Source organism: Glandiceps talaboti, chromosome 16 (assembly GCF_964340395.1).
Source record: "Glandiceps talaboti chromosome 16, keGlaTala1.1, whole genome shotgun sequence".
In the NCBI taxonomy this organism is placed as follows: Eukaryota; Metazoa; Hemichordata; class Enteropneusta; family Spengelidae; genus Glandiceps; species Glandiceps talaboti.
Window position 1 is genome coordinate 3641238 of NC_135564.1, and position 66623 is coordinate 3707860.

At 38.0% G+C, this 66623-nt stretch overlaps 8 protein-coding genes across 8 annotated transcripts in view; 6 read left to right on the top strand and 2 right to left on the bottom strand.

Annotated features, from left to right (window-relative positions):
• Positions 1-1091: 1091 nt before the first annotated feature.
• On the bottom strand, positions 1092-6777 carry LOC144447543 (proteasome assembly chaperone 4-like). Its single transcript, XM_078137590.1, has 3 exons — positions 6276-6777; positions 2854-2929; positions 1092-1624 (listed from the first exon to the last, which is right to left on the bottom strand). Exons 1-3 carry the CDS (start codon positions 6453-6455, stop codon positions 1506-1508), a joined length of 375 nt encoding a protein of 124 aa, XP_077993716.1. The 5' UTR covers positions 6456-6777; the 3' UTR covers positions 1092-1505.
• Positions 6778-7132: 355 nt separating this feature from the next.
• On the top strand, positions 7133-12940 carry LOC144447385 (tubulin beta chain-like). The gene is made up of 5 exons (XM_078137387.1): positions 7133-7325; positions 8778-8886; positions 9716-9826; positions 10363-10478; positions 11336-12940. Exons 1-5 carry the CDS (start codon positions 7269-7271, stop codon positions 12281-12283), a joined length of 1341 nt encoding a protein of 446 aa, XP_077993513.1. The 5' UTR covers positions 7133-7268; the 3' UTR covers positions 12284-12940.
• A 4928-nt stretch (positions 12941-17868) lies between these two features.
• LOC144447020 (tubulin beta chain-like) lies at positions 17869-20533 on the top strand. The gene is made up of 4 exons (XM_078136882.1): positions 17869-17925; positions 18922-19141; positions 19306-19421; positions 19583-20533. Exons 1-4 carry the CDS (start codon positions 17869-17871, stop codon positions 20531-20533), a joined length of 1344 nt encoding a protein of 447 aa, XP_077993008.1.
• A 3756-nt stretch (positions 20534-24289) lies between these two features.
• LOC144447384 (tubulin beta chain-like) lies at positions 24290-27085 on the top strand. The gene is made up of 3 exons (XM_078137385.1): positions 24290-24420; positions 25490-25709; positions 25843-27085. The coding sequence occupies exons 1-3, from the start codon at positions 24364-24366 to the stop codon at positions 26907-26909; spliced, it is 1344 nt and encodes a 447-aa protein (XP_077993511.1). The 5' UTR covers positions 24290-24363; the 3' UTR covers positions 26910-27085.
• A 3202-nt stretch (positions 27086-30287) lies between these two features.
• Positions 30288-33054, top strand: LOC144447857 (tubulin beta-4 chain). The gene is made up of 3 exons (XM_078137976.1): positions 30288-30420; positions 31445-31664; positions 31808-33054. The coding sequence occupies exons 1-3, from the start codon at positions 30364-30366 to the stop codon at positions 32869-32871; spliced, it is 1341 nt and encodes a 446-aa protein (XP_077994102.1). The 5' UTR covers positions 30288-30363; the 3' UTR covers positions 32872-33054.
• Positions 33055-47506: 14452 nt separating this feature from the next.
• Positions 47507-50769, bottom strand: LOC144447813 (tubulin beta-4B chain-like). The gene is made up of 3 exons (XM_078137903.1): positions 50609-50769; positions 49063-49282; positions 47507-48940 (listed from the first exon to the last, which is right to left on the bottom strand). Exons 1-3 carry the CDS (start codon positions 50663-50665, stop codon positions 47871-47873), a joined length of 1347 nt encoding a protein of 448 aa, XP_077994029.1. The 5' UTR covers positions 50666-50769; the 3' UTR covers positions 47507-47870.
• Positions 50770-55668: 4899 nt separating this feature from the next.
• Positions 55669-61213, top strand: LOC144447871 (tubulin beta-4B chain-like). The gene is made up of 4 exons (XM_078137994.1): positions 55669-55855; positions 58561-58780; positions 58907-59022; positions 59557-61213. The coding sequence occupies exons 1-4, from the start codon at positions 55799-55801 to the stop codon at positions 60508-60510; spliced, it is 1347 nt and encodes a 448-aa protein (XP_077994120.1). The 5' UTR covers positions 55669-55798; the 3' UTR covers positions 60511-61213.
• Positions 61214-63038: 1825 nt separating this feature from the next.
• LOC144447865 (tubulin beta chain-like) overlaps positions 63039-66623 on the top strand; it is a 4011-nt gene continuing 426 nt past the window's right edge. Inside the window, exons 1-3 of the mRNA XM_078137983.1 lie at positions 63039-63192; positions 65348-65567; positions 65749-66623. The exon at positions 65749-66623 is cut by the window's right edge and continues 426 nt beyond it. Coding sequence (XP_077994109.1) covers positions 63136-63192; positions 65348-65567; positions 65749-66623 — 1152 coding nt within the window. The 5' untranslated portion in view covers positions 63039-63135. The remainder of the gene's footprint in view (positions 63193-65347; positions 65568-65748) is intronic.

Consider the following 66623-nt stretch of genomic DNA (forward strand, 5'->3'; position numbering starts at 1 on the left):
TCAGGCAGTATGTACACTCAGAGTTGAACAGAATCTACATTTACATAGCCGTAAAAACCAAAAGCCAGTCTTTCCAGACACAGCATCAGTGTTTACCGTTGTTTATCACTGTTGCCACATGAAACATTGACACACTTTTGAACTGCAATGATGTTTGGAATTTTTTCAAAGTTATTTCTGGCTACCCATCAGCTGTAAATGAACTTCAGATGATTGGATTGCACGATCCTGATCAAAGGTGGACTTTGTTATCACAGAGACATCATTGTCATCGTTTGATTTACTCAAAGAGATAACAGGAATAGATAGTCAAGCACTCTACCATTTATCACACAGTACATCAACAGTTATAAACTTCTTATAGTCAATTTTCACAATACAACATCAATAGATACCTTGTATTTACTATTATACCTTGTTTAATACATACTAATATACATACACTGTAACAATACTACTAATAATGAGAATTTATAATGTGTGTTTTCTCCTGAGAGCTATAAAAGGTGCTCACAGTGTTTACCCCTGACATGGATCAATGGCGGCACAATGACTCTTTATACTTCAAGTCCCTGTGGAGCATACACATTGCAACTTCTATCATACCAGATCCCCAATCATATACAGCTGGATTGACTGGGGCACAATTGTGATTCAACTCTTGCCAAAGGAATTCAGCCATTCTGAAACAAATGACAGCGATGGGACTCAAACCTGCAGATTCCAGTCGGCCACTTTAACCCTTCGTCTATCATGACTCCAAATACACTGTTGAGTTCACATAAAATCTGTATATCCATAATACACTTTTTATATCCTTCCCTGTCAGTTTGTACAAGTTATCAGCAATCAATAGTGTGTCACACTATCAAATATAGAACCAATCAGCCATGAGCTCATCAAATATGTCTACATAGATAGTCCATGAGAATTTAGTGATACAAGGCCAAAAAAAACTATCAACTACTCTACAAGGTTGTAATTAAAAAAAAAAACTTTATAAGGTTGATCGGGTGGGTAGCTTACTGGGCATCTACACTTGCCAACAAATGGTGCCTCAGTTTCCTGTCCTAAATGTCGCAATTCCCCCCCCCCCCTCCCCGTTGTTGAACTCCTATATTTTTGGGCCGATAATCATGCAGTACAGCTTTCACACGTCACCTATATTCATATATCTGTCCTGATAACATCACTGTTCAATCATCTCAAACCTGTGGGCATGGTGGGAGCAAGTTGACTGTGTGGAGGCATGGAAATTACAGAGGATTATCCTATTGTTAGAGGGATGTCACTGGAATAGTTTACCAGACAAATAGCTGTAACATCTCTAAGCAATCTCCTGTCTGGGTTGCCTCATTAAGATCTCCCATGAACAAAATCTCTAAAGCTGACGATTTTCCGAGACAGCGCCCTCTATGGCCAAACTATTTGTATTTCATAAAATACGACAGTCCCCTTGTGTTCTTTTCTTTGGGTTGACAATCATACTTCGTGTACAGCAAAGATCAGAATTTCTCTGGATGTATGTTCATTTCCTCCAATATTCTCTGCTCCACTAATGGCAGCATCATTTGTGTGGTTGGCAGGTTATAGCTCACAAATATCTGCTTCTTTGTTTTCTTGGCTGCAATGGAATGAGAAACATTACTTCAAGCCTCTATTATTCTGTTAGAAAAGTGTTATCTTAGCATCTAATGAAAAAGACTGGCCAGGTCAGGTTTGTGGTTTGGGTTTTATCAAATTTTCATCTTGGAAACACGTCTTCTTTATCACAGAATGTCATGTGACCCCAAAACTTGTATAATTATAAAATTCCCCTTATGACAAGTTTATTGTTGCCAATAAATTTTTCAAAGTTTCCACACCTCTCTGTGCATATTTAAACCACATCTATCAAACTATATTGGCTCAAATCTGATAATAAAACAGTTTTGTGTACATTTGTTTTCTATATACATTGTACATATATACTCAGATTGCAAACCATAACCATGAGCTACTTGTGAACAAGTTTGATCATGACAATCCCTGTACCTGGGTGTCACTCTGGCATTGTACAAAATCCCTGTACCTGGGTGTCACTCTGGCATTGTACAAAATCCCTGTACCTGGGTGTCAGTCTGTCATTGTACAAAATCCCTGTACCTGGGTGTCAGTCTGTCATTGTACAAAATCCCTGTACCTGGGTGTCAGTTTGTCATTGTACAAAATCCCCTGTACCTGGGTATCAGTTTGTCATTGGACAAAATCCCTGTACCTGGGTGTCAGTTTGTCATTGTACAAAGTGTGGTTGAGTGTAATTGTAGATGTTGCCATTCATCTTGTATTGTAACTGTAATTTGGCAGGTTGTCTTTTATTTCCATGTATATTTGTTTTGGGGTCCACGTTTATATGTGTTTGTCACCCTATTGTCAAAGTTAAATAAATAAATAAAATATATTAGGTGAAAGTTGTTGAAATACTAATAATTGGACACTGTATGTGTTAATTTGGGGTGGATTTTATCCATAAGTGGTAAAGTAACCGGTTGAAATTGTGATCACATTGAGGCCGCTTGTTTGGGGTGCGGACCCAAAAATCAATTTGATTAAACTTTTTCTATTATATTATTTTTCAGTTACACAAATATGTTTACCCACAGATGATTCAATACTGTTCAGGGTGTATGATATTATGGGTAAAACAATATATCTAACAAACCACTTTTAAAAAAAACAAAAACAAAAAAAAACTGTCAATTGCAGCTAGTGTAATTTACTGTCAAAGATAAAATGATCTATATATCAAAGTGTTCAAACTAGGTATCACCAGTCTGAAAACTATATGTAATCAGCTATGGTTTTGTTACTTACATAATTTCTGTGCTAATGATATTGATGGTGTGTCTGATACTTCTCCTAACAAACTTGAACTTGCTGGAACACTGTCCTGTAAGGGAAATGAAGAGAGAGTCATGGAAGAGATGAGGACAATAAGAAACAGAATCAGAACCAGAATCAGATTCTGAATCACTGCATTTACTCAACTTGAATACAGCTCTCAAAACCTATAAGTACAATAAAACTGAATAAACTACAATTCAATAATCAAAGAATTTTGAAAAAAAAAATTTCCACAGAAATTATACTTGTGATGATTATCGTCATGATTAAAGAGGCCATATGAATGTGGAAGCCATGACAAAATTGTTTTATAAATTAAAAATCCAAATCTTCATCCAATTGGCCACTTTAAAAGATAGTGAATCAATAACAACTTGAAACCTATTACAAAATACACTGTTTTTTGTGTAGGGAAGTAAGCAGGGAAATTTATTATTTTACCTCATTTCCCATCATTTTATCATTTTCCCAGCAATGCAATACCTGGTACAGCAAAATCAGCTGTACCATTTGGTATATTTCTCTATTATTGCCATCTAGTGAGATCAGTGTACTTTTCTTGCTTTATACGCCAGATGGTCAGTTTCTTTGCATCATGTAAGCTGTATTTATGTACTTACGAACTATTTTCACGTCAAAAGTCTTGCCAAAAATATAAACCTGCATTGTAGAGCGAGCAGAGTTTGTACAGTGTTATAGCTCTTTTTTCATTTGTTCTTACTGTAAAATATACATTGCATTCTGCTGGCCACCAGCCTCTCTTTCTATGAAATCAACATGTAAATACATAACAGATGTGGTGCAATTTATGTTTGTTATAGCACTTTGTACTTTTTTCTATACCAAGTACATCTGATCCTACAGGTCACCAGCCTTGATTTTAAATACATAACACATTTGGTACAACGTTATAGCACTTTCTTTGTACTTCTTACTATAATATATTCATTGCACTGCAGGTTACTATCCTCTCCTTAAACCTGCAAGTAGTTTCCAATGTAAATATATATGCAAAGTATACTGACATATCCATGTACAGGCATATTTAGGAATGACAATTTTCACTCACAGAATCAAAAATTTCTTGAAAGCGGATCCCACATTTTTGCCAGGATCATAAGAGATGTACTTCATGGGCTTTTGTCACTATTTGGACTATTTGGGATTCACTTGCAAGAATTTTTTTTAGAAATTTTCATTTATTAAGTATAAACCCAGGAGTCCATTAACATTCATTCTTGCATACATTTACTCAGTCCAATCATATCATTCATATTTCATTTCCTGATAAATGATCATACCACAACATGTAAAGTAATCTTGCTGGAAAATGAATACCAGACATTGAGACATTTAAGTAGAATAAATAATACTGTAATGTTTCACTTCCATCAAATAATTACGGAAATACAATCAATCAACTATCTGAGTTCTATTTAAGTACATGATATGTCACTTCTTGTATACAGGATACCAGTGACGATGGACAATGACTAGCTTTCACGTCTCATTTGCATGTCTGGGTAAGTTTCAAAATAGTTTGTTTCTCATCAAGCACAGTCTCCGCTATATATAGAATGAACTGTGATCTAACTAAGAATGACTCACTGTGTAATATCATTTGCATATCAAATACATTTCCTGAGACAAGGGGTATATAGTTCATACTATCAATGGCATGCATATAGATTGTTCCTTCTCTCTGTCACAGCATTTCCTCCATTACATTTGTACAATATATTCATCATCTGTGACCTGAATATTGGCAAATGCATTGAAATTTTCCAGCCTATTGTGCATGCAGGTATACTTGATAGTGTGTTTGCTAAGGTTCAGAACCCTCAATACCAATGGGGTAAAATCTGAAACTCGCATAGTTGTCCATACATACTACCACTGACCAGGTGTGGTAGGGGTGTGTGGCCAATGCTGTTAATCCTAGACCCTATTTTAGACCCATTTTGACCAAACACCAATACCCTATTTTAGACCATTCAAATTTTTAGAAGACCCTATTGTAGACCAAAATACATAATCACGAATATGAAAATATCAACCAGTGAATTAACTGGAGGAAATTCCAAGGAAACCCCCCCCCCCCCCCATCTAGAAATAATAATGTCTCCCTCCTCTCATGCCAGTAAAAACAATTTCTTCAAGACAATCATGCAAAGGCGAACACACACACACATCAAGTTTTTGTCTTCAGTCTCTTTTCTTGTATCTTCTTATAAATCAACAACTATTCATCATTTCTTCTAATGTTCAGCATAGGCCTAGTGTTGGTGTGTGTGTGTGTGTGTGTGTGTGTGTGTGTGTGTGTGTGTGTGTGTGTGTGTGTGTGTTGTGTGTGTGTGTGTGTGTGTGTCTGTGTGTGTGTTTGTTTGTGCCGTATGTATGTATGCATATATGCATGCATGTATGTATGTATGTATGTATGTATGTATGTATGTATGTCTGTCTGTCTGTCTGTCTGTCTGTCTGTCTCTCTGTCTGTCTGTCTGTCTGTATGTATGTATGTATGTATGTATGTATGTATGTATGTATGTATGTATATATCTATGTATGTATGTATGTATGTATGTATGTATGTATGTATGTATGTATGTATGTATGTATGTATGTATGTATGTATGTATGTATGTATGTATGTATGTATGTATGTATGTATGTATCTATGTGTGTATCTGTGTGTCTATGTATGTCTCTATGTGCATGCATGCATACATGTATATGTCTGTGTATGTGTATATGTGAGGGGGATGGGTTTAAGAATAAATGTTTTGATTGATAAAACAGGTAAAAAGAAGGGAGGGAGCTTATACAAGCACAGGAGGTTTATAGACAAGTACATGTATGTGGGTATTACAACCACACTACCAAACTGAACAATGGCATTCTTTAGCATATGAGTAATTTATTCTATTTGTTTGCAGGTGTGGTATCATTAAAACACAAATGTTATGTAGGACAATGTGACACACCTTCAAGATATCACTGACATGAAGAAGAACATTATTATTAGTCTGGATGCCAACGTGGTTTCTAACAAAACCATGCCAGGTCAATGTCCCTCAATCAGCACAATCAGTGAACCTCAACTGCTAAGGTGACATAAACAGTGTATAAATAGCACCCTGGGGTGACAAATATACCATATTTAGACATTACATTGTACATAACTGGTATATAAAATATGAAGAAAAAAAAACGTATATACCATGTGCCAGTTGACACAGGAACTAATGAGTGAAATGATAAAACATAGAAATATATGTATAATTTACATATAACGTTGACATCTCTTATTGTGACTCTTAATTAATTCACTCTCAATTCCAGGTGTCAAATGCCATGCCTGTCGCTGGATCACATGTGGTACAATAACTCACCATTTTTGTTGTCATAGCGACTGCAAGACTTGAAAAACTAAGTGTATCCGTTCCTACCCACAGGAAAAAACTATCAAGCAGCTTGACTACATGGAAGTGAACGAGTTGTTGTAAGAGGTTGTCGGAGAAATTGTAAACCTGCACACCTGGTGTTGACGCTGCTGCTACTGGTTCCTCCATCGACGTGTGTTTCTTGTAAACAATTGATGTCTTTCTAATCGGTTTTATAAATTCATAGAAAAAATTAGAATTAGCAGGCAGTGGTCTTAGCAAACTAGTAGTGGAATTTTCTGTTTTTAACACAAGACGGGTTATCAATAGAATATAATTTTAAACTTAAAAGTTAAGAAATAACATTCACGCTCTCTTCATGGAGGCAGCCATTTTCTGAACCCCTTAACCTCCTACTGATTTTAAAGTGGGCGGGGTTATCACGGATATATCTGTAGCACCATCTGCCGTGTAACATCTTAAACATCCAGACTATCAGGAAATCCGCGAAGCATCATTAGTGATGCAGATGTGATACGATATTCAAGAAACTGGCTTGAACTAGCGGATAAAATGCCATGGAAACATTACGCTTCCCGCTAATATGGGTCACTATAATTATTACTTCAGGGGTTTCCTGCATAGAGGGACAGTATCCATAGTCTCACATACAGATGTATTCTGTTCTCTGATGATTGATTTCGCAATATAACATATGCTAACTTTTAATTAGTATATAACAGTACTGCTATACAGAGAATTAAAAGTGATTATTATAGAAAAAATTGAAATTACACATCCCTAAATTTGTGGAAGTAATAGTATTGTCCAACATAATTCCACTGTATGAAATGGTAATACATGTGAACAGTCGTCTTTTCAGCGGTAAAGAATCTGTTTGCATTAAGGGAAGCGCCAGAACAGTTGACGTGGAAATACTGATGTACAAAGGAGTTCTCTAGATTTTCTACTGTGGTTAAAAAGAAACAGAAATCAGTCAAAATGCGCGAAATTGTTCACATGCAAGCTGGTCAGTGTGGAAATCAGATTGGTGCGAAGGTTCGTATATGAAATATAATTACAGTGTAGTGTACTGATTAATCTGGAAATTGCATGATATACAATGATTGTGTGATGAACACGCTTGTCACGGCCGCTGTATATTGGCGATTCATTGTGCGTAGCACGATTGAAAGTGAGGGGTTGTAAATACCTAGTGGGCCCCTCGTCTTACTTAGAATCTACAATTACACCGGAGCTTTGATCTAGTTTTAATTTACAATGATTCATATTCAATATATTCGTCTTCTGGAACTGTCATCAATGAAATGTCTGGAGATTTTCAGTGCCCTTATACCCGATGCCATTCCCGGGCATTTTCCCGATGCCTCGCCCTTTGTAGAACTGAGGTTTACGGCTGATTCTGTGTAACATACATCATGTATGTTAAATTAAGGCTGATTATTCAAATTGATGACTCATTTGCCCTTCCCCACCCTTCTTGTTTTTTTAATGCTGATTTTTTGTTACACTGAGTACCTGCAGACATTTCAAAAGACTGAAAAGGATATCCATCGTTATCAAATTTGTGTTTTTAGAAAATTATTTTACAAAAAATTATTTTATTTGTAACAGAAAATTTGACCTGTGTTTTAAATATAGATTTGTGAAAAATTTACCCCATCCATTGATTTATTGCATGAAAATTGTATGCAAGTCATGTAAAAAGTAAGAGTTCTTGGGCACGTTCTAATTATTAATGCAGAAATCCAAGGTCAGATTCAAGGAGGTGATTGTGTTCTGTGGCTATTTTCAGTATTTTTATAATTTATAAATACATGTAATATGATAGATCATCACACCTTAAAATATAAATATGTCTGACGGACCCCAATCCTACAAATAGCTGTATCAATGTCTCTTTTCATATGTGAACCTTCAAATTATGACGACTAGGTCAAATAAAAAAAATAGTGTTTCCGATAATCTGACTGATCCTACTTTAAGCCGTCGACTCTAAAAAAAAATTACATGCGAAAAGTTAAAATTATGACAATTTACTTCTATTGCCATGTAGATTTTCTGGCCAAAGTATCTTTAGTTACTTTTTTTAATAAAATCACACTTCAAAGAGAAACGATGTCATTTCAGCCGCTAACAGCACAGTCTGCATATAGTGTTTGTCTACTTCTGAATCACATAATTGTCTTCATTTACTTCTTTTACACCTCATCAACTGTTATGGAAGTATTGTAACCAACGAGTATCTTGTCATTGGGTCGAAGTAATTAAAAAAAATGAAATGTAAAATGAAATATAATCCCAAGTCATATTATCGGAAACAAACATTTTTTTTATTTTTGCCTTGTGTTATATGTACATATATTTGCTGATACTTGACAAAAATCTTCAATTGTTCATCTTGTTATTTTGTTGCAGATACATGTAATTGCCTCTATTGGAAAGATCGGAGATTATCATGATTTGATACCCTGTACACTTTTCTTCTAGTTCTGGGAAGTCATCTCTGATGAACACGGTATCGACCCAACCGGTACCTACCATGGCGATTCCGATCTGCAGTTGGAAAGAATCAATGTATACTACAATGAAGCTACTGGTATGTTCACCGGGTGCTCTCGATATCACTCTATCTATGCCTCGGTTTTCTTGGTTTGTTCTTGTGTTGGCAACAAATAAAGAAATATTAATAAAATGTGATATTTATAGGAACCATAAATGAAATGTACATTACCACTAAAGGAAATGATTGTGTTATAGGAAACATGCATAAAACATTGCATGTACAAGTCATTATGTATATTATTATACAGGCCACATACGTGAATACAGGGTAAATTCATGCAGATGTAAGGAAACCCACACATACATGCATGCATGCATACATGCATGCATACATACATACATACATACATACATACATACACACACACACACACACACACACACACACACACATACATACATACATACATACATACATACATACATACATACATACATACATACACACATACATACATACATACATACATACATACATACATACATACATACACTCATACACTCATACGTACATACGTACATAAACAAATATGTGGAGACTTTCTTGACCAAAATGTCTTTCTGAAAGACAAAAAAGTCTAGGTCATAGTTTGTTATTGGGCCCTCAATATACAACATTGGCAGCAGAAATGTTGTGATTTAAATCTAATTATTGACCAATCACATAAACAAGTGTATTGCAGCCATCATTCTTCATCAAAACCTGTTGCTGGACTACTAGTGTCCCTGTTACTTTTGTGATGTTCAGTACAATTAGTTTGCATCATATTTAACAGGGTAACACATTTGAAATTAACCATAGAGCTTAGAGAAGAGAGAGAGGTTCTGAATGAAAGTATGTTTTAACTGTTCTATTTCCATAGGTGGAAAGTATGTTCCAAGAGCTGTCCTTGTAGATCTGGAACCAGGAACAATGGATTCTGTTAGATCAGGACCATTTGGTCAAATATTCAGACCAGATAATTTTGTTTTTGGTAAGTTAATCCGGTCATCAAGGTGACCCTCTCATATCAGGTTTTCATTTCTGCAGAAAAGCAAATTGAAAATTCAAATAATATCACAAAGTGTCGTGAACATTGGCAGATACTCTACAAGTCTAGACTGTCTAGCATATATAATTTCAATTTGGGCTATAACATCCTCCAAAGACTCATTAAATGAACATAAAAAGTTGGCAATAAAATTTAATTATTGTGGTATAAAAAAAATCACTTATGGCATAACAATTTACTTCCATTTTGACACTTTGATAGTCTGTAAGATATGACTTTGCTCTATGCATCAGCTGTCATTCATGTATGTCTTTGCCTGCAATATCAAAGATTTTAGGCCTCACCTTGAACTTGCTGGTTGCACAGTGTGTGCAGGATATTGAACAGTTTAGTTTAGTCATGGTTTAGAAGCCTGATAGAGCTGAAAAACATGACATATAGTTGAACTTTGAACAGTTTGGCTGCATGACTCTCATTTTTAAGAGTTTTAAAATTTTGACATTTTCTACTTTCCACAGGTCAGAGTGGTGCTGGTAACAACTGGGCCAAGGGTCACTACACAGAGGGTGCTGAACTCGTAGATTCAGTTTTAGATGTTGTCAGAAAAGAGGCCGAGAGCTGTGACTGCCTTCAGGTAAAGTGTTCATATGATACATAAGGTACCAATGATATGATGTCTGCACTGCATTGTGGCACATTTGTTCATATCACTTTAAACCGTATTATGTAATGTTCATTCAATCTTGCTATCTTAAAGTGTAGAATGTACATTTTCTTATTGTTTTCGGCATGTTTGTATGAAACAGAGAGAGTTAACAGTAATCTGCAGTGTACTTGTTTTGAAAGATCTGTAGCATTGTAAACCAGTAACAGTTAAGTATACAAATTTTGCCCATTTTCAGAGTCTAATCTTACCCTAACCATACAGTAACTCTCTCTAGCTTACCCCTTCTTGTTAGTTTACTGAAAAACAATAATTCTATGCTAAGAAAACTTAAAGTAACTAGCCCAGTCTAATCAGGTTTTGATTTCCATAATTAGATATTATTCCCCAATATATTTCTTTTTCCGTTCAGCCAAGGAAAATATGATTGACCTAAGGGGCCTTGTCCACTATGAGTCCCCCCCCCCCTTTAATAGGGCACAAGTGTTTTCAAGTTGAATGAAGGAAAATATTTGGGAATGATATAATTATACCTCCTCAAACATAATTTATGAAAAAGGGAGAAACTTATGTTCAAACTTCTTTTCCAGCTGTTGCTAGATTGTACCAGACACCCTAAGTTATTGAAGATTGTGATACTTGTTGGTATCTACTTGGTCTACAAGAAAAACAATTCTCAAGTGATTTTTTTTTACTTTTATTTTGTTCTTGCTTTCACACCCTTGCTTGATAGGCTGTGATTAGTGATTTTGCAGATACTTTTAGTATCTGAAAAGCTAAAAGAAATATCCCAGTATATTCATCCTTTGTCCTTTTCTACTTAACAGGGCTTCCAACTTACACATTCCCTTGGTGGGGGTACCGGATCTGGTATGGGTACACTCCTCATCAGCAAAATCCGTGAAGAATACCCAGATCGTATCATGAACACATTCAGTGTTGTACCATCACCAAAAGTATCAGACACTGTGGTAGAACCATACAATGCCACTCTATCAGTTCATCAGCTGGTTGAAAACACAGATGAAACCTTCTGCATCGACAATGAAGCCCTGTACGATATCTGCTTCCGTACCTTGAAACTGACCACCCCAACTTATGGTGATTTGAACCATCTTGTATCTTCAACCATGAGTGGCATCACTACTTGTCTCCGTTTCCCAGGTCAACTCAATGCTGACCTCCGTAAATTGGCTGTCAACATGGTACCCTTCCCACGTCTCCACTTCTTCATGCCAGGTTTTGCCCCTCTGACCAGCCGTGGTAGCCAGCAATACCGTGCCCTAACTGTACCAGAGCTGACTCAACAGATGTTTGATGCCAAGAACATGATGGCTGCTTGTGATCCTCGTCATGGCCGTTATCTCACAATCGCAGTCATCTTCCGTGGGCGTATGTCTATGAAGGAAGTCGATGAGCAGATGTTGAACGTCCAGAACAAGAACAGCAGCTACTTCGTTGAATGGATCCCCAACAACGTTAAGACCGCTGTCTGTGACATCCCACCACGTGGTCTAAAGATGTCTGGTACCTTCATTGGTAACAGCACTGCTATCCAAGAGCTCTTCAAACGTATCTCTGAGCAGTTCACCGCTATGTTCCGTCGTAAGGCTTTCTTGCATTGGTACACTGGTGAAGGTATGGATGAAATGGAATTCACTGAAGCCGAGTCCAACATGAATGATTTGGTGTCTGAATACCAACAGTACCAGGATGCCACAGCTGAAGAGGAGGGTGAATTCGATGAGGAGGAGGAAGGAGAAGAAGAAGCTTAAACCAAACATCTCTTTTGAAAAATTGATGCCAAGACTTTAGATGCGCATATGTATACATTATGTTTGATGTATTTATGCTAATCATATTTCGTAGTATAAGAAGATAGATGTAAACATTGCTATATCATGTCTGCGATTAGAGATATTTATATTAAGTTTCATAACTTTTTTTTTCATTACTTCATGAAGCAATTTCTGTGTAAAGGGACATTGTAAACTGAAATTTTCTTAGTTTATGTAGAGTAATATGAAAAATATCTGTGATTTTGATCAAACAGAAAAATTCCATATCATTATCAACCAAAGGCAGAACTCTTGTATGTTGTTTTATGGGTATTATGTAAATGCTATAATGATGTCATATTTTCACTCTAAATTATTACATCACTGAGATAAACAATGAAGTTCTGGTGTGTGTCCCTTTAATTGAAATCAAAATAACTTGACAATACAAAAGTTAACATATTTTAGCATTATCGGTGATGAGTTTATTTATACCAATGAAGGTTAGGCATGTATCTTTGCATATAAGTTGGATATAAATCATCGCCAAGTGTACTTGTTCATCACCGTTCATGTGTCAAATGTAGTTTTTTCTGATAACATTTTTGTATGTCAAAATACATGTATTCACATGATGAATAAAGCTTACATTATGGAACAAATAAACTGACCATGTGCAGATGCTTTGTAAAGTATGTGTGGGAAGTGACATTGAAATTTTTAACAAAATAGTTGAATATATATATTTCATTCAAAAACGTCAGGATTGAATTTATTGATCAGGACTGTTCTACTCATTACTTTCGCACTTGTGAATGTATGTATGTATGTATGTATATATATATGTGTGTGTGTGTATGTATGTATGTATATATGTGTGTGTGTATGTATGTATGTAAATGAATGTTTTTATCCCCAGTTCTTGCTTCAATGTTGTCTTATCAGTGGAGCCATACAGATTACTTCTATCAGTCATTCTTTTGTTCAGGCTCAACTTCTTCTACATCTCTTCCAGACAGCTATTTTCTAACACAAATTAAAATTTAATCCTATTTCAACATGGCCCTTTGAGTTTCTGAAATTAGTCCACAACCCAAACTTAGTTTTATGGTTTTATGGCAGGATGTTATTTGGATTAGTTAAAACATATGAAGTGGTGTCCATGCTCTTGTTTCACACGGTAGCATCAATATTAAAGTGAAAACAAAACAGTTAGATCTATCTACAAACAAAAAAATGATGAAACCATAAGATATGTAGAATAATGGGACAACGTTATCTAAAAAGCTAACACTGTGTTTTATCTGTTATGCATTGTATTGCACTTAACCAGTAAATCATTCATTTGTGATTGAACAATTAAAGTTGTGATATATTTTATATCATAATATTTGCAGCAGATTTCCACTTTACGAACCATTTATGGTATTTCGGTTCACTGGTTGCTACACCACTAGTCAATTACATCCTTAGTTGATTGTCTTGGCAATATACTGTAGCTTGCCAGTGCGACATCAAAGTAATTTATCGGGTTTTAGGGCGCCCCCACGAGGCGAACATTGTGCATCTTGGTGGTGACGTCGAAACTTTCATTGATCTCAAGCAGGCTAAGTTATAACATGGCAATGCTGTAATATAACAAATACCACATATTGGTAGTTTAAAAGTAAAGCTAGACTTCATGGGGAATATGTCAATCTTCAAAGCTATATCGCCAAAGATAATAACTCATAACCACCCACCCCCATCACACACACCCAGCCACACACCGTAGAGAAAGAGGGTTAACGCCATCTGGGAACTGGATAGTCAAATAGTTCACCTTCATTCTCTCCATTTGTGCCCAACCCAAATGTAAAGGAAAGGGAAATTTTACTGTCAATAGTTTTGAACGGTTGGTCTTACTTCCTTTGTTTTTTGCCTTGAACAATTAAATCGTTCATAAAGCGGAATCGCAAGGAAAAACAGACAGGGTTACTAAAAGTCCCTTACTGCTAGGGCAAAGGTTTCAAATTCATTTACCATCATATTTGACTCTGATTTTTTATTTGTCGTTAATCACAGTGACACTATATATAGTAAAGGTGTTGCCTTTAGTTGTCTAGCCAAACAACATACTATTTGACTCAGACCACCTAGTCTGAGATTTTTACCACGTTCTTCACTGCATATGTACTGTTTTGATTCAGACCACCTAGATTGAGATTTTTACCACGTTTTCACTGCATATGTACTGTTTTGACCCAGACCACCTAGTCTGAGATTTTTACCACGTTCTTCTCTGCATATGTACTGTTTTGACCCAGACCATGGATGTATGCATACATGCTCAGACCACCTAGTCTGAGCTTTTTACCATGTTCATTCTCTGCACATTTACTGCACCATGCTTGGCACAGTATTAAAACTAAATTATTGAGAGATGACATTAGATTCAAATTCTTCGCCGACACCAACGATGGTAACCATATACCCTTGGGCCTATGTTATGACATACAAATAAACTCTCCTGTATACTACTATCGTGACAGGTGACTCGACTAGGGAAGGGAGGGGTCACTTGACCAAACATGGTTTGAAATCAATACGTTGATGACGTTTGAGTGATTCCGAAGAAATACCCGTGTATGCAGTCGCTTCGAAGTAGATTCCAACATGAAACTTTATCTCTACCATCATAACTATAGCTACATATTGTAATTTCTGTGATAAAATGATGCATAGTGGTGTTAATTGATTCACTACTGATTGGAAATATAGTAAACCGTACTTGTACTGGGTCGTACAAAGAAACACTTATCTACTAGTCTAGTATTTTGATAATGAGATATCCCCATCGGGGTCTCCATCGGCATAAACACTTTACATTGTAAAGAGACTGATGATTTGACTGTATGTGGCCAGTACCCCTGAGGCGTAGAACAACTCGTTTACTAATTTAGCACTGTGATTGAAATGTTAATGGTTTACATTTAAGAAGTTTTCACACCTTTCTTGAGTATGCTGTGTCTTCAGTTGAATCCCTTCTTACTTGTACTTGTCTGTGGTTGAATATAGTACTGATATTCTGTACCATACCGTCCAAATAATTAATCAGGGGAAGCTCTCTTTTGGGTTGAAGTGAGACCCCTTAGTTCTCTTATCATCAACCAAAACAATTGCTTATTGGGTTTCTCTCTTGAAATATATAGCTCCATCAATACATTTGTTTTATTGTGTTGGTTACGCGGGTGGTATAGACAACGCCCTCAACGTCCGCGCATACTTCTTACGAAACAGATCCCTTACCCGCAAGTGGCATTATAATTTTTGATAAACCCACTGTCCGATGGATTACTAAGCTCTAAGTGTATGTGGATCTCATAGTATATGCAAATATGTTTTATCGTCATCAATTAGTATAAAGTTGGTGGTCCCAGAGGCATAATATATGGATAACAATAAATCATAAAACCACCTGTTGGATTCAAAGTCTCTAACTTGAATTGAAAATGGTCTAAGTTCGTATGTGATGTCAGTCTGAAGTCCAAGTACTTAATCAGTCTGAGTAACAGTGAAGTGATCACGTGATGGTAATGATTAGAATCCCGGATGTGATGAATTGGACGCAGCAAGAGATTGATTAATCATTGAGATTGTGATGTGAATCACCGCGTGTAATTCTTCATGTAAAGAGAAGTTAGTTCAGCATTACTTGATTTTATTCACTGGTACTTCACAATAAAAATAATTGGAACATATTCTGACACCTAACATATTTCAATGGGTTCTCCAATGAAATTCGTCGAACAATATGTGTTTTAAGCTTGATTCATACCTGCCCATGCTATTGTTCAAGTTGTTTCTGTACCTCTCAACAAATGAGAACTAGTCTAGTCTCAAACGAATTGAAATCGCCTAAAGCAAAAGCGAAGATTCCGTATTTCTATCGTGTCATCAGCTTGATTTCAACTGAAGGTTTCATCAAACTTCAGACCATGATCAAACATTTTCTATAGTGGTGTCAGGCAGAGTTCACCGAGAGTGTCTTTAAACACATCAGTTTTCCAGTTCATGTTCTGTTGTAGTCCTCTAGCATGAATACATTAAGAATTCCTTCAACGCACTGAAGTTTACAATGTTTGTTTGTGTCTGTACACAGGAGTGTGTCATGTATTTGTATGTATGTATGTATGTATGTATGTATGTATGTATGTATGTATGTATGTATGTATGTATGTATGTGTGTGTATGTATGTATGTATGTATGTATGTATGTATGTATGTATGTATGTATGTATGTATGTATGTATGTGTGTGTGTGTCTGTGTGTGTGTGTGTGTGTTTAAGGGTTAATATCAAAACAAAAGTATGCTTTGTATAGGTCACGGGCCACCTATGCCATCTGTACAGTGTCATTGGTATTACTAAATATCGCATATTTGTCCACTAAGCAAGACAATGCATGACTAGACATATCGAACAAGAATTAAGAGGATAATGGTTTCTTAACAACATATTGTCATGTTTGTTAATTATTGTTTCAAACGTTAATTTTTATCTACTTCCGTGTTTCATACCAACAGTAAAATTTATAAGTGTGTGTTTACAGAAGTAACATACATATCCTGCATGACTAGAGGTGACGTAATCATTCGATTTGTAGTGATTGTTGTTTGATGTTTGGATGGTCGCTACGGACGGACTGGTAACGCCATTGAGGCTGATCACATTGCGGATTAATCAACCTCTCCTTCGAACTTCAACCCGTTGGGGTTTGAAAATCGTTACATAACGATGTAACATCATGACAAAGGAATTCCTCAGCAACCGTGATTTGTGTTTTTCTTTGTGCTATAGTTTGACCACATCAAAAATTCACCATCTGGACCTGTGCCAAATATTGATGGAGAGGCTCAGATTCCCCTTTCTCTTTTTCATTATTCTTTTTGAACGATTGACATTCTTCACATATGTTGTTATGGTGACACCAGAGTTAGAAATTTAAAAGTGCTATTTTGGTCGAAATAAAGACCTTGAAATATTTGACATCGGAAATCAGAGAAAAGCTATACAGAAAACTAGTTCGTAATTCGGAGGAGTGAAATGAATTAGACTTCAATGTTTGCAGCAATTCAATGCACATGCAGTTTGCTTTTGAATCCTAATTGTGACTCTAATTCATAATGGAAAGACATTTTGTTATTTTTGTTAACTATTATTTCTCTAGTATATATATTTACTAGTTTGTTTTAGCACCAAACACTAATTGCAGAAGAAATGTAGTTTTCTTAACGTATGCAATAACGATTCTATTCTTTTCTATTGTCATCCAACCCATGTCCCCTATTCATAAAGTAAATCAATCTCCAATTAAGGGACTATATTTCGCTTTAAAGAATGTACGTGTACGATACTGTTTCCCTAATTACCAAATAACATTACGTCGGAGGGATACAAACTTGAACAATGGAAGTCAAGAGAACAATAGGCTTGGGGTAACTTTTAAAGTTCGTAATCTTCACACGTACAAGTCATTCCAGACCAAGAGTCCAAGACATTCAAGAGTACAATCGTATAGGTCATCTTTAACGACAAACAAAATGCGTGAAATCGTCCATCTCCAAGCTGGTCAGTGCGGAAACCAGATCGGTGCTAAGGTAAGTTCAACTTTTAAGTTTTCTGGAAACACATCATATTTGTTGTGTCTGGCATGAAATTTTGACAGTTAGATCTGAACATAGCAACCATGCAGACGATGTTGGAGTCGGATTGAGATTCTTTCTCTGACTCTCCAAAATCGATCAATCAGGAGTAATTGGAAAAAAAAACGAATCAAAGTTCTGAATCTTATACCAACAGAGATTTCATCATATTTCAATGATCACTTTTGAAAATATTGTAGCCTCATCTTGATCCGTTGTTTATAACAGACAGAAGGAGGGAACTTGGTTACTTCCTAGTCTGTCCACTACGCTTCTGCTTCTGCTGTTTCTGCTGTTTCTGCTTGATACTGTGCAAAACATCCCTGTGGTTATCGCGCACAGGTCAGAGTAGAAATGATATCCCGTTGAGATACATCGTTGGCTGGTCGTACCTCCAGTGGTGATTACGGAGGTAAGGCGGTACAATTGAACCAGCTAACGATGTGTCTCAACAGCGCAGTTGACAGGCCAAGTACTTCTCTACTTCGATCTCCGATCTCTCCAACACCAAATGACGTAGAGTCAATTAGCTCCATTTCCTTACCTTTTCATCATCTAATTGTTCTTCACCGTGAAGCCATGGCCAGCTGAGAATTATCATAATATCTTGTCTGTGCTATTCGTACTCACAGTTTTTCCAGACATATTGCTTGCATAAGAAAAGCAAGCAACAAGCATTAGCTACAAGGTTAATAGCCACTTGACATTCAAACTTGTATGAGAAGTCTATTAACTCTAGTAATAAAATAGAGAAGTTCTTTAGACTTGGTTGGCTTTGAGTTGTGCCAGAGCAACGACTTTTGTTTACACTAATCTGGCCTTAGTAACGTATTGTCTTACCAATCAGAGCCTTGGGAGTACCAATCTCATTCAGCTTGATAAATGTCTGACATTTCAATGATTCACCATGTCAAGTTACTAATTTTGAGTCTTTTCGATTTTTATTTGTAGTTCTGGGAAGTTATCTCCGATGAACACGGTATCGACCCAACCGGTACCTACCATGGCGATTCCGATCTGCAGTTGGAAAGAATCAATGTATACTACAATGAAGCCACTGGTGGCAAATATGTACCCCGTGCTGTCTTGGTAGATTTGGAGCCAGGAACCATGGACTCTGTCCGTTCTGGACCATTCGGTCAGATCTTCAGACCAGACAACTTCGTTTTCGGTAAGTTCAATAGTCCACTTTATATGTCATTCATCGTGATTGAATAGTCCACTAAAAATCTGGAAAACTCTTCTTTTTTCTAGATCTTTCGAAAAGAAACGACAATATCAATTATATTTATTACAAAACATTTCTAAAATGTAGATATTTTCTACTTTCCACAGGTCAGAGTGGTGCTGGTAACAACTGGGCCAAGGGTCACTACACAGAGGGTGCTGAACTCGTAGATTCAGTTTTAGATGTTGTCAGAAAAGAAGCTGAAAGCTGTGACTGCCTTCAGGTATGTATGCTCTTTTTACCTTAGAACCTGATACTGTCATTTAATAGTAATGTTTCTTCTGAACTAGGCTATTCAAGTAATGTCGTAAATAACTAAAATAAAACCATATTTTTTCATTTATTATTTATCGCTCTGACGAATTCGTTTGTTTTTCCAAACAGGGTTTCCAACTTACACACTCTCTCGGTGGTGGTACCGGATCCGGTATGGGCACACTCGTTATCAGCAAAATCCGTGAAGAATACCCAGACAGAATCATGAACACATTCAGCGTTGTACCATCACCAAAAGTATCAGACACTGTGGTAGAACCATACAATGCCACTCTCTCAGTTCATCAGCTGGTAGAAAACACAGATGAAACATACTGCATTGACAATGAAGCCCTGTACGATATCTGCTTCCGTACCTTGAAACTGACAACTCCAACATACGGTGACTTGAACCATCTCGTTTCTGCTACCATGAGTGGTGTCACTACCTGTCTCCGTTTCCCAGGTCAACTCAATGCTGATCTCCGTAAATTGGCTGTCAACATGGTACCCTTCCCACGTCTCCACTTCTTCATGCCAGGTTTTGCCCCTCTGACCAGCCGTGGTAGCCAGCAATACCGTGCTTTGACTGTACCAGAGCTGACCCAACAGATGTTCGATGCCAAGAACATGATGGCTGCTTGCGATCCTCGTCATGGCCGTTACCTCACCGTTGCTGCCATGTTCCGTGGTCGTATGTCCATGAAGGAAGTCGACGAACAGATGTTGAACGTCCAGAACAAGAACAGCAGCTACTTCGTTGAATGGATCCCCAACAACGTCAAGACCGCTGTCTGTGATATCCCACCACGTGGTCTTAAGATGTCTGGTACCTTCATTGGTAACAGCACCGCCATCCAAGAGCTCTTCAAACGTATCTCAGAGCAGTTCACCGCTATGTTCCGTCGTAAGGCTTTCTTGCATTGGTACACTGGTGAAGGTATGGATGAAATGGAATTCACTGAAGCCGAGTCCAACATGAATGATTTGGTGTCTGAATACCAACAGTACCAGGATGCCACAGCTGAAGAGGAGGGTGAATTCGACGAGGAGGAGGAAGGAGAAGAAGAAGCCGCCTAAACGACTCTGACCTCAAACACATCAACACATAGAATGACAACCACTTTGTGACCATTAACAAACTACTAGTATGTGTAACAGGTAGAAGTGTCAACAAAACGTCACTGCCGTGGCTGCTGAAACTTCCACAACATAAGGACTAGATTTGTGTGGTTTTAAATGTGACTAATACATTGTAAATATCATACTTATAGAGCAACTCATATCTATGACAATAAAAGAACATTGACCATGAAAGGGCATTGACCTAAAAGGGCATTGACCCTGAACTCCGAAAGTTTAAACTTTAAAGATTTGTAAATACAATATTGTTACCTGCTTAATACCAACATTGCTTGTACAAATTGTAAGAATGAATAAACAGAAATATTTTTGTCATAATACCATGTCGTGACCAATGTGACCTGGTTGGAATGAGAATGCGTGAAAATAAGAGTATGTAGCATTATACAGCATATCATGTACATATGTTAAATAAAAGGAATGTGTGGAACTTTACTTTCTCATGACATTCACCTTATACTGTCCCTCTGTCTGTCTGTCTGTCTGTCTGTCTTCCTCTGTCTCTCTCTCTGTCTCTCTCTGTCTATCTCTGGCTGTCTGTCTGTCTGTTTGTTTGTTTGTTTGTTTGTTTGTTTGTTTGTTTGTTTGTTTGTCTGTCTCTCTCTCTCTATCTCTCTCTCTCAGCATATCGCACCATATGTGTTGCATTTTTCGTTTTGCCTTAGTGCAGCACAATAACTCTCACTATGTTTCCCTCTGTGTAACTGCCTATTTTTTCTCTCTCTTTCTCTCTCAGTCTATCTCTCTATCCGCCGCTCTGTCTGTCTGTCAGTCTGTCTCTGTCTCCCTCCCTCCCTACCCCCCCCCCCCCCCATATCAAATGTGTTGCTTTTATACTGAATAACTCAGTAAAATCTTAGGTAAAACATACCTAAATAATAACAAAGAAAACTGACCATTAGTATGAAAATTATTTAGAACAATAGCTTACTTTGCGTAAAACTTAGCGGCATTGAGACTTACACATTTCTTTGCATGATTTAGCACAACGGCTACATTTCAATGTCATTGGAGTGATCGTTGATGTGAATATGAAATATATACCAAATATTTATATACGTAATAAACTCCTTTTGCTTTTCCAAGACTAGCTTGGAATCTAGGCGAATGGGATTTTGTATTATAACGAATTCAAAAACCCCGTTCGCATTGTTTCCATGTTATTACAAGACAAATTGTCTCGCTTCGATTCACTGCCGATTCACACGTAATACCATGTATGTATAAGCTACTAGTATCTATAGCTAATAGATAGTCCAGGGTAATGCGATAACAATGTTTGACCGTTATGTGTTACATAAGTTTGAATCATTTCAAAACTATGTAAGGGGTGGTGAACATTCTGGTTGTGAACTGCAAAGTTCATCTTTGTGGAATTAACATTTGTATCTGCCCCGCGTTTAGCTATAGACCATACACGTGTACACATGGAGTATAAGCCCATAACAACAATTATGTCGTTCAGAAACAAAAAGGACAATAAACGTTCACAACTGTTAATTATTTTGATTTAGCCAATATCCATCGCTTCTCCTAGCTCGAGTATCAACAGTTAGTTAACATTTGATATTTCTTTCAATGAAAGGATCTATATTTTATTGTATATGGTGCAAACACCTGGAAATTATACTTGTCACGTGGACTGTCATACAGAAAAGGCCACTCAATATATGTAGTGGTTCAAGGTCATGTCAACGTCGGCAATTTGAACCACGTGTCTTTCGATTCACCTAATCAAATCCAGTCCACAGAGGGCCTCGACTCCCGGCCTAGGTCGCCACGCGGAGGAGGATTCAAAGCCACTGACAACGTGAAGACTATACTATATGGAGATCGCTACGATATCAACTCATACAGATTTTACACTACGCCGTGTAAAGATAAAGAGAAATTGTACATGCGATATTCAGAATATTCACTCTGTTAAAAAAAATGGACTATGTTCAGCCATAGACCCTCCACCAACGTTGGTGGAGGGTCTATGGTTCAGCACAGATCACAGAATTCAAATACCATCCTGATGTTAATACTCGTCTTTCATTTCACTGAAATCAGGTCGTTATTTGTTTGTAGCCCTACACACGGGACTGCGGTACGGAAAACACGTTGACACGTACCGACTTGCTTTATATTATTAGTAACAGAAACACGATGCAACTTGACGGGGAGTTTACGAATTGTAATCATGTATAACGGTTGGTTTATTTGAACCATTTCAAAATTTGAACGAGTCAAGTGTTGACCAGTGTATGGTCAAACAATGTGTTTTGAATTGGAATACACTTCAATATTCACCGTAACGGTCGTGAATGACCTATGACCTAGATATATATGAATAGACTCATACACATGTCGCTGAAGACAGTCATAGTTTATTTGCTAATATCTACACTAGGTTCTGAACACTATTGCTTTCGAATTATTCGTTTTCGACGTCCAAACTAGTAAATATATCAGAAGTAAACAGTTGAACATCCCGACCTTCTCCATACTCAAGCCTGCATTATTGTTCCGCGTCTGTCGATGCATTCTTCACGAATGCCCACTTATTACTGATTTTACTTTTACTCAATGCGTGTAACCTATTCTTTGTATGGACCACCAGGAGATGGAAAATTCTGTCGCAGATTTTATTTATAGTATTAAATTTATATTGGGTTAAAATCCCTTGAAGACGAAAATCAAACCTTACTACGGTATACGGTAGTACAAAGTTAAGATGAATTTCATAGCTATGTTTATCGACCTTCCTCAACACCATACATCCATCAAACTTGTCCCGTCACTACTTTGTTTTGAGATTGGTGCATGACTATGAAAGAGCGCCATCATATTTTGAACGTATTGAAATACCAATGGTATGAAGACAGACCAAAGTAATAGAATAATGAGATTCTTCTTTTTATCAAATCACACAAATACCATTATTAATACCTCGAGGAACATGGTCCTTAATACGATTATATCCAGTTTTCTTTTTTGTATCGTGTGTTCGTAGAATGAATCTGTAGATAACAACATAATTATGTAACTAAACAGGCCTTGCAATCGTTCACATTTCCTCTAAAGTTGTTACTGTGTTTAAGAAATTATAAAAATGACAATGTAGAGAGAATGTTCTTTGATGATAGCAGTGGTATTCTATCAATGAATTCCACATTTTATCTTCGTTTGCTGATTTATTTTCAAGAATTTAGATTTAATTTATACTACCTGTAACTCATAGCTATACAATGTAAATAAACCATTTGTTCTACTCCTATACTATTCGGGTAGTCTTACGTCACACCCCTGGATGTGTGTACACGTACACCCGATTGGTGTTTTCATGGTTTCTACGGACGGATCACACCGTTATTGATTGTCATCGCGGAGGGATCTGCCGCAGAGACGATTATTTGTTTCCCCATATTGTTGCCATGGATCACAGTGACACAGTCTCCGTATGCGTCCACAGATTCACTCCAGTTCGAAAAATTATGATAAAACACATATAAAATTATTATTTTGGTATACTGTGTTTATTTTACGAATGTTTACCACGTTTAGAGTATATTAAAAGAGCAGCAATCCAAGGACTACGTTTTTCTTAAGTCTATGCATGTACTCATTTGCATAAAGATATAGCGAATTGATACACTGCACAACATGCTTTAAATTGGCACTCCGAACCTATCCAGCTCAAATCCGAGGAACTTTGAAACCTCAGACACACGCTGTTAGCTACCCACTTATAACTTTACGTTCCACCCCGATAACCTGACAAAATGCGTGAAATCGTCCATCTTCAAGCCGGCCAGTGCGGAAACCAGATCGGTGCTAAGGTAAATATTATGTCTTTCTTCTGTCTCCCTGCTTTTACATATACGTGAAAAAAAGCATACTGGTATAATTATTTTTATAGCCACAGTTCCCGCCTCAATATTATTCCAAGGTTAACTTAAGCTATGTACAGACCCCAGGGGTTGACACCTGTACAAAGTACGTATACTATCATCTAAACAACAGCAATTCATTGATTTCTCCGGCAAAAAAAAATTAAATTGTAAACTGCTTTATAATGTTGGATGTAACGTTGTTTTAAATTTCAATGGTCACTCGGTCACTGATCCTGAAATGTTCACTCACACAAGGACATCACACAACAGAAATAGTTTAAACACAAAATTCGTTTTCGTAGGAGATGAATAATGATGGATCTCATAACCCAAACAATTTGTCAAAAAGTTGGAATGTTATAACTTACTCCAAATGTTGAAAGTGGGATTCATGATTAGACAATGTTCTGACATGTCATTTTGAGTCACGGTGACCTTCGTCTTGTCTTTATTGTTCTAATTTGAATTTCAACGGTCGTTCTGGGGAAGCTGTTCGACAAGCAGTATCATGCTAAGAATTGTCCCAAAAACCACAAATACACATCTTACCAGCTTTTTAAGATAAAATTCTGGCCCAATTCAACACTCGTCATTATTGAAATTCGTTCCTTCCAATTTGTTATTTCAAGTTCAATGTCTGTTCAAAGTTGCCAGCAAGATTCCTTCAACTTTCTTTGCCAATTGACAATTACAAATATTTCAAGTGATCGAAATTTAATCTCACCTCTTAAAACCTAAAAAGGACTTTTTTTGGATATCTTCCCATTCCTGGTCATTGACACTATTCGACACATTTCTTTTTCAATTTCCCGAAGGTCACAAGAGACCCTAGCAACGACATTTGTTTACCCCCCTCCCCCCTAAGTGCACCATAGTAACACTTTGTTTACCCGGGCAAGGTGCCCAAATGCAACTCTGAAATGAGATAAACCCTCATAAATACGACCGTTTCTGTCATATTTCAAATAAAATAACATAGTTATTTCATTCCAAATGTCTCTTTCTTTCCGAATAGTTCTGGGAAGTCATCTCCGATGAACACGGTATCGACCCAACCGGTACCTACCATGGCGATTCCGATCTGCAGTTGGAAAGAATCAACGTATACTACAATGAAGCCACTGGTGGCAAATATGTACCCCGTGCTGTCTTGGTAGATTTGGAGCCAGGAACCATGGACTCTGTCCGTTCTGGACCATTCGGTCAGATCTTCAGACCAGACAACTTTGTTTTTGGTAAGTTAGAATGTCTACAAAATTGTTATTCTCTCATAATTGTATGGAAAATATTATATGAAGCGTTTTATATCAGTGACAATTTGACTAAATGAACAATTTCTAAATTTTCGATATTTTCTACTTTCAACAGGTCAGAGCGGTGCCGGTAACAACTGGGCCAAGGGTCACTACACAGAGGGTGCTGAACTCGTAGATTCAGTTTTAGATGTCGTTAGAAAAGAGGCCGAGAGCTGTGACTGCCTTCAGGGTTTCCAACTTACACATTCCCTTGGCGGTGGTACCGGATCCGGTATGGGTACACTCCTCATCAGTAAAATCCGTGAAGAATACCCAGACAGAATCATGAACACATTCAGCGTTGTACCATCACCAAAAGTATCAGACACTGTGGTAGAACCATACAATGCCACTCTATCAGTTCATCAGCTGGTAGAAAACACAGATGAAACATACTGTATTGACAATGAAGCCCTCTACGATATCTGCTTCCGTACATTGAAACTGACCACCCCAACATACGGTGACTTGAACCATCTGGTTTCTGCTACCATGAGTGGTGTCACTACCTGTCTCCGTTTCCCAGGTCAACTCAATGCTGATCTCCGTAAATTGGCTGTCAACATGGTACCCTTCCCACGTCTTCACTTCTTCATGCCAGGTTTCGCTCCTCTGACCAGCCGTGGTAGCCAGCAATACCGTGCCCTTACAGTACCCGAACTTACCCAACAGATGTTCGATGCCAAGAACATGATGGCTGCTTGCGATCCTCGTCATGGCCGTTACCTCACCGTTGCTGCCATGTTCCGTGGCCGTATGTCCATGAAGGAAGTTGATGAGCAGATGTTGAACGTCCAGAACAAGAACAGCAGCTACTTCGTTGAATGGATCCCCAACAACGTCAAGACCGCTGTCTGTGACATCCCACCACGTGGTCTTAAGATGTCTGGTACCTTCATCGGTAACAGCACCGCCATCCAAGAGCTCTTCAAACGTATCTCAGAGCAGTTCACCGCTATGTTCCGTCGTAAGGCTTTCTTGCATTGGTACACTGGTGAAGGTATGGATGAAATGGAATTCACTGAAGCCGAGTCCAACATGAATGATTTGGTGTCTGAATACCAACAGTACCAGGATGCCACAGCTGAAGAGGAGGGTGAATTCGATGAGGAGGAGGAAGGAGAAGAAGAAGCCGCATAAAAACCCGGAATGTGTTTGGACAAAAAACCGCATAAACAGTCCCAGATATCCTTAAAACCCCACCACACATCCATCCTCCAACTTTGAACTTTGAGAAAGCATAAATGTACTACAAAATACAATGCTTCAGGAAGTTAACGAACCAAAGATAATGAACACTGTACATAAGAGTATTAACATCTTCAAGACTTTGTCATTGAAGACACAATAAACAGTATCATTTTAAATAAATATTGTCATCACAAAATTTTTATATGAATGAATGAATGAATGAATGAATGGTGTGTGTGTGTGTGTGTGTGTGTGTGTGTGTGTGTGTGTGTGCGTCTGTATGTCCGCCTGTCAGTCTGTGTTGATAAGTGTTCTTTAAAAAAACTATGATTTCACAAAAAGTTCCTATGAATGACTATTTTATCTATGTGTGTGGCGATGGATGTGTTTCGGATTTTTCGCCCAGTATGCACTACTTGAAACGAATAAAATGCATCCGAATATCCGTCAACTGATGTGAAAGTCCCTTAAATCCTTTGATTTTTGTTCAATTTTTAATAAATGAGAGAGAAAAAAGCATGCTGATTATTGAAGTTACAATACGAATGAATAATATGTGGATTATAGACCAATTCAAGCAACCTCCTCCTCCCATGCATTGTCTAAATCCGACTAATGATAATGGCATAATATGGTCAAACAATGTGTTTTGAATTGGAATACACTTCAATATTCACCGTAACGGTCGTGAATGACCTTTGACCTATATAAATGAATAGGCTCATACACATGTCGCTGAAGACAGCCAGAGTTTATTTGTTAATATCTACACTAGGTTCTGAACACTATTGCTTTCGAATAATTCGTTTTCGACGTCCAAACTAGTAAATATATAAGGAGTGAACAATCAAGCATCCCGTCCCGTCCCTGGTATTTAAGCCTGGATTATTGTTCCCCTGTCTGTCGATATACTCTTAACTAATGCCCATATTATTGACTTTACTTGTACTCAATACGTGTAACCTATTCTTGTGTATGGACCATCGTGGGAATAGCTTTGAAAATCTTGTCCTCAAGTCACCTAACTCACTGTTAAAGCGTAGTTTATACATCTACTATACACAATACATAAATATGGGGAAACCACCTGTTGCTTTTGCAAATGAAAGGTATTATTTATCTTTCTGTCTTACGACAGTGTTACCCTCTTGCTGAAGATGACGTGATTTATAACCAGTTCCTTGTCTGTCGTGGTAACGAAGATGGGGGCGCTGGCATCAGGCGACCTTTGTTTTCACGGGATGGAAAATACGTTACCACTGATTTCAATTATAGTATTAATATTTGGTGGGAGTCAAAATCCCTTGGGGAGGAAAACCAAACCTTACTACGACTCATAACTATGTTTATCGGCCTTCATCAACACCACATATCCATCAAACTTGTCCCGTCACTTAGTTATTATTTTCAGATTAGCCCCACTACTTATAATGGTATGATTGTTATGCTTTCTTGTTATGGTGTTTGAAGTCCGGATGACATGTATGAAATAAAACATGACAATATTTGAAGGTCCAGCGAGTAATGTTCATATTACATATCATAAGCATTGCATCAGTGTTGCAAGCTGATTTTGCAAGCTTGCATATCTTACATATCTCCGACATCGACAAATGTCGTTAGATTTCGACTTTATTCGACTGATTCAGAAGTTCGGAAGTGGCCATGGTGTATCGTGTCATCAAAGTTTTAGTATAAGATCATTGCTACGCATACAGTGACTAGTAATCATTGCAGCAATGTCTCTGGTTCTTGAAGTAAAATTTAAATACTACGTTGTATTATGTATCATGTATGTGTGTACTGCGTTGTACGATAGAGCTAACACTTGTTTTCAAATTAGTTTCAAAGCCAACATAACGTCTACCCGAGAGCCATTAGAGTTCCTAAGCTACTCTATATTAACAAGTTTCCATGGTAGGAAATATGTGGTACTTTACACGAACTTCCAAGCTTCAACCACTATGGTGGCTGCCTTCGTACTCATCCGATGGAACTGAACGAGATAAACGGCAAATCTACAACTTTGTTACATTCAACAACTAAACTTCCATGTCGTTCAGCTATTTAAAAAATATGATTCTTAAATTCTTTAAATTCTCTCCCGAACGGATAGTTGCCAAGTTCACGTTTTTTACTACTCACTGGAATTTGACGTGCCTGTCAATAATCACTGAAAACCGTTTCACAAAGTTAAATTGTGTTAAGCCGCCGAAATCATGTAGTTCTAAAAAAATACGTTTTTGTTTAAATTTTATTTTCTTCTTCCTACCATACTAATGTTGACTTTCATTATGCATTATGCATATGTTAAAACTATAAATTTTTACATATGAATAGAATGATGAAATAATCATATGAGCCCAATTGTAATATAGAACAGATGAATCACCTGTATTTTGAAGTATACAACGATGGGAGTGGTGGATGACTATGAAAGAGCGCCATCATATTTTGAACGTATATGAAATGCCAATGGTATGAGGACAGACCAAAGTAATAGAATAATGAGATTCTTCCCTTTATCAAATCCTAGCCTGTCTATGATCAAATCACACGAATATCATTATTAATACCTCGAGGAACATGGTCCTTAATACGATTATATCCAGTTTCCTTTTTTGTATCGTGTGTTCGTAGAATGAATCTGTAGATAACATTTACTACATGTATTTATACTGCAGTGGCCTTGCAATCGTTCACATTTTCCCCTAAAGTTGTTACTGTGTTTAAGAAATTATAAAAATGACAATGTAGAGAGAATGTTCTTTGATGATAGCAGTGGTATTCTATCAATGAATTCCACATTTTATCTTCGTTTGCTGATTTATTTTCAAGAATTTAGATTTAATTTATACTAGCTGTAACTCATAGCTATAAACATGTCCTTTGTTCTACTCGTATACTACTAGGGTAGTCTGACGTCACGCCCCTGGATTTACACACCCAATTGGGTGTTTTCATGGTTCTACGGACGGATCACACCGTTGTTGATTGTCATCGCGGAGGGATCTAACGCAGCAACTATTATTTGTTTCCATATATTGTTGCCATAGAACACAGTGACACAATTTCAGTACGCCTTCAAAATTTCACTCTCGTTCAAAAAATTCATGATAAAGCACATACAAAATTATTATTTTGGCTTACCGTGTTTATTTTACGAGTGTTTACCACGTTTAGATTATATTAAAACAGCAATAATCCAAGAACTACGTTTTTCTTAAATTAATAGATGTACTTCATTTACATAAATAAATAGCGAATTGATACACTACACAACATGCTTTAAATTTGCGCCCTGACCTTATCCAGGTCAAAACCGAGGAAGAGTGAAACCTTAGACACACGTTGTTAAACTATCCACTCATAACTTTACGTTCCACCCCGATAACCTGACAAAATGCGTGAAATCGTCCACCTTCAAGCCGGCCAGTGCGGAAACCAGATCGGTGCTAAGGTAAATATTATGTCTTTCTCAATTCACATATCCATGAAAAGAACATACTACTATTACTAGTAATAGTATAGTTATTTTATAACCACAATTCCCGCCTCTATATTATTCCAAGGTTAACTTAAGCTATGTAAAGATCCCCGGGGTTAACACCTGTACAAAGTACGTATACTATCATCTAAACAACAACTCGTTTATTTTTTAAAAAAATGTAAACTGCTCTATTATGTTCTATGTAACGTTGTTTTAAATTTCAATGATAACTTGATAGTGGTCACTCAACCGAATGTTCACTCACACAAGGACATCACACAACAGAAATAGTTTAAACACGAATTTCGTTTTTATGGGAGATGAATAAGGATGGATCTGATAACCCAAACAATTTGTCAAAAAGTTGGAATGTTATAACTTACTCCAAATGTTGAAAGTGGGATTCATTAGACAATGTTCTGACATGTCATTTTGAGTGTACCGTGACCTTCGTCTTGTCTTTATTGTTCTAATTTGAATTTCAACGGTCTCTCTGGGGAAGCTGTTCTGACAAGCAGTATCATGCTAAGAATTGTCCCCCAAACCACAAGTACACATCTTACCAGCTTTTTAAGATACAATTCTGGTCCAATTCAACACTCGTCATTGTTGAAATTCGTTCTATTTCAACTTGTTATTTCAAGGTCAATGTCTTCAGGCTGAGGTCAAGGTTGCCAGCAAGATTCCTTCAACTTTCTTTGCCAACTGATAATTACAAATATTTCAAGGGGTAGAAATTAAATCTCACGTCTTAAAAGCTAAAATGGACTTATTTTGGATATCTTCCCTTTCTTGATCAATTTCCCGAAGGTCACTAGAGACCCTAGCAACCACATTTGTTTACCCCATACGTGCACCATAGTAACACATTGTTTACCCGGGCAAGGTGCCCAAATTCCACTCTAAAAACTCTCATATCTACGACCGTTTCTGTAATATTTCAAATAAACTAGCATAGTTATTTCATTCCACTTTTCTTTCTCTTTCCGAATAGTTCTGGGAAGTCATCTCCGATGAACACGGCATCGACCCAACCGGTACCTACCATGGCGATTCCGATCTGCAGTTGGAAAGAATCAACGTATACTACAATGAAGCGACTGGTGGCAAATATGTACCCCGTGCTGTCTTGGTAGATTTGGAGCCAGGAACCATGGACTCTGTCCGTTCTGGACCATTCGGTCAGATCTTCAGACCAGACAACTTCGTTTTTGGTAAGTTAGAATGTCTACAAACTCGTTATTCTCTCATAATTGTATGGAAAATATTATATAAAGCGTTTTATATCAGTGACAATTTGATTCAATAAAATTCGTTAAAAAATTTCTAAATTTTCGATATTTTCTACTTTCCACAGGTCAGAGTGGTGCCGGTAACAACTGGGCCAAGGGTCACTACACAGAGGGTGCTGAACTCGTAGATTCAGTTTTAGATGTCGTTAGAAAAGAGGCCGAGAGCTGTGACTGCCTTCAGGGTTTCCAACTTACACATTCCCTTGGTGGTGGTACCGGATCCGGCATGGGTACACTCCTCATCAGCAAGATCCGTGAAGAATACCCAGACAGAATCATGAACACATTCAGTGTTGTACCATCACCAAAAGTATCAGACACAGTGGTAGAACCATACAATGCCACTCTCTCAGTTCATCAGCTGGTAGAAAACACAGATGAAACATACTGTATTGACAATGAAGCCCTGTACGATATCTGCTTCCGTACCTTGAAACTGACCACCCCAACATACGGTGACTTGAACCATCTGGTTTCTGCTACCATGAGTGGTGTCACTACCTGTCTCCGTTTCCCAGGTCAACTCAATGCTGATCTCCGTAAATTGGCTGTCAACATGGTACCCTTCCCACGTCTCCACTTCTTCATGCCAGGTTTTGCCCCTCTGACCAGCCGTGGTAGCCAACAATACCGTGCCCTGACTGTACCAGAGTTAACTCAACAGATGTTCGATGCCAAGAACATGATGGCTGCTTGCGATCCTCGCCATGGTCGTTACCTCACCGTTGCTGCTATGTTCCGTGGTCGTATGTCCATGAAGGAAGTCGATGAGCAGATGTTGAACGTCCAGAACAAGAACAGCAGCTACTTCGTTGAATGGATCCCCAACAACGTCAAGACCGCTGTCTGTGACATCCCACCACGTGGTCTTAAGATGTCTGGTACCTTCATCGGTAACAGCACCGCCATCCAAGAGCTCTTCAAGCGTGTGTCCGAGCAGTTCACCGCTATGTTCCGTCGTAAGGCTTTCTTGCATTGGTACACTGGTGAAGGTATGGATGAAATGGAATTCACTGAAGCCGAGTCCAACATGAATGATTTGGTGTCTGAATACCAACAGTACCAGGATGCCACAGCTGAAGAGGAAGGTGAATTCGACGAGGAGGAGGGAGAGGAAGAAGAAGCTTAAGCCGCATAAACAGTCCCAGATATCCTTAAAACCCCAGCATACATCCATCCCTCAACTTTGAACTTTAAGAAAGTATAAATGTAGAAAAATCATGGTTTTATTTGCGCGACATGTGTAATACATGATCGCTATAAAATTCAATGCCTCGGGAAGTTAACGGACCAACAATAATGAACACTGTACATAAGAGAATTAACATCTTCAGGACAACAATGTGCCATTGAAGACGCAATAAACAGTATAAGTTTAAATAAATAATGACATCACAAAACCTCTATTTGAATGAATGGTGTTTGAGTTTGTTTCTGTCTGTCTGTCTGTCTGTCTGTCTGTCTGTCTGTCTGTCTGTCTGTCTGTCTGTCTGTCAGTCTGTCTGTCTGTCTGTCTTTCTATCTGTCTGTATGTATGTATATCAGTCTGTGTTCTTTAAAACAATGATGATTTCACAAAACGTGTGTATATGAGTGACTGTTTCATCTATGTGGGTTTTGGTGTGAGTGTTTTCGTTTTCTCACACAGCAGTACGCACTACTTACTTGAAACGGATAAAATGCATCCGAATATCCGTTAACTGATGGTGAGAGTCCCTTAAATTCTTTTAATTTGTTTTCACTTTTTAATAAATGAGAGAGAAAAAAGCATGCTGATTATTGAAGTTACAATACGAATGAATAATATATGGAATATAGACCAATTCAAGCAACCTCTCTGCCTATGCATTGTGTAAATCCGACTATGCAATTAGCATAATTAAAGTAGAATAGTCAATTTGATTATGTGAATACAACTTCTGTCTTTTAAGTTCTGAAAATAGTCTGTCCCCTTTAAGGAGAAAACAAGGCACCATTGAAATGCAAAACTTTACTCTCACCTTATTTTGCCATGACCCCAATTTCAACTTATCATCCTCACTTTGAAATGGAACATTTTCGAAGAGAAATCATTACACAAAACACATTGCAATTTTACTTTCAAAGTGACTAAGTTTACATAAAAACTCTTTCTAAGGTGTCCCTGTCACTGCCACCGCAAGGCACTCGTTTGAAGGGATATCACATATTGTGCTGGGTCTATCCAGCCACAAAGTTGTTTAGTTTTAGTGGTCTGAAATTATAGGTAATGATGAAAAACTATTAACATACGTTCGTGAAAGCGGCAAGAAATGTTGGTAATTTCATGACTTTGCTGAAAACAAATCTACTAGACTAATCCGGCCTTCTAGATAGATTACTGTAATCTCAAGATGCAGTGATCAGATATTTTAATGAGCTCTATCAACGGTCTCATCAAATTTCGGACAAACTTTGATTACTTGAATGGAGACGATTGAAATATTTAAATGTTTAACATTGTAATTATATGCATGGTATGATGAGACGTTGATTTTCTCACATTATATTATAATTTGAATTTACACACGGAATATCCGTTCTCCTTACTTCCATGTTGTTCATCTCTGCATGGAATATATGCCTGGACGCATCAGGCCGTAGATACGGTTTGAGGGCACATACATGCAGCAACAAGCACGCCATGCAGACGCTAACCTATAGTATGTACAATGTGTGTCATTGGTTACACCTAAGTGATCAGACAATAAATCAAACCAAAGCAAACATTAAGTCCTCGTCCTGGCCCACGCCTCGTTATCGGTTAAAACTAAATGAGCCAATCGCTTTGACACACATGTCAACTCGAACGTACTTAGGATGAGGTCACTTATAATGACTGATAAGGCTGACCGTTCAGTCCATGTGATTGGCCGAAGTTGACGTAAGTTATGGTCGCTAAGACCACGCGTTATCACCGATAAGTATCACTTAGGAATATTGACAGGTATGTTTTTACATGTAGACACCGCTAATCCCTATTTTAAAATATAGCAGTTTAGTTTTGCGATCATTATTTAGCAATTCGTTACGAGGCCAACTGAAATCACAATAGTGGCCTTGTTGTCGTGCAAATGTCACCTACCTCTAAGCCTTCAAAAATGGCAAATATTTGATCAGATAATTAATGTGAAATATATTCTAGTCATTGTCCGGACTATTTTTTTTGAACTTGAGTGAGCGTTGCCATGGAAAGGTGGCGTGTTGTGGTACAACGATGTAAATAGAACGATGTGACTATTTCAAGTAGTGCAATTTCTGAAGTAGCCCGGGACCATTAAATACATTCAAAGGAAATGGAGATTAGACCGCGCCCGCAACGGCTGATCTGTCAGTCTAGTCTCTCTCTTTGACAGGTGAATTTGACAACCAAGTAAGTTCTATCATACAGAGGATTCAGATTTTTTTAATCGATATTTAGCATTCATTTTAATAAAGACTGCTAACGGGCATATTATTTCCTCCCAACAGAGCAACAAGACTCACGGCGATGGTTTTTGACCGTCACTCTAACTACAGAAAACCACACTTCATCAACAACGTCAAATCATGGACTGGGACAAGGCCTGCCTTGGAATCTATGATGTCATGTTCTATACTGAATAGCAATGCGAACTGTTCTGTGATTACCATATTAACCCTAGCCGTAGTTATGCTAAACAATCTGAATGTCAATTCATTTATTGGACTAGGTCTTACTACACCATCACATAATATACCCAATGATTCATCTTCTTTCAAAAAGTGACGTATTCCTTACAATACTACTAAGTCTAGATCTGGAGATGATAGACAAGGTAATGAATCTAGACCTGGGGATGATATAGAAAGTCAAATATTCGGTAAGCTGCACGAGAGTAGACTATTTCAGTGAATAATGAATCTAGCAAATATCCAATACCAATATCAAACTTAGCATGCTATAAAGGCACATAATGGCTTCCTTCTACCAACTTCACATTGGTACGGTAAAACTCTACATAGCAAATGCACATACAGTTATCTAGTTCATCGAGTTAGAGTACCATGGAATAGTTTGATTGTCAAGTTAGAATGCCAAGTAGTAGGGGGTCAGTTTTGTTTGATGTGGGCTTTTAGTCTAGTTTAGCAAAACAACAAATTTCGAACTTCTTTACGATTCAATATAATAACATATGTTGCACCTTGCAGGAAGTACAATGTATTACATATTTGTGTGCCGAACATATCTGCCTACTATGTCTCCTAGAGCTGAACGTTTATTACGTATATTAATTAATTCGATTGATCTATCAACATCTGCACAATGTATCATGATCGACGTTTGTAGACTTTTTATGAGAGTGAAAAGTGGTTTCTTTACTAGTACCATGGCGTTATTGATCGTTTGATGTTAGTTTTTATGTTGGTTTATTGACGGTGAAGCAGATCGAACGTCATTTGTGTTTTAGTGCAAAAAAGTTAAATCGATTACACTGTCTGTTCGACCTCAGACTCGGACCACTATTCTCTATACTGGTCTGAGGTTAGACACGTTTTACCATGGTTCTGAACGACCACTAAGAGAACTAACACGATGTGACGTGTCAATAACGCTGTAAGGTTACATCAAGATATTCACATACACAAATTTTAATATATTGTACGTAGCTGAGGTTCAGGGAAAGGTCAACGTTTAAAAATGCTGCTAATGACACTGGCTAGAGAATGACTGAAACGAGAGAGAGAGAGAGAGAGAGAGAGAGAGAGAGAGAGAGAGAGAGAGAGAGAGAGAGAGAGGGGGGGGGGAGAGGGAGAGGGAGAGAGAGAGAGAGAGAGAGCGAGAGAGAGAGAGGGAGGGGGAGGGAGGGAGGGGGGAGGGAGGGAGGGAGGGAGAGAGAGAGGGGGAGGGGGAGGGAGGGAGGGGGAGGGAGGGAGGGAGGGAGAGAGAGAGAGAGAGAGAAAGAGAGAGAAAGAGAGAGAGAGAGAGAGAGAGAGAGAGAGAGAGAGAGAGAGAGAGAGAGAGAGAGAGAGAGAGAGAGAGAGAGAGAGAGAGAGAGAGAGAGAGAGAGAGAGAGAGAGAGAGAGAGAGAGAGAGAGAGAGGCAATTATTGTGAAATTACAAACCTTTGACTAATAACTATAGGGTTACTTTACGGTATTTAAAGTTCACATGTACGCTAAGTGGACCTTTAAAAAGTCGTAAAGAATATCTGAGTTTAGGGATGCATGCACATTGGTCTGGGAGAGAATAGTGAAGCATTTGTAGGAACGTGACTGGACTTCGTGATCTTATAGATATTGTTTTAACAACCGGGCTCAGTGGTAGACTGACAGATCAACCGTTGTGGGCGCGGTGTAACCTCCCTTTCCCCAAATAGGCTGATATAATAAGCCCGGACCAATGACGTCATTACAATCTATAGGAATTGTTGAGGGAGCTGAAATCGACTCGTCACGGCATTAAATGACCAACCAGTAATTTGAATAACAACAGATGACAATTACTACGTCTGAATAATGCAATTACCTCGGAAATGGATCGAAATTGTAATAAAGCATAGTTCAGACCTTGTTAACATTAGTGTACATCTTATTCATACAATAATATCTGGGGACGTATTGATACGTGCGCAACTTATCAAGAGTTCTCTACCGTGTTGTCCAGGTACCAGCTATTGTAAGGCCATGTATGTAATGCATACATGTTATTGACACCTCGACTTCGATTACTCTCATTTTTTGTCTGATTGCATATTGAATTTACATTGTGGAGTACCGCGTCGGACAAAAGGGACAAGTTAGTCCGACCTTCCAGGGTAGACACTAAAAAGTCATTTAAACAGCGGCGGGCAATGACCTGCCGCAATGTCGAAGACGTTTTTTGGATAGAAATACTTATACTAGTAAATCAAACAATACTTTCGGTTTTGTAAAATAAAAAGTGGTTTAGTTAGGATGGACTAAAATAAACAAAGAGAAGGTCCTCTTGACTAATTCCCAATATGGACCATTGACAATCTACTAAGAAGGAATCACAATCACTCTGTCCGTCTCTGCGGTATGTATGTATGTATGTATGTATGTATGTATGTATGTATGTATGTATGTATGTATGTATGTATGTATGTATGTATGTATGTTTATGCAGGAGTGCAAAAGTAACAATACAGTTATCTAGTTATCTGTGTATCTGTGTTTGCTTTTCTCTCTATCTCTCACTCTGTGTGTCTCGCTGTCTCTGTCTATATATGTTCCTTCTCGAGCTCTCTCACAAACTCTCTCATTCTATGTCGCATCAATCATCTCATCCCATCTCTTCATCCATTACAAAACTATCAATGCAACTATTGAAATGTGCGTTAGAATATCATTACAATGTGTTAAGGTTCCACATCTTTCCACACTGTGTATATTTGTTCTACTGCCGCTGTATACATGCATTTACTCGCGAATATAAAGCTGTACCTACAGCGTACAGGTGTATACACAATCACAGACTTTGTCATTCTCGAATGCCAGAGTATATTTTATCGCTGGAGCAACGAAACGAAGATGGTGCGTTTTAGAAGGAGAGGACAGTGGTTTTACAGCCTAAGCTATGAGCCTTGTTTGTCGGTACTATAGGGCGCCACCGACGCCGTCTTGGTGTATGCATTCCAGCCTGACAAGTTCTGAGTTCTCATGTCAGTGATTGTCCCGTGGTCAATGTACTGTTAAATATAGTCTGCAGCGTACCTCGTGTCATGGCCCTATAACACTTAGGAATATCTCAACAGAGTGTCTCAAGGTGACTAATGGAAACTCGGACTAGTAATTGTTGTTTTTAAGTTGTTTCGCTACGTCAGCTTGCCGATGTATGAGACTATCCCCATACAATGGCAACTCTTTAATGAACTTGGATGACGTAGGTACAAAGTGACACACTCATCGGTATGGAGATTTTACTATCTTTTGAAATAATCCATTTTCTTGTCTTGACATGCTGGAACCTTTCAGATGGGAGAAGTAGTTTGCAAATGTAATTGGGGTGTTGATCCTCATGAGTAGTTACCTGAGTAACGACCTACCTCCATAGCGACAATTTATAACCCATCCTTTATGCATGTTATGCCCCCTTGGACAGCTGTACAGTTCGCTGTCAAGAATGTCTGTAGAACGATAACATATAGCCATTCATGATCTAGAGAAGTCTGCCCATAGAAGTATGGCCCCTGTATAGCCGACTATGGCCTGTCTGCCTATCTAACGTTGTTAGCTTATCTAGTTGTCCTTTGTTGATCTTTGCTCGAAAAATTTACCGATTAAAAACTTTTAGCAACCATAACACTGATAATTAGACGTTAAATCCACGCTATTCATTCTGCTTAGTTAAGCTGGATATCCGGATCCTTCAACAAGAGGCCGGTTTTGAATCTCAATTCTTTCTCCCCTCGAATTTAGTTACAGTCCTTGGCATAAACAATACAACAATGCAATAAAAGTAATTTAGAAGGCCAACTTAAACTTGACAAATAAAGCTAATATGATGTTATATTCCTTCTAATTGGGCGAATGTGCTGAGATGTCAATATCAAAGGCGGTGTCATGGAATTCGAGTTGCAATGAAAGGAAAAGTTAAATGTCCTTCGTGATAAACATAATCCTACCTTCAATTTATATTTTAAATGGACAACTGATCTTGTGTCAGGGTTTTAACACCAGTCCGCATATGAAGTAGCCATGCAACAATAGGGAGTGATCTGGTTGCAATCGACTGAGTCGGTATGAAAGAAGCATTGAAAGCAAGGTTTGTCTGTGACCATTCATGCATAACGCGTTAGTGGGCTCATAACAGGGTCTGTGTCTACGTCTGCTTAACACCAGAGAAATTGCTGTATACCTCGGCTAAAATACTGGTACATATACCCTGGACATGTACATTGCTTTAAACCCTTGAACGGAAAGCAAAAATATAATGCCCCACAGAAATTATAGTAAACGTGTTTATAAAAGACGTACATAAATGCCTGTTAAGGTTTATGAGCCCGACAGTACATAGATTAGATGTGTTTTAACATGTTTGGGGAGCTAAGATTTTCCCACGTAGTGAAACATGGCAACAGCACAATTACAAGCAAAAAGAACAAAAACGTAGGGAAACTGTTACAGTTGTGTACTTTTGTTTTTAGGTATCAATGAAATAATTATCAGATCTGAACAAGTCGCCTCTTTTGAACGATAGAAATATGTGGTGGTAAATGAATACCTGGTGAGCATGCGCACTTGAACTGTCTTGCGTTCGACGACAACAAGCTTTTTTGGTAATTTTGCACGACGTTATCAATATTTCTTTACAAACTTTTAAGTACATACTACACAGATTGTCCACAATAAATGCTGTCGTGTATTTACTATTTGGGTAAAATCAGTGTAAAAAACAAACAAAAAAAACCCCAATATATATATACTTTAAATTTGACGGACAACCTTCACAGGCTTCAGATCCGTCGCGTCAAATATGCCGAGGTGAGGTCATCAACTATGTGTAACACCTAAAGAATTTAAAGGTGGGCAATGGATGATCACATGATCCCCTGACATGATCAGTACACCTATTCAGCTGTCTATAAACAACACTTCAAAACGCAATGCGCATGCGTATACGTACTGAAGCGTTGTTCTGTCTATACCACGTGATACGCCTGCGTACAGTGTTGTTGTATCGAAGGTCAACAGACGAGGCGACCAATCAATGAAGTTATCGACAAGAACCTGTTCACTTTTGAGGCTCAGCTGTGAAGCCTCCGCTCGCCCCGCATAGCAACCATAAACATACTATGTTGTTAGTTCTGCTTGTTGCTACGGGCCGTCGAATTCTGCTTATGTCGCACGAAAGAACGCATCGTCGTTAATTTATATAACATTTGTTAAAACAGACACAATGTGTGCATCAAGTCAACCATAAAATTCAAATAAATATCATATATATAGTCATGGTAATCAGCCGAGTACCTCCAGGGAAGTCCAAGTGTTATACTGCCTTGGTATAGCTAGCCTTGTTTAATCATATTATAGAAATCAGTCTCGGTCTGCTATAACACGTATATTCTCTTTGCTTATTTCCTTTCAAATTTTCGGAGTTGGGGTTGACATTCTTAAGTCGATAATTTCATTAGGTCCTCAACGCTGTTTCAAACTGCTAGCTGCTGTAACACTAGCAGTATACTTGTACGTACGCGGAGTGAGTATTATGGCATGTGTGGAGTTAATACACACGTATTATTTCGAATGAACGGACTGTGACCAGACGAGACAAGTCACACAACACATTGGGTTGCCTAGCATTCAATGTTTGGTATATTAAAGGAGATTGTTTCACTAGATAACAAAATATAACACACGTACGTCCACTACAATTCACGTAACAGTGTCAATAATAGAGTATAGTACACTAGATGTTTGAAATCTTTACTTTCAGGTTTTGGCGTCTAAAGTGGAAATGAAAGGGAGAAGCACAGTCAGACATTTGATGGACTACTATTACTCTATATAGGCGGTATTAAGTGTGGAGAATATGTTGTCATAGTCAACGCTCGAAAAATATGTACGTATGGTTGGTGTAACAATCGGTGTTTAGCCTGCTACATTTACAAAGTAACTTAGAACCCGGTCTAATAATACAGGCAAAGAATGAGGCTGTAACCATCACCGTTTATACAATGCATTGACAATATTCTGGTGATTCATGTCATTCAAACACAGGTAATACATCAACAGGTCCAATAGTCTACTTTGAAATAAATATGAGTAAATAACTAACGGACGGAGTTTCTCCAACCCTAAATTAAGTTGACCCTCGGAACAACAAACTATAGTGCGGGGTTATCCAAGGTTGAACAGTTTACGAACTACGCATGCGCATTATGGACTTACGTATGAATACGTATGCACCGGGTTGATGGCTATGGATGAATTGACTTTGCAGAGATAATTAAGAGGTGGAAATTAAAATAAGATATTAGCATATAGTGGTCGACAGAGTGAATGATAGAGACTGTGGAGTGTTTATTAAAATGGTAACGTAATTACAGCGGGAATTACAGTAACTATATCTGATCGTATTTTTAACTCAGATGAAATTCAGATGGGGTAGATTTTTCACTGGGCTTTAGGATTAATTCGAGGGGGCCGCTTACGTGTACCCCTCCATCGGAACATTCTATTGTAAAGAGGTAATATAGCAATTGGACGCCAACTCCGTCATCATTAACAACTTAAATCAAAACAAAACAAAACAAAACAAAACAAAACAAAACAAAACAAAACAAAACAAAACAAAACAAAACAAAACAAAACAAAACAAAACAGAAGTTACTTTGGAGCTTATCGTCAGGTGCTGTCTCAATATCAGAGCTAAGCCATACGTTTTGTCTGGGGGGATTCGGTATGGTTTTCTAATTACAAATGTACTGAATGCTCGTATCCACTGTATATACTAGAACGCTCCTGACCTGGAATGATTTACCCAATTTTGATGTTTGTGACTGTATAATTATGTGCTATGAGAATACTAATATACCTTACTATACCATTTCCTGGTTGTGCTGTACGGAACAAAGTCAAACAATGCACGCATTGTATGTACTATAATACAATAATAGTATTGTTAGAAATGTGTTTATAATGTGGTAGGAAATTATCCAGTACTTGCGATGTACCAAAACTGCCAAATATTTTCCAAATGTGAGACCAAATGACGCCTGTTTATTCACATCTTTGATGTATTCATTAGGAAACTGAACAACGATAGTTTCATGCAAATAACGACATAGTTGTGTTTAGAGAGATGAAACTCTAGATAAACAAGAAGAAATATAAAAGGGTACAGATTTCATTCCAAGTAATGATCATTTTATGTAGGTCTCTTAGTCCCTTAAGGGGATACCAAATGTTTATCAGTGCCCCTAGATCTGACACGAGAATTTCACCCCCCCCCCCCCAAATAAATTAAAGAAATAAATAAAGAAATAAAGAAATAAAAAAAAATTATATATATATATCGGCAATTCAATGGAAAAGCCAATGTTTGATTTAGGTTTAAACTTTCAATTTGGTATGTAAAACTATTGTCTGGTAGAGCTATAGACAAACTCAGTTGTTCCCAGTGAGTAAAATCTATGTAAATATCGATGATGACGTCATTGGTAAAACAATACGAATCAAGAAGACCATGGGATTCAAACGATGGGATATATTTAGATTTGGGATCCATTGATGACAACATACATCTATACGATGCAATCTAAGACGCAGAAACCAAATTTTCGTGTTGTGGGTTAAATCAAACCAGGACTTTACGTCTATATAATATACAATCTTATTAGAATTTTAAAATGTCGATTATATGGATGGGAATAATCTGATGGTGTCGTACAACTTAGAAATTTATATTTTAAATGGACAACTGATCTTGTGTCAGGGTTTTGACACCAGTCCGCATATGAAGTAGCCATGCAACAATAGAGAGTGATCTGGTTGCAATCGACTGAGTCGATATGAAAGAAGCATTGAAAGCTTGGTTTGTCTGTGACCATTCATGCATAACGCGTTAGTGGGCTCATAACAGGGTCTGTGTCTACGTCTGCTTAACACCAGAGAAATTGCTATATACCTCGGCTAAAATACTGGTACATGTACCCTGGACATGTACGTTGCTTTAAACCCTTGAACGGAAAGCAAAAATATAATGCCCCACAGAAATGATAGTAAACGTGTTTATAAAAGACGTACATAAATGCCTGTTATGGTTTATGAGCCCGACAGTACATAGATTAGATGTGTTTTAACATGTTTGGGGAGCTAAGATTTTCCCACGTAGTGAAACATGGCAACAGCACAATTACCAGCAAAAAGAACAAAAACGTAGGGAAACTGTTACAGTTGTGTACTTTTGTTTTTAGGCATCAATGGAATAATTATCAAATCTGAACAAGTCGCCTGTTTTGAACGATAGAAATATGTGGTGGTAAATGAATACCTGGTGAGCATGCGCACTTGAACTGTCTTGAGTTCGACGACAACAGGCATTTTGTAGTATTATGATCTTGCACGGCGTTATCAATATTTCTTTACAAACTTTTAAGTACATACTACACAGATTGCCCACAATAAATGCTGTCGTGTATTTACTATTTGGGTAAAATGTAAAAAAACAACAAAAAAACAACAACATATATATACTTTAGATTTGACGGACAACCTTCACAGGCTTCAGATCCGTCGCGTCAAATATGCCGAGGTGAGGTCATCAACCATGTGTCACACCTAAAGAATTTAAAGGTGGGCAATGGATGATCACATGATCCCCTGACATGATCAGTACACCTATTCAGCTGTCTATAAACAACACTTCAAATCGCAATGCGCATGCGTATGCGTTCTGAAGCGTTGTTCTGTCTATACCACGTGATACGCCTGCGTACGGTGTTGTTGTATCGAAGGTCAACAGACGAGGCGACCAATCAATGAAGTTATCGACAAGAACCTGTTCACTTTTGAGGCCCAGCTGTGAAGCCTCCGCTCGCCCCGCATAGCAACCATAAACATACTATGTTGTTAGTTCTGCTTGTTGCTACGGGCCGTCGAATTCTGCTTATGTAGCACGAAAGAACGCATCGTCGTTATTATATAGCATTTGCGGTTAAAACAGCGGACACAATGTGTGCATCAAGTCAACCATAAAATTCAAATAAATATCATATATATAGTCATGGTAATCAGCCGAGTACCTCCAGGGAAGTCCAAGTGTTATACTGCCTTGGTATAGCTAGCCTTGTTTAATCATATTATAGAAATCAGTCTCGGTCTGCTATAACACGTATATTCTCTTTGCTCATTTATTTTCAAATTTTCGGAGTTGGGGGTTGACATTCATAAGTCGATAATTTCATTAGGTCCTCAACGCTGTTTCAAACTGCTAGCTGCTGTAACACTAGCAGTATACTTGTACGTACGCGGAGTGAGTATTATGGCATGTGTGGAGTTAATACACACGTATTATTTCGAATGAACGGACTGTGACCAGACGAGACAAGTCACACAACACATTGGGTTGCCTAGCATTCAATGTTTTGGTATATTAAAGGAGATTGTTTCACTAGATAACAAAATATAACACACGTACGTCCACTACAATTCATGTAACAGTGTCAATAATAGAGTATAGTACACTAGATGTTTGAAATCTTTACTTTCAGGTTTTGGGCGTCTAAAGTGGAAATGAAAAGGAGAAGCACAGTCAGACATTTGATGGACTACTATTACTCTATATAGGCGGTATTGAGTGTGGAGAATATGTTGTCATAGTCAACGCTCGAAAAATATGTACGTATGGTTGGTATAACACTCGGTGTTTAGCCTGCTGCATTTACAATGTAACTTAGAACCCGGTCGAATAATGCAGGCAAAGAATGAGGCTGTAACCATCACCGTTTATACAATGCATTGACAATATTCTGGTGATTCATGTCATTCAAACACAGGTAATACATCAACAGGTCCAATAGTCTACTTTGAAATAAATATGAGTAAATAACTAACGGAATTTCTCCAACCCTAAATTAAGTTGACCCTCGGAACAACAAACTATAGTGTGGGGTTATCCAAGGTTGAACAGTTTACGAACTACGCATGCGCATTATGGACTTACGTATGAATACGTATGCACAGGTTGATGGCTATGGATGAATTGACTTTGCAGAGATAATTAAGAGGTGGAAATTAAAATAAGAAATTAGCATATAGTGGTCGACAGAGTGAATGATAGAGACTGTGGAGTGTTTATTAAGTTGGTAACGTAATTACAGTAACTATATCTGACCGTATTTTTAACTCAGATGAAATTCAGATGGGGTAGATTTTTCAGTCGGGCTTTAGGATTAATTCGAGGGGGCCGCTTACGTGTACCCCTCCATCGGAACATTCTATTGTAAAGAGGTAATACAGCAATTGGATGCCAACTCCGTCATCATTAACAACTTAAATCAAAATAAAATAAAATAAAATAAAAAAAAATAAAATAAAAAAAATAAAATAAAATAAAATAAAATAAAATAAAATAAAATAAAATAAAATAAAATAAAATAAAACAATACAAAACAAAACAGAAGTTACTTTGGAGCTTATCGTCAGGTGCTGTCTCAATATCAGAGCTAAGACATTGATTCCGCCGCGGCGTTTGCATCTGGGGGCATACGTTTTGTCTGGGGGATTCGGTATGTTTTTCTAATTACAAATGTACTCAATACTGTATCCACTGTATATAATAGAAAGCTCCTGACCTGGATTGATTTACCCAATTTTGATGTTTGTGACTGTAAAATTATGTGCTATGAGAATACTAATATACCTTACTATACCATTTCCTGGTTGTGCCGTACGGAACAAAGTCAAACAATGCACGTATTGTATGTACTAATCTATAATACAATACTTGTATTGCTAGAAATGTGTTTATAATGTGGTATATTAAAAATATTTTCCAAATGTGAGACCAAATGACACCTGTTTATTCACATCTTTGATGTATTCATTAGGAAACTGAACAACGATAGTTTCATGCAAATAACGACATAGTTGTGTTTAGAGAGATGAAACTCTAGATAAACAAGAAGAACGATAAAAGGGTGCAGATTTCATTCCAAGTAATGATCATTTTATGTAGGTCTAGTCCCTTAAGGGGATATACCAAATGTTTATCAGTGCCCCCATATATATATATATATATATATATATATATATATATATATATATATATATATATATATATATATATATATATATATATATATATATATATATATATATATATATATATATATATATATATATATATATATATATATATATCGGCACTTCAATGGAAAAGCCAATGTTTGATTTAGGTTTAAACTTTCAAATTGATATGTAAAGCTACTGTCTGGTAGAGCTATAGACAAACTCAATTTTTCCCAGTGTGTGAAATCTATGTAAATATCGATGATGACGTCATTGGTAAAACAATACTAATCAAGAAGACCATGGGATTCAAACGATGGGATATATTTAGATTTGGGATCCATTGATGACAACATACATCTATACGATGCAATCTAAGACGCAGAAACCAAATTTTCGTGTTGTGGGTCAAATCAAACCAGGACTTTACGTCTATATAATATACAATCTTATTAGAATTTTAAAATGTCGATTATATGGATGGGAATAATCTGATGATGATTATAAACAATTAACATCACGTTATCCAATCTTAGATATACAACATATCATTACATGTAGGGATTCTCTCTCAAATTGACATGTTTTGGACAACATTCAACACACACGCACGCACGCACCCCCATCCTTCCATCCACACACACACGCACGCACGCACGCACACACACACACAGACACACGTATGCATACATACATACATACATACATACATACATACATACATACATACATACATACATACATACATACATACATACATACATACATACATACATACATACGTACATACGTGCGTGCGTGCGTGCGTGCGTACATACATACATACATACATACATACATACATACATAGTACATACATACATACATACCTACATACATACATACATACATACATACATACATACATACATACATACATACATACATACATACATACATACATACATACATACATACATACATACATACATACATACATACATACATACATACATACATACATACATACATACATACATACGAGATAAAAGTTTATTCAGATAGTAGTTTATTTGCAAGAGAATTAAGGTATATCAGTGTCGAGGACAGAAAAGCAATGTACAGCAAAGATGGCAAACAGGCACCAGACAAGAATAACGGGAGTTGTGGCTCTGATGTTCACGGACTGTTGTTTCTAAAGTCTGGGACAGAATTTGCCTTGAATATAGTCATGGTGTTTATAGACGATCCGGTCGTCTAAGTATAGTTGATATGGTTAAATACACCATTTAATATCTTATAAGATATTACATTTCTTAAAATCAGATTTGGAATGTTTAGTAATTTGTTACAAGATTGCGGCGGATCAAAGGTTCTTTTTCTCTTTTTTTTAGTCGTCTTGTCTTGCTTCAGCGTCTAGGCTTGTTCTTCTTCTTGATCTCCCTCCTCCTCATCGAATTCACCTTCCTCTTCTGCTGTGGCATCCTGGTACTGTTGGTATTCAGACACCAAGTCATTCATGTTGGACTCGGCTTCAGTGAATTCCATTTCATCCATACCTTCACCAGTGTACCAATGCAAGAAAGCCTTACGACGGAACATAGCGGTGAACTGCTCGGACACACGCTTGAAGAGCTCTTGGATGGCGGTGCTGTTACCGATGAAAGTGGCGGACATCTTCAAACCACGTGGTGGGATGTCACAGACAGCGGTCTTGACGTTGTTGGGGATCCATTCAACGAAGTAGCTGCTGTTCTTGTTCTGGACGTTCAGCAATTGTTCATCGACTTCCTTCATGGACATACGACCACGGAACATAGCAGCAACGGTGAGGTAACGGCCATGACGAGGATCGCAAGCAGCCATCATGTTCTTGGCATCGAACATCTGTTGGGTCAGCTCTGGTACAGTCAGGGCACGGTATTGCTGGCTACCACGGCTGGTCAGAGGAGCGAAACCTGGCATGAAGAAATGGAGACGTGGGAAGGGTACCATGTTGACAGCCAGTTTACGGAGATCAGCATTGAGTTGACCTGGGAAACGGAGACAGGTAGTGACACCACTCATGGTAGCAGAAACGAGATGGTTCAAGTCACCATAGGTTGGAGTGGTCAGTTTCAAGGTACGGAAGCAGATATCGTACAGGGCTTCATTGTCGATGCAGAAGGTTTCATCTGTGTTTTCTACCAGCTGATGAACTGAGAGAGTGGCATTGTATGGTTCTACCACAGTGTCTGATACTTTTGGTGATGGTACAACACTGAATGTGTTCATGATACGATCTGGGTATTCTTCACGGATCTTGCTGATGAGGAGTGTACCCATACCGGATCCGGTACCACCACCAAGGGAATGTGTAAGTTGGAAACCCTGAAGGCAGTCGCAGCTTTCAGATTCTTTTCTGACAACATCTAAAACTGAATCTACGAGTTCAGCACCCTCTGTGTAGTGACCCTTGGCCCAGTTGTTACCAGCACCACTCTGACCTGTTAAAGAATAAGAATGCATTCATTTTAGTAACACGTTGATGTAAAAATATTGGACCATTTCCCAAAACAACAAACATAATAGGTGAAATATTCTTATGTCGTGCAGATATCAAACTTACCGAAAACGAAGTTGTCTGGTCTGAAGATCTGGCCAAATGGTCCAGAACGGACAGAGTCCATGGTTCCTGGCTCCAAATCTACCAAGACAGCACGGGGTACATATTTGCCACCAGTGGCTTCATTGTAGTATACGTTGATTCTTTCCAACTGCAGATCGGAATCGCCATGGTAGGTACCGGTTGGGTCGATACCGTGTTCATCGGAGATGACTTCCCAGAACTATAATAAATAGGGTGAAAAAAAATCGTTTTTAATAACCATCTTCATTCGTGTATGTATGTATGTATGTATGTATGTATGTATGTATGTATGTATGTATGTATGTATGTAATGTATGTGTATGTATGTATGTATGTATGTATGTATGTATGTATGTATGTATGCATGCATGATCTTTGAAACTGGGGCTATTTATTTTCAGTTTTTCCTATATCACAAGTAGAACGAATTATAACATAGTATCTCAATATCCCGTAAATTTATTTAAATTTAAAAGATTTAAAAATCTAAGTGAAATTGAAGGGCCATATGGGTGTTGATTAACTCAAACTGTGGTTACTACCAACAACACAACAACAAACCATTGGGCGGAGACAACTGTGGTTGTCTTCATACTGTGTTGTCCTCGTTTTGTGGGCTGACTCTAGCCTAACCGTTTAACTGTTACCAGCTATTAAAATATATATTGATGACAATGGGCATTCTCTCTTTTATTCTGACAGTCCAATAAACGTGTCTGTTCATGTTTGCATTTCTAAAGCCTCATTTGTTTGATATAAGTCTTTGTATTTTATTCCTTACACTGCCTTACAATGTACTTGTATTCAATAAGTCACCACCATAGATACGCTGAAGAATCTATCCACCCAATCAAAGATTTGCTGAGTTTCAACGAGGGCTATTGAGACAGTGAGTGGGCATCGTCAATTGTTGATGACAATGAGCGTATAGGTAAAGAAAATCCTCCAATTCTTTGGAACGCAGTCAGTCTGTCAGTAGAATACTAATGGCCTGTAGCTTTACTTTCTTCTTATATGAGTATACGCCAAGCTAGTCTCGTTAAAAAAACTAGCCAACTAAGGCAACACTGCTGACCATAAGTTGAAACCAATCGACTCTGATTCAATGCATCCCCCCCCAAAAAAAAATATATATATAAGAGTTTGTTCCGAAATGGCTAACCGTTCGCAATTTTCTTTTAGAAGTGAAGCTTACATATAATACATTGGCGTGCACTTTTCGTATATGGACGTCGCAGACAAATTAACACTTAAACTGTAGCTGAACCATACTTGTTCAACACGTCTCATGTATTGTAAAGGCGTCGTGTGAAACTAGAGTTTCCTGACCTCCTTCTGCTTAGCTACCGTAAAATCTGACTCTCATTTTCTTACAAAGACTTCACTGTCGAGGATTTAGCTATGCAGCCAACGTCCATCGATAACATAGCTATGCTGTACGTTGATAAAGGGGATCATCACTATAAAATTACATGAAACTGTTGACGAAAACAAGGAGGGTTGCATTGGGTAACTCATTACTTACCTTAGCACCGATCTGGTTACCACACTGACCAGCTTGAAGATGGACGATTTCACGCATTTTGATTGAGTTTGGTGGATTGAGTTTGCTGGAGATCTAAAAATGTACCTTCGCTGATTGTTACAAACAACTGAAGCGTCCGATAGAGCCGAGGAGTGGCTTTTTGTATTGTCCGGGACTGAGTACTTCATTCAACCCCCTAATGATTTGTCTCTACACCCCGTCGAGGACATAAAATAGATCCATCCTGGATATTATTTGTCCCTGGGTATGCACAACAAAACTTTAACATATGAACCCCTAGCTCAGTGGAATGAATCCACCCATCCATGCATATTACATTCCAAAACAGTGATGGCGAATTAGTATATAAACACCACACAACACAGAAAGTTAATCGCCTCTCACACTCATATATGCAACTACATGGCTAATATTAACACCACATCTGTTACTAGTAGCCCATTCACAACACTTTCATTTTGTGTGCAAAGCTATTGTACTGGGCGATCGAGAATGCCATGTTGTCTTTCTAATGTTTAATAGTACCAATGTTACACAGCAGTTGTTGTTTTTATTGTTCATGTTTATGCATTATATAAGGATCGGTGGATGACCCCGCGACTATAATATAAAAAGAAACGCAACTTATGTAACCACACGCACTTTTTGGCCAGTCAAGTACCGACGAAAACGTCACGATTAACTGTTCAATCATGCTATAGTATTGTATTGAATTGTCTTTGTCTCTGTCAATAAGTATAATATACTCGTGGGAAAAACCAAAGCAAACAATTTAAGATGGACTTCACCATAGACATCGTTGATCTATCTCCAACGTCTATGGTTATACTTAGATATCACTAAGCGTTTGTGTTTAGTATGTCAATCTTTAAAACATGGACCTCATTTTTTGGAATTGTTTTATCATTACCGATGAGTGGTTTTCATCCAAATCATCATTATCAGTTAATTGCAATTTGAACGAAAAAAAAGTCAACAGTTACAGCAAAGTTATATGTAGGCCTGGGTTTTCTGGATTTCAATTCTCGCCCTGCTAACGTTTATATAGCGGTCTGCGATTTAAGTGAACAACCAAATTACATGACGTGCATTCAGTGTCTGTAATGTAAAGGTATGACCAGTACACGGGAGAGTCTTTCCAGCTTATTACTGAGAAAACTGTGTTTGATTGAGTCTCTATGCAAATTGCCAAACCATCACTCCGAATTCGTTACCATAACAACGAACGTAATTTGTGGCATACTTTATAATTAGAAAATAATGGTGATTAATAGCGTTTCATTTTATAGTCCATTGATTGGTTTTATTGGGTTTCTGTGAGAATTCACAATGGCATAGTGTATAAATGTACATCCAATGCTTCAATTCACAGATATTGTTAGGCTGTATAAATTACGAGTATTATAATAGATACTGGTTCTACAATGTTAACACTTTTATAATCAAATTTTACGACTTGTCTCTTCAAATTGAAACTGATATTTCTCGAGATAATGTGGTATGTTTTCAGTTTGTTTCGACAAAACCACTGTCCTTGACCATACACACCTTCAATATTCGTTGGCCTTTGCCAGTGATATGTCATCGGGTTACCTTGCAATTACTATAGAAATACCCATCCAGCCTTGACACATCACCATTGGCAACACGTGAATTTGCATATATGTAAATTAATATCAACAACCTATCACACCAGTGTATATATCTGTCAATATCTCCGGGGTTTTATTTATTTGACAGTTATCATTCATATTTTATTCGAATATGAATATACAGAGTCGTTTCAGGTGTATAACAAGTCATGTGTAAAACGAAAAACAATCAGCTCGTTCTACTACCTGTTAATCGAGATTGTAGTTTTTCAGTTTGGAATAGTAAGCTTGTCTACAAGCATCACTTTGGATCACAGGGGCGTGTAATATTTCATAGATTGTTGTTTTCTTATCGCTAAGAATGCCGTTTTCTTAGGAAAATATCGTATGAATCTTGCTGCTACAAATGTATCAATACATGTACTACGAAGAAATATTACTTAACTTCCCCTTACATGTAGGAATATATAATCAAAAGGTTGTTATCTGTAGACCTGGAAAACAACAATCTATGGAATATTACACGCCCCTGTGCTTTGGATTAAGCTTTCTTGGCATTTGACAATGGAGGGTGTGTTGGAAGGACAAGACGTGTAGCTGAGTCTAATGACGATAACAACTATATGACTGGTTTGCATAAATCATTTTCAGACACAGAAGTTATCGTTTGTCAGAAGGGTACTGCTGTTAAAGGGTGCCGGAAAATTGCATAAACTTCTTATTTTGGAACAAAATAGGAATTGACCTTCTTTGCCCAAGACGTCGGTCCAGTGTAATATTCTGACCAATTCCACTATATAAACGCCTTGCCTGGAGGAAGCTTACATGATGACCCCAGTGTGACCTTGCAATGAGCTCGGGTACTTTGTCATATACGTAATATAAGCATAGGTTTGGCAATTGAGACTTTGCGTAGACTATTAAATGTAGAAAGTTGAACTTTGACCGCCAGGAAGGTATGAAACCAAGATGAACACCTGGTTTAGAATATTGAGAATATTACTGAAAATCTGAAAATAAGTAGTATGGTATGTAGGTATGTAATACAGTCACATCCTGAAAGTACGTCGTTTCGGGCATTTCCAGATGTTATTTTAAGACAAAAAAATTAAAGCAACAAGTAAACAATCATGTAATTCATTTGAAACTTAAATAAATCATTTACATTTAGGCATGTAATTCATTTGAACTGAAACCATTAGCTAATGGTTAGTTGGTTGGTTTTTTGGTTGATTGGTCAGTTGATTGGGTGGGTGGGCGGTCGGTCGGTCGGTCGGTCGGTTGGTTGGTTGGTTGGTTGGTTGGTTGGTTGTTTGGTTGATGGGGGTTGGTGCCCGGGTTGGGTCAGCTGACTCTGTATGAATAATAAATTGATGGATGGATGGACCGTCTGTATTAATGCACGGAATTCCCTTGGATGCTTCTCTTGTCGGATGAATGGTCCCGTACCATGATGTTAATAAGTTTAATTTCGTCTCACGCTCTATAAATAAACCGTGGTTGCCTAAAATCGTTTAACAATATCGAACACGTACGCTGTTATCTTACAAATAAAAGTGTACTCTCACCTTTCGTCGTATAATGTGACCTCTATCATGTGGCTATGAGAGAGTACAGATACGAACAATTGGGAGAAAACAATAGCTTCAATAGAAATTGTCAATTATTCGCTTTCTATTGCTTGATAAGCTACTGCTGTGTATGGGGTCAACGAAAGTCAACGGAGATCTATGATCACGTGATAACTCATGTCTGGGACTGTTATCTATTGTTATTTCAATATGATAAACACTAATCGTGGCAAGTCAGAACCTTGTCATCTATCGATGGCGATTATTTCTTTTCTTTCCTATTTCTTTGTATTTGCTTGTATACATGGTACAGCAACTGTGTTCTCACGTTTAACAAGAACGGGGAGGGGGTATCTCACTAGCTTTCAACAGCTAATCATCCCAGAAAATTGATGAATTTTCATCACTACTAATGAAAACTAAAAATCTATATTTATCATATGCATACCTCAACATAATTTTAAAACAAACTGCACTGAAAACTTCATCAAAGCCCGGGTGAAGGGGCATAAACCGTTCTATACGTTGTGGAGTTGGTCTTTGTTGCATATTATACGGTATTTGTTGTCTAGCTAAGCAGCATGCCACCACACTTGCTATTGGTAGGACCTAGGAACTTAAACCTGGTATTGATGTAATTGTACATAAACGATTTGATAAAATAATTTAGAATTGTCAGGAAAATCATATCATGCCATTAACAGTACTAAAAACGACAGAAAACATTTTCAGCGTCATCGAAGCCATTTACATTAATAGTACACTAGAATAGTTAAATCAGGGTTTTATGGTAATCATTTCAAAATAATTAAAGCGAGCATCTATTGTGTACGTACAAACAGGTAACTGACGCTGAAGCGCACAATTCGTTGAAATGTTTGTCAAAGATGAACATTTACAAAATACCCCACCCCCAAAAAATAAAATAAAAATACATGTTCACGTGACATAAGTATGTGTGTGTTCTACTTACTTTCAGTAGAATGCATAATTGATGGCTATTCGTTTCACAATGACGGATATTCATTTTCCATAGAATTGTGCGTGTCATTAGATTACCTGTTTGTACACTCGCAATAGATGCTCCCTAGAATTACAAACCGTGAAATATCTGTATTATCGTAGTAAAACATATAATCCTGGTTATCTATGAGACATGACAGTACTGAAAATTGTGACCAAATTTCGTTCCAAATATGAGACATCACTTTAAACAACATTTGATTACAAATCACAGTGTGGACTCATTTTTATAAGATTGGTATGTCTACATCTTATCATAGGGTCACCATGGCAGACGACACACGTCAGATAAAGACTTTGTGGATTGCTTTTGACAAACATTTCAACGAATTCGTAGTGATCGGGCACGTTCTTTTTTCCCTATCTAAATATGAATGTCTCCATTGAAGGACCAACCCCTTGTATGTTATTACGGAGTGCAGTGATGTATATATAAGGATACTTGTAATAGAGGGTGTGGAAAAAAACAACAACTAAAATTCAAATCTCTACTATGTGCATTGCATACAATTGCGTGATCCCCGTTAAACGTTTTCACCCTTCATGAGCGAAAGGTCTCTTATATAGAACCGCTATCGCGACAGAAAAACACGTTGTTGCCATAGAAACAAACGTAGTGCATGGCACATACATTATTATGGTGGATGTATCAATCATAACGGTTTAATAAAATGATCCCTTCATTCTTATTCAGTTTCATTTTATGCCAGTTTTGCCGTTTTTTAAGTCAAAGCGTTCATTCTAATTCTCGCCCGGGGTTATTTGTTTGCACAGCGATTAACCCTCATCCCTAACGCCTATGACACCTAGAGACAGCGGATTGATACAGAGATGTGGGTAAATGAACACGAATGCTAACTGTGAACAGTCAAATAAAAACAGCAAGAGGATCATCGGGGAATTACTACAGTTCTTGGCGGATCACCAATCACTTAACACAGTCTTCTCCACGGTCGTAAAATTATCCACGAAAACAAATCAAAATGCGTGAAATCGTACATATGCAAGCAGGACAGTGTGGTAACCAGATTGGTGCCAAGGTAGGTGATGTTTATATTCACGACCACCTTCTGGCAGCGTGACATTTTTATTTCAGTCGTGGTCTATAGTGTAGTTGTACAAAGATTACAATGACATTATATATGATTTATACGTACTACATATATGTGAGCAATAGTACGTTATATTTTCGACTGAGTATGCACATTCATCTTATAGAACAGGCCTGGTTATATGTTAATTCTTAAAAAATTGCATTCAGTAAGCTTCGTATACTCTCCACACACCCCACTCTACCCGCTCATCCTAGGGCCCTACGCGGTCATCTCAAAGCTATCATTACATGTTTAAGGCAAAGTTGTTTTCCTTTTGGTATTGTAGTCTATCTCGTGACAAGCGTTCGCTGTCCTTTTAACTTAATCCGTTGCTGGTTTAGGGTTTACATAGTCATGCATGCACTACACAATCACGGCATTGATTGCGCTGTTTCTTACACAAATAATGCTTTTTGGTCCGTCCGTGCCCTAACAGTGAATTCGGAAATATCAACAGTGGACAGAGCTGATTGGATATGCCACACATTTACATGTATATTCAGTGGTTTAAATTTGTCATTGTGGAATAATGGCATCGATATATGGGTTTCGTTATATTTCCATGAATGTAAAAGATAGGTCCTATATAAGCGGAGGGAAGACTTGGATCTTTCAGGCTAAAATACTTTATGTTCGGCTGAGAACTATTATAATGATAGTCAGAAGACTCTTGTTTCCTCAAAATCTGTTATAAATCGAAAAACATAGCAAACATAAAGGAAAATATATTACCTCGAAATCAGTTAATTCGAGAAAAAAACAACGTTTTTTCTTCAAAAATTAAGCAAAAAGTACTCGTTATATTTTTTAAAACGCCATTGACAGAAGAAAATGACATTCTCCTGTTGTAACTATAGCATCGGCAATCCCTGGATAACACTTCTGGACATTAAATCATAATGGTTACATTACAGGTAATTAGCGAACATGTGTGGCGTTCTTGAGAGCTAGTATTTTAGTCATGTTTATTTAATAATTACATCCCATTAATCATTATTATTATCATTATTATTATTATTATTACTATTATTTTTACCACCAATATGACAAAACATACCAGATTGCATGATCTTATAATGCTGACTGTGACGTCATTGCTGGGTTCGTTGCTCGTAATCACTAGTAAAGCTGCTGTAAATTTCACGTCACGTGTGGCAATAAAATGATTGATGTGCCCATTCAAACAAACGTCATTCTTATATTTAATATAATGGTAATCACTTCTAGGCACTTATTGTCCGGAAAAATATTACTAGTGCTCGGAATGAGTGTCAGAATATTCATGATTTCATTTCCTACTTCAGTCTGGGTAATTAAATGTATAGATATATAAACTACAAGCTATGCACGGTGATATCCAACGAGGTTGCTAATACTATAAGGCCTCGCAACGTACTATACACAACCTCGAACTGTATGATAGTACTGTATGATAGTGACATCAGAGATACTACATCTGAGTGACATGAGATACTACAGACGCAATATTGAGTGATTGACACCACTAGAGGGCTACTTGAAGACGTCTGAATGTGTTAGTTGTGTCATAGACAGTAGAGTAGTCACTGTCTATGGTTGTGTACGGAACCACAATACATATATGACGAGAAAGTGGAGGGTAGAGTTTACGAAGGAAACAAAATGTAAATTAGACAGATTAACAGATAATCCCGTTTTTACATTTACTCCTCAAAAAAGCTCAATTCACGACTTCCAGAGAAAATGTCCTCATCTTTACGCTTTCTTTGTTTGATTTCATGTATTGTTTGAAAACCACCAAACCTCTTTGACATTTTAAGTGTAACACACTCCTTGTACTAGTGCAAGTATAAGTACCAATAAATAGACAAAAAAAATGAATTGATGAGCGGCAGTGTGCATAACCCACACTTTTGGCCGGCAACCTGAAGAGTAATAATGAAGTGTGTATCTTGCAAGTTATGTATCGAAATCTAACCGTCATTATATTCTTCATTATTTCACCATATGTACGTTAAACCATAGACCCTCCACCCACTGAAGGGTCTATGGTTAAACCATAGACGATAGATCGTCTTGATCCACTGTCTATAGTTTGATCCATTGTCTATAGTTTTGTTTGATTTTGTATTGTCATATGTATTTGTTCGATGTCTGTATATTTTATCCTATTTTATAGCTCTTTTTTGTACCGTTGCAAAGGTGACATAAATAAATAAAGTTAAATTTACATATGAAAGGTTGTTTCCCACACGGTGCTCAATGACCCTACACCCCACATCAGATGTTATAATAGGACCAGTTATTTACACTCTGACGATAACGTCTTCGAACGGCGCTCCTCCGACCTATACGCACATACACACAACAGAAGTCGAGAACATTTCGAGCAAAGATGCCGAGAGTAGATATTTAAAAAGCTACCAATATTCCCAGGGAATGTTTTTATGTCGTATGACGGATGAGGACATCTTCGTATGTATTTATGTGATCTATTACATTATATATGATGTGATGATCATGTGTTACACTAAAACGTGGCTTCTCATAAAAAGGTATGTTTGCCAAAGATTTGTCCTCGAGGCTTACTAAATAAAACCTATTGTGGACTGGTGACGACGACGTGCCTTCGACTAAACCATAATATCCTTTACCTTATCCATTCACTACAGTTCTGGGAAGTCATCTCCGATGAACATGGTATCGACCCAACCGGTACCTACCATGGCGATTCCGATCTGCAGTTGGAAAGAATCAATGTATACTACAATGAAGCCACTGGTGGCAAATATGTACCCCGTGCTGTCTTGGTAGATTTGGAGCCAGGAACCATGGACTCTGTCCGTTCTGGACCATTTGGCCAGATATTCAGACCAGACAACTTTGTTTTCGGTAAGTTTGATATTCAATGGGCCGTAATCACTAAATTTCTGTCGCTAGAACGTTAAGATTTGGTACATGTCATTCGACTTTACCAAATATGACTTTGACAGCGAAAACAAACTTTCCGTTCCACAGGTCAGAGTGGTGCTGGAAACAACTGGGCCAAGGGTCACTACACAGAGGGTGCTGAACTGGTTGATTCGGTGTTGGACGTCATCAGAAAAGAGGCTGAGAGCTGCGACTGCCTTCAGGTAAATTGACCATAATGGTCTTGATCAATTTAACGTAATCATCTTTAAAGCAAAAGTGTAAATCGTTGATGCATTTTTAAAAAGTCATAATATTCCAAAGGTTATAATCAAATGAAGACCGTGACGTCAGCAAATGATGTAGCATATTACAAAAATTCAGTAGAGAATTATGTCACAGTATTAATTACACAGCGAGACAGACAGACAGACAGACAGACAGACAGACAGACAGACAGACAGACAGACAGACAGACAGACAGACAGACAGACAGACAGACAGGCAGGCAGGCAGGCAGGCAGGTAGACAGACAGACAGACAGACAGACAGACAGACAGACAGACAGACAGACAGACAGACAGACAGAGGTAAGAAAATGGATACAGAGACATGCCGCGAGAAACAGAGAAACGTGAAAAGGACAAGAGGAAAACAAGAAGACACACTGTGTCTTCTATTTTTAAACATCGCGCAATTACCATGATTATTTTTTAAATAAAATATATATATAAAGTTCTTTTTCTTTTGTTACGAAGGGATTCCAACTTACACATTCCCTTGGTGGTGGTACTGGCTCTGGTTTGGGCACACTCCTCATCAGCAAGATCCGTGAAGAATACCCAGATCGTATCATGAACACATTCAGTGTTGTACCATCACCAAAAGTATCAGACACTGTGGTAGAACCATACAATGCCACTCTATCAGTTCATCAGCTGGTAGAAAACACAGATGAAACCTTCTGCATCGACAATGAAGCCCTGTACGATATCTGCTTCCGTACCTTGAAACTGACCACTCCAACCTATGGTGACTTGAACCATCTCGTTTCTGCTACCATGAGTGGTGTCACTACCTGTCTCCGTTTCCCAGGTCAACTCAACGCTGATCTCCGTAAATTGGCTGTCAACATGGTACCCTTCCCACGTCTCCACTTCTTCATGCCAGGTTTTGCGCCCCTGACTAGCCGTGGTAGCCAGCAATACCGTGCCCTGACTGTACCAGAGCTGACCCAACAAATGTTCGATGCTAAGAACATGATGGCTGCTTGCGATCCTCGTCATGGCCGTTATCTCACCGTAGCTTGCATGTTCCGTGGCCGTATGTCGATGAAGGAGGTTGACGAGCAATTACTGAATGTCCAGAACAAGAACAGTAGCTACTTCGTTGAATGGATCCCCAACAACGTCAAGACCGCTGTCTGTGACATCCCACCACGTGGTCTGAAGATGGCAGCTACTTTTATCGGTAACAGCACCGCCATCCAAGAGCTCTTCAAGCGAGTTTCCGAGCAGTTCACCGCTATGTTCCGTCGTAAGGCTTTCTTGCATTGGTACACTGGTGAAGGTATGGATGAAATGGAATTCACTGAAGCCGAGTCCAACATGAATGACTTGGTGTCTGAATACCAACAGTACCAGGATGCAACAGCTGAAGAGGAGGGTGAATTCGATGAGGAGGAGGGAGATCAAGAAGAAGAACAAGCCTAGAGCAAGCATACAAACAGAGAAAACCCTGGAAATCGTAGACATTAATGAAGTACATCACTCATATCATGATTATTATGAAATTACTTGTCTCAATTCATGAATTCTACTGATTCATAACTTTGCTTGAAGTATGCATGACTATACTTCACGCACCTTTTTAGACATTTACAAAATATTGTTCTAAATTCCTAATGACATTTCTTGTCAAATAGTAAGTGTGTTCCACAATTATTTTGTAGCACTTTATATGCAATACTATAAACTGGAAATTCATTCTTTTGGTTTTATGAGTAAAGGAGGCACAGCCTGCAACTTTATGGTCTTTTTGATGGTTATTTTTGTTTTATATTTCATTGTTCCTGTTATTCCAACAATTAAACATATTGAATCGTGTCTAGCAACTGATGAAGGATGAAGAAGGACTTTAAATGTGACATGAACATGTTGCTATGACAATTTTTAATCCGTAATGAATTCGGAAAATGCCACAAACTTTGAACTCGATTTCAACCCCTCTAGAGTATACTGAACCACAACTGTACCACTATACTGGTGGTCTGAGACTGTTATAATTCAAATTTATCCTAAATAAGTCTTAGCTAGTGTGTGAATTGTGTTTTTCTATTTTGTATATTGACTTTAGAAGATGAACCCCAAGTTGCAGACTGTGCCATTTTGAATAAAACATCCATCTTCGTATGAACCTACGAGTTGACCCGTCTCCTTTGTCTGTTCTGTTTTGTAAGTTTTAAGTTCTACAGAGTATTTATGGTTATCTACTTGCTCAGATAATCCAGCTGACGAATTTCACTTGATATGTATTCACTGTAGACTAATCATGTTTGGCCGACAACAACGACAGAACATGATCTAGGGCACTGTGCGATTGGCAAAGGAACAAACAGTATAGGAAATCTATCAATACAAAGTTACATATATTTATGACAATCATTGCAGATGTCTTACCAAATGCTTCATTTTAAAGATACCAGTACATTTGCATTTGTTGATCACAAGATCATGTTTAACATTATATATATATAACATAGAAATGTTAATTTATTAGTTTTTTTATTCGGAGCAATATGTTATAACGAGTTGCCGCAAAACGCAACGTCACATCACAGAGGACTGTGGTCACATGCAAGGAAATGGAAAGTGGGGTACAATAACAACACAAAATAATGATTTGTAACCACTGATTTATTTTCTACATATCAGTTTATAAATTCAATATTTTCTCCATAAATGTTGTTCTTTTTAGGCGGTAGTGTAAAATGAGGATTACAGGTTGAATCCGCAGTTTAAACAACCTTTCCTTCGTCACCTTTTTTGAATACCCCCCCAGGGGTGCCTATCCTCATCCATGCTGTGTGTGTGTGTGTGTGTGTGTGTGTGTGCGCGCGCGCGTGCGTGTGCGTGTGTGTGTGTGTGAAAACACTCAATCTCAAACCACAGGGACCCCAGGAACCGTGTTGCAAACAAACAAAAAATATTCATGGCTAAATGAAGTGTCACTATCCATGCAATGAACACGTGTTGTTTCTATGGATAGTACATACTACATTATTTCAATAGTATATAGGGTCCGTATAGACATATAAGCATGTATATAGATAGTTGTCCGTGAGTTTAATTGACATTTCATTTACCTATGCATATTTTGTTTGTCGGTTTGTTTACTTAAACACGGTTCCTGAACTCCCAGAGCTCGAATCTAAATACACCGACATTATGAACCTGATAAATACAGTACAGTTTGTCAGCGTAAATGTATGAATCATACAAAGACGTGGTTGGGTTCGAGTACGGTGACAAATAAGAATTATTGGACAATAGACCCGTAGACAAGCTGTATATTGTCACCGACAACGTCCGTTGATATTGGGGATACGGGTATTTTAAGTCAACGACCTTTATGTCGCGTCGTCGATGATGGATGTATCACGTGACTTGAACGTTACGATAAATCGCAAGGCATGTTGGGTATGGAATGCAGCCTCGAACGTAAATAAAAAAGGTCGATGGAAGATACTGCCTATCGGTATTTCAATGACATCCCAAGTCTTATCATTTTTGTATATTCTGCAATGATGTTAATTATATATAGTCGTTCACATCCTAGAGTGTGTTTCCGATAGTTTCTGCTCTCAGTGGAGATAATCATTTTCCAGCGTACAAAATAGTTATGTATTGAGCTCACGTGTTTGATATATTTTAAGTCATATGCATAGAAATAGAAACCAGGCGTTGTTAATATGAAACTGTATCCGTTCGTTGTATTTTGGGGGGTATGGTATCGACAACATTGCAATAATAGTTTCAGTGAATATGTACTATGACAGTAACGTTGATGACTACAATGTCTTCAATGTTTTGATGTATTGACACCAACGCTACATAATTTATGCAGAACTACATTATGCTAAGTGATTAATTCGGCAACATTGTATAGGATGTATTGATTTACTTCGATAGTAGGGCGTGTAGGGATAAATGGACGTGAACAGTCATGTACCATATATAAAGGGACATCGGCTCATGATCCGAAAAAAGAACGACCCATCAGCAGTCAGACAACATTGATTAACGTGTGTAAAATTTACCAAAAAAACTTCTATCAAAATGCGTGAAATCGTTCATCTTCAAGCCGGACAGTGCGGTAACCAGATTGGTGCCAAGGTAAGCTAATTTACACCTGTATATTAGAATTGTGAATTGGTATATTTTGACATACGTCTGACTGTTGCCAATCTATTTTTAACGACAGTCAGATACTATGTTACATTACGCGGTAAAGTCCGTCATCATGGACCAGTTCGAGACGTGGCCCCGGACAACCATGTACGGTAGCAAAATATTTCTGCACCTGCAAGACCTACAAAGCTTTATAAATGAGTGGTAACAGCCTGTATTTCAATAGTCTAATTGTATTTGACCATGTGGTCTTGAATGCCCGTGTCACGTTTTCTACAACCAGTTCTAAAAATGGAGGAGGCGAAATGACAAACTCTGATACTATTACTAAACCACACTTCCATTTTGGGTCAAGTCAAACTGTTGCATTTTAGGTCAACTGAAAATCTCACATTTTTGGTCAACTTGAATTCTTAACACACAAGTTGTGACTGAAAACCAGTGACTGTGGGTAAAGTACAGCCCTTAAACACAACCAATATGCTGGTTTATTTTTTTAAAGTTTCGTTTTGTTTGACATTGGTTCAAGTTAAACTCGTCCTTGACAACCTTGGGAATACGTAATTTTGAATTTATAAACCGTTACCCGGCATGGTCAGGCTCAAACAAATTCGAATCTGGAATCATTTGCATAACAGACTTCAATGGCACAGGAGTAAATAATTACCTAATTCAATCGTGAGACGTGTCAAATCGCCACACGTTAGGCGGGTTAAATTAAACAAAACTGATCAAAGTTCGAAACTGAGTTCCGTGACAACTGTTTCTGTTCATTGTAAAAATGTTGGAGTGTAAATGGGAGCGCTCAATGCATGTTTTCTAGTATGTTTTACGACCTTCTGAGCAAAACAGGTCAACCGTAAAACAAATTATCACATGTTTGGACATAAACGGTATCACCAACCCCAGCTAGAGTTCTAGTAATTTGCGAATAGTTAAAACCGTACATCTAAAAAGGGGGGAAATACATAATTATTAACCAATGTTCTTAACAGGAACTCCGTGACAAAATCACGACTGTGTTTGGAATACCCTTGACAACAAGAGTAAACATGGCCGAGTAAATGAACATTTTATTTGACAGGTGATAGTCAAAACAGGCACCAACACGAACCGAGTAAAGTAGTTCAGGAATAGTTAGTTCATTGGCGACTAAACTATGCAAATAAACGTATTGTTATGCAAATGACTACCAGAGTATGACATCACCCATAACAACCAAACTACGAGTTAAACACAAACTTCTTGTAATCGACTATCATGCAAAGGGGGAAACTAGCCACAATAAATGGAACAAACCAAATTACTGATTTCAAAGTCTAGTTTGATTGTTACAATTTCGTTCTTCTACTCCGAGTTGTTATATACCAACTCATTTCGCCAAAATACAAATAAACAATGGAAGTAGAACTTCTTTGATCATTAAGACGTCTCGCGCAGCCTATACTACACTATATAAACGTACGAAATTCTAACATAAATTAAACTTCAAACATTTTAACGAAATGTAAAAAATAGTCAGGAATTATAAAGTAAAGAGATAATTTTACAAGAGTGAATTTATCGTCCATGAACGTGACCGTCAAAGTCGATGCGAAAAAGTGCATAGCAACAAGTTTGTTTACATGACGACCGTAGCAACACTGTCTTTGCTCGAAGCGTTCGACTCAATCGACAGGTGTTCTGATAAAATGAAATTCAATAATGAGTTAAAGCTTTTATTCTGAGGGAAATTGTACAGGAATCGAGGTCATGTTTCTCGTAAAATTTCATTTCATTTCATTTCAAAGCCAAAATAAACGCGATAAATGGACCGAGGCTCTCGCTTTACTTGTGTTGAAACGATACCAAAATTTTAAAAGGTAAACTACATGTCTTATTTATATAGGTCAGCGCTATTTCGATTTCCATGTATGTATCAACTTTAAACGGCAAATGACATGTTACGAATTGTAAACTGCAACTATTACAATATGAACTCGAGAGGTCGACCAAAAGCAAAAGCAATGACATCACAGCAGCACTCCAAAATTCCAATACTCTGACTGTGACCCGCTATACTGTCTATTGATTGGTGACATTGCCTCAATCACTACTGTTGGCCACAAAGTAAAATCCTTATTTCTGTTTGTCATTACAGTTCTGGGAAGTCATCTCCGATGAACACGGTATCGACCCAACCGGTACCTACCATGGCGATTCCGATCTGCAGTTGGAAAGAATCAACGTATACTACAATGAAGCCACTGGTGGCAAATATGTACCCCGTGCTGTCTTGGTAGATTTGGAGCCAGGAACCATGGACTCTGTCCGTTCTGGACCATTCGGTCAGATCTTCAGACCAGACAACTTTGTTTTCGGTAAGTCAATACTCTATTCTTATTTCTCACAGCTTTATGTACAACCTTCATGGCATCTATCCTGTTAGTGAAACAAGATAGTAATTTATCGATGACAACCAGCTTTCATTAGTATGTGAATTAAAAGTTACTTTGTGATGATGCAAACATGCTAACCTTACTTCTAATTTTGTCTTAACAGGTCAGAGCGGTGCCGGTAACAACTGGGCCAAGGGTCACTACACAGAGGGTGCTGAACTCGTAGATTCAGTTTTAGATGTTGTCAGAAAAGAGGCCGAGAGCTGTGACTGCCTTCAGGGTTTCCAACTTACACATTCCCTTGGTGGTGGTACCGGATCCGGTATGGGTACACTCCTCATCAGCAAGATCCGTGAAGAATACCCAGATCGTATCATGAACACATTCAGTGTTGTACCATCACCAAAAGTATCAGACACTGTGGTAGAACCATACAATGCCACACTCTCAGTTCATCAGCTGGTAGAAAACACAGATGAAACATACTGTATTGACAATGAAGCCCTGTACGATATCTGCTTCCGTACCTTGAAACTGACCACCCCAACATACGGTGATTTGAACCATCTCGTCTCTGCTACCATGAGTGGTGTCACTACCTGTCTCCGTTTCCCAGGTCAACTCAATGCTGATCTCCGTAAATTGGCTGTCAACATGGTACCCTTCCCACGTCTCCACTTCTTCATGCCAGGTTTCGCTCCTCTGACCAGCCGTGGTAGCCAGCAATACCGTGCCCTTACAGTACCCGAACTTACCCAACAGATGTTCGATGCCAAGAACATGATGGCTGCTTGCGATCCTCGTCATGGCCGTTACCTCACCGTTGCTGCTATGTTCCGTGGCCGTATGTCCATGAAGGAAGTCGATGAGCAGATGTTGAACGTCCAGAACAAGAACAGCAGCTACTTCGTTGAATGGATCCCCAACAACGTCAAGACCGCTGTCTGTGACATCCCACCACGTGGTCTTAAGATGTCTGGTACCTTCATCGGTAACAGCACCGCCATCCAAGAGCTCTTCAAACGTATCTCAGAGCAG

What these genes read in the sequence shown, in the direction of transcription:
- LOC144447385 (XM_078137387.1), top strand. Translation starts at nt 7,269, where the DNA reads ATGCGCGAAATTGTTCACATGCAAGCTGGTCAGTGTGGAAATCAGATT. An exon ending in ATACTACAATGAAGCTACTG is followed by an intron (nt 8,887 to 9,715) that starts GTATGTTCACCG and finishes CTATTTCCATAG; the next exon opens with GTGGAAAGTATGTTCCAAGA. An exon ending in ACCAGATAATTTTGTTTTTG is followed by an intron (nt 9,827 to 10,362) that starts GTAAGTTAATCC and finishes TACTTTCCACAG; the next exon opens with GTCAGAGTGGTGCTGGTAAC.
- LOC144447857 (XM_078137976.1), top strand. Translation starts at nt 30,364, where the DNA reads ATGCGTGAAATCGTCCACCTTCAAGCCGGCCAGTGCGGAAACCAGATC. An exon ending in GAAACCAGATCGGTGCTAAG is followed by an intron (nt 30,421 to 31,444) that starts GTAAATATTATG and finishes CTTTCCGAATAG; the next exon opens with TTCTGGGAAGTCATCTCCGA. An exon ending in ACCAGACAACTTCGTTTTTG is followed by an intron (nt 31,665 to 31,807) that starts GTAAGTTAGAAT and finishes TACTTTCCACAG; the next exon opens with GTCAGAGTGGTGCCGGTAAC.
- LOC144447813 (XM_078137903.1), bottom strand. Translation starts at nt 50,665, where the DNA reads ATGCGTGAAATCGTCCATCTTCAAGCTGGTCAGTGTGGTAACCAGATC. An exon ending in GTAACCAGATCGGTGCTAAG is followed by an intron (nt 49,283 to 50,608) that starts GTAAGTAATGAG and finishes TATTTATTATAG; the next exon opens with TTCTGGGAAGTCATCTCCGA. An exon ending in ACCAGACAACTTCGTTTTCG is followed by an intron (nt 48,941 to 49,062) that starts GTAAGTTTGATA and finishes ATTCTTTAACAG; the next exon opens with GTCAGAGTGGTGCTGGTAAC.
- LOC144447543 (XM_078137590.1), bottom strand. Translation starts at nt 6,455, where the DNA reads ATGGAGGAACCAGTAGCAGCAGCGTCAACACCAGGTGTGCAGGTTTAC. An exon ending in TCGCTATGACAACAAAAATG is followed by an intron (nt 2,930 to 6,275) that starts GTGAGTTATTGT and finishes TTTCCCTTACAG; the next exon opens with GACAGTGTTCCAGCAAGTTC. An exon ending in ATCATTAGCACAGAAATTAT is followed by an intron (nt 1,625 to 2,853) that starts GTAAGTAACAAA and finishes ATTCCATTGCAG; the next exon opens with CCAAGAAAACAAAGAAGCAG.
- LOC144447384 (XM_078137385.1), top strand. Translation starts at nt 24,364, where the DNA reads ATGCGTGAAATCGTCCATCTTCAAGCCGGCCAGTGCGGAAACCAGATC. An exon ending in GAAACCAGATCGGTGCTAAG is followed by an intron (nt 24,421 to 25,489) that starts GTAAATATTATG and finishes CTTTCCGAATAG; the next exon opens with TTCTGGGAAGTCATCTCCGA. An exon ending in ACCAGACAACTTTGTTTTTG is followed by an intron (nt 25,710 to 25,842) that starts GTAAGTTAGAAT and finishes TACTTTCAACAG; the next exon opens with GTCAGAGCGGTGCCGGTAAC.
- LOC144447020 (XM_078136882.1), top strand. Translation starts at nt 17,869, where the DNA reads ATGCGTGAAATCGTCCATCTCCAAGCTGGTCAGTGCGGAAACCAGATC. An exon ending in GAAACCAGATCGGTGCTAAG is followed by an intron (nt 17,926 to 18,921) that starts GTAAGTTCAACT and finishes TTTTATTTGTAG; the next exon opens with TTCTGGGAAGTTATCTCCGA. An exon ending in ACCAGACAACTTCGTTTTCG is followed by an intron (nt 19,142 to 19,305) that starts GTAAGTTCAATA and finishes TACTTTCCACAG; the next exon opens with GTCAGAGTGGTGCTGGTAAC.
- LOC144447871 (XM_078137994.1), top strand. Translation starts at nt 55,799, where the DNA reads ATGCGTGAAATCGTACATATGCAAGCAGGACAGTGTGGTAACCAGATT. An exon ending in GTAACCAGATTGGTGCCAAG is followed by an intron (nt 55,856 to 58,560) that starts GTAGGTGATGTT and finishes CATTCACTACAG; the next exon opens with TTCTGGGAAGTCATCTCCGA. An exon ending in AGAGCTGCGACTGCCTTCAG is followed by an intron (nt 59,023 to 59,556) that starts GTAAATTGACCA and finishes TTTGTTACGAAG; the next exon opens with GGATTCCAACTTACACATTC.